We start from the raw sequence: 72,089 nt of genomic DNA, 5'->3' as shown, positions 1-72,089 counted from the left end.
AGGAGTTGCCTCTTCACATCATCATAGAAACGATGACGATAGTAAAAATGTTCCATTTCTGGAAGAATTTTTGTGGGGAATGGCAGTCATCATTACGACAAACAATTAAATAGTTGGTGGTCTATATCAAATGGGGAGATGAGAATTTTGCATACTGGTTTAGAACTTTCATTACTGCAGGGCTGAAAATGTAATTGTCTTCAGCGTAATTTTTTTTAAATTTTTTTTTACATTACAACAAATTTGAGAAATTTTAGGATGGGGTGGGTAGAGAGACTTGTCTGGTTTATCAACAAATTCATTAATGAATATTAGCAATGTTCTGTGAATGTTTCCTTTCCAAAAAGACCAAACCATCCTAGTTGTGTTGTAAACAAAATTTGCATGAAAGTAAAGCTTGAGTAAATAGGATGCTGCTTTTCAACCAATGCTCCGTTGGGGGTGGGGGAGGGGAGGTGATTGATAGTCATCAGAGGGAAAATGGCTATTTTGTACTTTTAAAAACAAAAGAAAATCAGGAAATAAGAAAGAAGGATGTGAAGAATAATGTCCCATTCAGATGGCTAGAGCATTTTGTCAAGTTCAGGAAAATGAAACCAAAACGTTTATGAAATGCATTTTAGCTGGACAGACATGTAATTTGTGTGAACAGCAAATTAATTATGGCAGCTATGGTACATTAGTGCTTGAAGATCATGTCCAATCAGCCTAACATGAAACTGAGTATGCCTTGTGAACATTTCAGTTCTTGAAATCATAGAAGCACACATTCAAATGGATCCATGACATACAATTGGCTGGCACAGTCTCGGGCTTTCATCTACATGATAAAACATCAAAGAGACTAGAATTGAATCTGGTAGGTGTAGTGGATGCAAAACAGGGCACAACCAAACCAGTTCATGGTCAGCACTGTCTTGACAGTGCTTTTCCTGGATTCACCCTGTGATTTACTTGGCAGGAAAGAAGCTACTGTTTCATTTTACTAAGAGTACTGGGCTAGTGTGGGTACGTGGGAAAACCTGTCAGTAGCTTTTCGTGGGTCGGTGGTTCTTCCAGGGGTTTTCAAGGGTTCTTCCACCAGTTATACTGGCCGCCATGTATAGCCTATCTTGTGCTGAAAAATGGTGTTAAACCCTATAACAACTACTAAGAGTACTGTTATCACGTCTTGTTTGAAATGTCGATTGTTATTTCTAATATTATGGACTGATCCGGTGGGCTAGTGGTTATAGCATCCGCCTCTGATGCGGGAGGTCATGGGTTCGATCCCCGGCCGAGTCATACCAAAGACTTCAAAATGGTACTAACATCTGCCTCACTTGGCACTCAGCATTAAGAGGTTAGTGTTGGGACTGGTCAGCCTGGTGTCAGGATAATGTGACTGGGTGGGGCATGATGCTATGTGTCACACTGCAGACATCATAGCGATGTGACTGAAAATTTGTTAAAGCTACGTTAAAATTCCAAATCACACACACACACTAATATTAGGAGTGTGATTTACCCTCACACACTAATATTAGGAGTGTGCTTTACCCTCGTACATGGACAGAGCATTATTCCCTCAAAGGTGACCATAATAGAGGGTTGCCTCCTACTATTCTCCTAATGTTTATGTAAGTAGAGAATGTAATTAAAGGAGAAAGCATATTCTTTTGTAAATGTTTCTCCATAAATACTTGGGCAATCACATTACTATTATTAATTCTCCCACACCTCCCTCTCACTCTAGCAAAACTGGTAAACTACAGTAGCCACCTAGCAGTGGTTAGCTTTGGTAGCAATACTGGTCAGAAGGTTTTCTTCCCTGCAACGGAAAAGATGAATTTTTATCTTTCTGTGATTGTTGGATTCAAGAGGCAATGGAGCATCTTTCTATCATGTATGTGATTCAGGAAGTATTCACATACACAATTGATTTACTAGAAAATGTACTTTTCTAAAAGAAAGAAAAAAAAGCCATCCCCCTTTATTAATAAATAGTTTGATAGAAAACGATACTAATACATGATGATAATAATAATAGTAATTGCATTCAGAATTTTAAAAAAATGACACTTTTGTCTGCATTTTCAATAATTATTTAAATATTTTATCGTTTCATAGCATTTTATTTTTCCTTCCAGTCTTCAGTCTTTAAACAGGGTTCCCACGCTGTCGGGGAAAATTATTTTTAAAAAATTGATGAAAGTGGGGGAAAACCTGGCAATTTTCTGCCATCACTTGATGCCCGAAAAAAATCACACAATTGAGTTGTAACTAAACTGATAGTGAGTTAAATTTATTGAGTTCTAACCAGATTATTTGGAGGGTGCAGTATGGATTATTTGGTTGCTTGCAATAAAACATATATGCTGAGTCAGTACACACGCCCAGTGGATTAGATTCGTCTAGTAAACTTTTGTTTTCAAAGTCAGCACGATATCCTTATCTTTCCTTGCATGGAAGGTATGAAAACCAATCTAGCATCACAAGAGGCAAACATGGTGGTGGCAAAGCATAGCCGCTTACCGGATGGCCTAGCAAACTTTAAACGTTGCTAGATCGAATGAGACGCGCATGAAATCAATAAGAAAATTACTTATTTTCTCAGAAATTTTGTGTAGTAAAATCGTTATATCTTTAATCTGCTGAAAGACTAGATAAAACTACGTCGTTGATGAAATGTAACCTGGTGCTCGCGATTTGCATTGCTAGTCGCATGAGTGCTCAAATCTAACAACCCACCTTTTCAAAGCATGGGAACCATGTTTAAATTGAATTTCACCCAAAAAATTCAGGCTATTAAGTTTATATTCAAGAAAAATGCTGGCAGAAATAGGATCAAAGGTACATTTGTGATGGAAAAGGTAGTCTCAACTGGATTGTTCAAATTTTGGGTTCATCCATATAACATGTTGATCAAAACCTATCAATTACAGTCAAACCTGCCTTTGTTAAGCATTCACCTACATTGAAGAGACACCTTTTATGATATTTTGTATGAAATTGTTGTAGAAATGAACACACATGAAGTATACTATTCCAGCTACAGGAGAGGCCCTAGATCCAGTGGCCTTTCTAATTCTTGCACAGGCTGCTTATGTCCCTTGAGTGTTTTTCAAACTGTTCATTAAAAAAACGAGTGTGCAGGTGGGCTGGGGGCATGATTTGCAAAAACCACTTGTCCCAGGTTGTTTATGAGAAAAATACTTCTCAAACAATGTACAATAGCCACATGTCTAGCTAACCTTTTCACAACTAAAAAGTTTTCTGGGACCCAAATTGTCCCCTTCTTTCAGTAAAAATAATTACGAAAGCCAGTCGGAATCAAATTCAAATTGTTTTTTGGGGGGGGTACAGTGTACATGTATGTCTATATCAGGTCCTTGGGCAAGCGTACATGGTTCTGATTTCATTTTTGATGACAACTGGTAAGCTAAAATGACACATACTTTGGAAAAGCCTTAATTTAACAATAAATTGTAACCTGGTGTGAAGAGGAAACGGTAAGAAATTGCCTAGCTAGAGCTAACTAAACTTTTTTTAAACCTGGTCAGAGATTTTGACTGCTGCTTGGAGGTGACCAGTATGTGGAGGTATGTTTAGTATTGGAATAGCTTTTTAGGGACAATGCCATTGGCCAGTCAGTAGAGGAAGCAGGATGATAAACATGCCAATTTAGTAAAGTTTCACTGTATTCTGAAATGTTGTAGGGATCATACACTTTTATACTTGTATCTCATTTGTGGTCCTTTTTCTGTATTCATGTACATTACAGGTCATACCCATGCTAAGAATGTAGACCACTCATATGATCTCAAGATTAAAAGCAGTTTATTTGCATGGATTAATGGATTTATATGGAACATGTAGCAAGAGGAGAAACAAAAAGTTTTAGGTTTACACTCTTTACATAACCGGTGGGTATTTTTTTGTTTGATTTAATTCATGTATATATTATTCATTACACAAACATTGTAAGCAACCAACAGTTGGAAGAGAAAAATGTCTGACAGCTTACAACAGATCAGTGTATAGTTGAAATGGTTATTTTTATTTTTTCAAAATATCTGATGATCATAAACACTTGGTTGTCTCCTACTTAATAAAAGCCTTTCTTTTGTGCATGTTGTTGGTTCAGTTTGTCTTGAATGTTTTGGAGAGCTTGTCTGTATGGGTCATTTTATTGCAGTAGACTGTAAACCCAAAACAGAAATAAAGAATCGTAACAAATGTGTCATCTTTGTTGGGTTTTTTATTAGTGTTTTTACCTTCCATAACGGGGGCCACAAGTGGTCTAAAGCGCTCTCCGTCACGGATCACTGCCATCTCACCTCTGTCTGCCTGGGTTTGAGTCTCGGGCTCGGCCAATGTGGATACGTGAGAAAGCTTGCCGGTAGCTTCTCGTGGGTCGGTGGTTCTTTATGGGATTTTCCCGGGTTCTTCCTCCACCATTAATTTCAGTTGACGTATAGCCTATCTTATGCTGAAAAATGGTGTTAAACCCTATAACAACAACAACCTCCCATAACATGGTCTTGTGTTGGCCATCCATCAGTAACATGCCTGTTCCACATACATCGCATCATTTTTAAAGTGCTAGATGTAAAAGAGCTTTCAAACTCTTGTTCATTTGTTTTATATCTGCATTTTTACTCGCTGTGCCTTTAGTATATTTATATCAACAAGGTTCTAGAAGTTTAATGAGGTCTTTGCTGAAAACCACTGCAACTGGCTCGGCTTTTACCTCTATCAAGTTGTGGGTTCAGTTGATTTTTGAGCACATGACAGTCTATAAATGGCGGCCAGTTTAATTGATGAGGAACCATCAGCCCTACTAGCAGACTTTCTAACCCAAACTGGTCAAGCCCATGACAAGATTTTATGTTGACAGCAGTATGAGAATTATTGGCTACATCATGGGAGCTAAGTGCCTTCCCTAAGAACATTCCAAGGCAACCAACCTAGGCTTAACTGGATGGGTATCAAACATGCAAACTGTGGATTAGGAGTCGAATGCTCTACCAACTGTGCTACAGCAGTTATAGATATTTGTATAATTGAAGTGTATTTTTAAAAAATCCTATCATGATGATGCCTGTTCAGGAAGAAAAAAATCATGACTGTGAGAGCTTCTTGAAGCCAGAGATTTCATTTCTTTTTGTGCAAGTTTCTCAACAGGAACATATTTAAATGTATCAAAATAAAAAAAAAATTGAATATTCAGCTCTTAAACTCAACTTTAGCCGTAGCAAAAAAATCAGTTTTATTTCTTCTGTTGTAGACTTGAATTGGCATAGTGCAGATATCACAGTTCAATTCCACAATGCAATCACATATAGTGTTGGTTTACGTGAATGATATTGCTGTTGCAATTTTTTACTTTTCAAAACCACTGGACCAGTTTCATTTGAACTTCACAGAAGGCAGCCTGGGATGAAGGTCTGTCAAATTTCTACAAATGATACTGTTCAGTCATTACATCTGGCCACCGTTACTAACATAGAAACACCTTTCAAAAATTACAAAACTGCTAAAAGACTTGAACCAAATGTGCCATATAAAGTCCTTTCACATTTTTATTGAGACTCGCCCTTTAAAAGACTTTTCAGAAACACTGCTGACTATAACCTAAGCAGACTATTGTCAAAAGGGCTTTGCAAATTTGCACAAAATGATCCACCATCTAATACAGTGGCACTCTACTGGCCTAAAAGAATTTCTAAGAAACCACGATGAAACCATTTAGTTTTAACTGCCAAGTGTTTAAATCTTCTACGATATTAAAAAAATTAGAAAAAGATTTTCAAGATGACCATGTTGGATCGGCACCAGTGAAATTTGGGACCAACTAGAGCTTGTGTGAATGTGCCAAGTTTGATGGCAGTCCTCAAAGGTTGGGGAGAAATAAAGCAAAGTTGTGTTTGTCTGATATATGACCAATATATAAAAAAAGTATAGAAAGCCTTTGAAAGACTTCGTAATTAAGAATGATTGTTCAGCATTTGAAAGCATTCTTGCATGAAACTCCTCAAAACTTGATATAAAAGATTATTACTGGCCATCAAATCGTAGCCACCATCACTAAAAACAAAAACCTTGAAAGTACTTTCCCAAGAAAACCTGAACAAAATTTCAAAACAATCATCCAGGCATGAAGGTCTTTCAAGTTCGTACAAAAATATTTCAATCTCTTTTAAAAAATCACTGACAATACAAAAGAAAACCCAGGAAATTTTTTAACACAACTCCTGGTGACGAGTTTAAGTGGCAGGAGGTAGTAGCCTACTGCCGAGCTCTATAGCGTCGAGGTCATGTATGATACACTAAAGTGGGTGGTATTATAGAAAGATAGACAGATGTAGCTCTATAATTATACCAAATAATCTGGAATTTCTACAAAATACAGGGGGGAAAACCTCAGTTTTTGGACCGGATTTTTTTCGACCCAAAATTCGCCCCTGGTCGGAATTCGATTTTGTGTCCGGATTTTATACTTTTTGGTCTCGGCTCTAAGGCAAACCGGTATGAACTGCAAACAGACAGATGAATCTTTGCAAAAAGTAGGATAAGATGGGCATTTGGAATAAAGAGTGGTCTCAATATGAAAATAATGGGTCCGTTAAGCCAAAAAGAAAGTTAAACCCTTCTGCTCATGTGTGAGCCAACTAGGCAATGAAAAACAATGTTTCAAACACAACTAGACAGTATGTTATTGGAAGTTGGTGTTTTCGGATCTATTCAGAAATAGCTTTCAAAATGTATTTTCTACTTGAATTTCAGATGAAAACGACAAAAACCTCCAGGGGTTAATGCAGGGATCGTCCTGGGCTTCGCCAATGTCGCTAATTGCGATTGTTTTTCCTTATTGGCGACAAAAATATCCCATCTGGCGATTTTTTTTGGCGACAGACTTTTTGGTTATTTAATTTGTACATACAATCATGGATTTGGACTGGATAAATTAAAAGGGAGAATGAAAGGAAGCCACAAACTTGACTAAGCAATGCATTGGAATCAATCTGTTATACAAACGATCCTTTGTTCGTATTGACAACCCCATCTTTACAATGCATTGTTACATCATAATCTGCTTATGCTGACATCTGGGCTGAGTACTGTATGCTGTGATACAGTCAATCATGCTACCGAACTATACCTACAACTGACCGACTTCTGAAGACACGAATAGAACAGATACAATTAATTGAATGGCTAATCCTTCTGGGGTTTTTTTGTTGTCTTTTTTTACATATACCAATACAATAGTTTTGCTGAACCTTCATAGAAAACTGATAACATCTGAAGTACCGACTACTGTGTATAAATACAAAGCAAATGGAAAAAATCTCAATCACAATTATATCTGTCGCCAGTACAGCATTTTACTCATTGATCTTTTCCTTTTGCCATCAATCCGTGTTACCGCTGCAGAGACTTAAACTCCGCAACAAGAAATAGCACCAAAAAAAACAGTTTTGCATAATTAATGATAATTATTTATTTCGCAAAATACAGGAGTGAAAGAATCCCTAAAGTGGGTGTGAATTTATGCTTATATATACGGTCCAATATTGCCAGGTGTTGACTCCTGTAAGTTTCATTCGTGGGAATGGAGATCCTATTTTGCTTGTCGAGAAAATTCATACAGCATTCAGCGATCATTCTTGGGATTTAGGAAGCAATTCACTACAAGCTTTGTGAAGCTAGCCATGGGGGGGGGGCTGCTGACAGACTACTGGTGTCACCTGTCAGCACTGTAGACTGTGAACGTGGATTCAGTAAGATGAACCTCATAAAAACTGACATCAGAAATAAACTCTGCATTTCATCTCTCGAGAATTTAATGAGAATCTGCATGTACAGATGTGAAAAATTAGACTTTGAAACTACACTCAACAAGTGGGCAGCCCTAAAATCGCGACGGATCTTCATTTAACACTTTGTAACATTTTGTTAATGCTTGTTGTAATTAGAGTATTAACTAACCCATCTTTTGTAATTTTCATTGCCTGTTACATTAATAGACTAAATTAACACTTGAAAAAATGTACACTACTTGTTCTGGCGACACTTTTTGAAAATTGGCGACAAAATATTAAGGTTGGCGATTTTTTTGGCGACAGCTTTTTAAAAGTCAGGACCATCCCTGTTAATGTGTTAATGGGTGCATTTTGATGACATCACCAAATTTGAATATTCCTTGTGTATTTAATCACTTGTGCATCGACATTACACATGACAAATTTAGCAATTCCTTGACGATTTGTAAAAAAAATTCAAAAATCCGTTAACAAGTGCTCAAAATAGAAGCAATGGACAAAAGTTCTCAAAGTTTAACAAGGCATCCTTGCATGAAGACCTTTTTAATTGTAAATGTGATACCAATCTGCCATCAAATATGGACACCAATCTTGTCAAATGTGACTGCCATTACTGACAAAATGACAAGTACTATAAGCAGCATAGGTACACCAACCCATTTTTTGAGGTCTTCTATGTAGATAACTTACATTTTTGAGCAGGCACCACTTTTCTTCTTTCACTTATAGGACTTTGACCACTGCACATTTTCCCCCACCCAAATATAGGGTTCTTCTATACCACAAGCGCAAGACATCCACAAAGTTTGGTGCTGTCTTTGATGGCCGAGTTGTGTAAGGAAAAATAAAAATTGTTTTAGCTCTATTTATTGTAGACCAAGAGAGCTTATGGTATGGTCTTTCATCCAACCATGTTTGTTATCACAACTCCTGATTTACTTGGGGGATTGTGATATAACTTAACTTTATTACATGTTTAGGCTCTCATAAACAGTAACATGAAAAAAGTGAAGATGGCAAGCTTTATAAAATTTAACAAATAATTTATTTCCCTAGAAAAACAAGGTAAAATGATAAAAAGAACTTGGTTCTAAGAATCAAATCCAAAAATAATCCAAGAATTAAAAATTACTAGTCCTAGTAATAAAATATCCTAATGAATTTGAGTTAGAGTCCCTACAAAAATCCAAAATGGAAGGCAATGACGTATACTGTATTCAGTATAGTACTGAAGTGTCAACAGTACTTTGTTGAATCAACGAAAATAATATTCCAGTTTTGAATTCCGAATAAAATTTCAATCTCTGTCCAAGAATTCTGTATGGGCAATTAAATATTCCCAGGGAAAAGAATTAATATTCCATAAACTAGAATTTCAACTCAAACTGTTCACAACAGAAAAAAAAACACCTTGTCGTCTAAGTGTTTTAAAAGCCCAACTGAAATATTTTCTCAAAACATCACTAAAACCAGAATTTCGAAATAACAACGTAGAAGCTATTTACATGTCTGAAGAAAAGTCCCCATACAACCTTGATTTCGCTCAATACATCCCACACTAAGAATGAATAATAAAAAAAAATCTTTTTTACTTCTTATTACATGTACGAAATATGGTCAGGAACTAGGTCAGCTTTTAGATACAAAGTTCTAATATTAGGTTTTCTAAAAACTGAACTGAATTTCTTGAAAATATCTAATCCAGTAAATAAAATTACAGTAAAATACCATGTAATGGAATTAAAAATATTAAAATTTTTTTTTTAAACTAACAAAAAAAAAAACAAATCAAATATAAATTAAATCAAATAAACATAACAACATTCATATTCATCCCATGATTTAGTTGGTCGTAAATGAAAATTGTGCCAACCTGAAATCAAATATGTCCATTTCAGCAGCAAATTTGAAAATCTTGTTATCGCTGAAGGATATTGGAGTGGAATCTTGTTATTGCTGAAGGATATCACAGTGGGTTTCAACACTGCAGTTAAAAGGAATAAATGGTCTTGTCTTGGATTCCTGGAAACAAATTTTGCCCATTCATTAAACGCTAATTGTAACTTGTCCACAAAGTTTGGTCAAGGATTTTTTTCTGGAACTAAATTAATTAAGCAAAACCTAATATTGCATGAGCAACAGTAACCCTGGCTTTCTGACCCCAGAATTTATAGCCTTCTTGCACACTCTGCAAGTCGTCCACAAACTCTGGTTAAGATACAAGGTCAAAAACTGAAAAATTACTTCACAAAATATTTTTCTCAAGTCAATGACCCTGACCTTAGGACACCCAAATCAAAAAGTTTTCTTTCTTACCACAAAACGTCCACCAAGATTGGCCTGTGTGAATGATGTACAATTAATGTTATTATTTTACTTGGCTCATCATGGACCAGAAAGGTAATGGCCAGCCACCCTTTGTACATGCCTATGTTAGCACAATTTTTTTTATCGTTATTCATAAACTACCTGGAGGACTGACATGAAACTTTACACAGACATTTACCCCAAGGCCTAGTTGGTACTAAATAAAAATGATGCCACTTGGACATCCATCTTAAAAATGTAATCTTTACTTCTCCTAAACAGATTTCCTTAAAGACTAATTGCAACATGTAGTTGGTCTCAAATGAAATTGGTGTCAGTTTGACATCTGATATGCCTACCATGGTAGCTGTTGTATTGATATATCATTTTAACCCCCCAAAACTAATATCTAGTTCATCCAAAATGAAAATGTTGCCAATCTTCATCCAACATGGCTGTCATGAAGGTCACCTTGAAAATCTTGTCACTATTCCACCTGAATGGATAGTCATGATATGCACCAAAAGATGTCTTAAGATCTCTAGTTTGTTCTAAATGAAACTAATACCAATTCATATCCAATATGGTCTCTGTGGCAGCCATCTTTAAAATCTTCATATCAGTAAATATCAGATGGTTTTAACAGCTGGTTGTTAAGAAATGCTCTTATCTTAGAGTCCTGGACATTCTTTTTGGGCCCGTAGTGCATCAGTACCTTCAAGGGAAGTCTTCACATTTGGTGACCTTGACCTTTAACTTTTTGTCTGAAATTGATGGTCTTCTTTCTTTCCAAGTGCAAACCATCCATAAAATTTGTTAATTTGAGATGGTGGAAAATTTTAGTTATTGTGTGGAAACTTGTTCTTTTTTTGATCAGTGATTTTGACCTTTTGGCTCTAATATTATTGGGATTCACCTTCCCCAAGACGGTGGATAACTCTAGTTATTGTACAGAAATGAGATTGGTAAAAGAAAGCTGGAGATACAAGATATTCCACCTTATGGCAGGCACTAAACAAAGTAATGAACAGGTCTGAATGTATGTAGCAAAATGCAATTCACAAACTGAAATTTAAAAACCAGTTAAAACAATTTTCCTTATTAAAACTGTTTTTAAAAAAATAATTTAATGCATGGGCATCACAATTTACCAGAATTTACCACAAACTGTTCTTAAAAATACCACCATCTTTTACAGAAAACCTTAAAATACCACATACACATATGTACTGGTTCATTCAAAATACACTGGGACACAAGTAATCCAAATATTATTTCAATAAAATTGATAAAAAGTCGTAAGATGTTCTGGTTGGTCTACTATTATTTGTGCACATGAAAATCCTGAATTGCCCAATTTCAAACCAAGTTGACTCCTGAAGAATATGCAAAATGATCATGGGTAGATTCACAGATCCAACATCTGACCATTCCATGTTGTAAATGTTTGTAATTCAACAACAGGACAATACTGTACCCTGACAACACCTGGAAAAACCGCCATGTTTTAATTTGAGACCTGGATGTCACACCTTCAGATTAAACTGGACAATATTAACCCTTACAACTTTTTTTTTAATATACTGAATTTCACACCTGCCAGTTAACTTGGATGTTATAATACATTTAACAAACATAGAGGCATAAAAAATAAATCAATTGAGCTATTTATGTACTTCATTATTAAAAAGTGAATTAATGTGGAAAAAAATAGACATGCCATGAGTGTGGATGAGTAATTGGCATGCCATGAGTTTGGATGTGTAACAGACATGCCATGAGTTTGGATGAGTAATAGACATGCCATGAGTTTGGATTAGTAATAGACATGCCATGAGTTTGGATGAGTAATAGACATGCCATGAGTTTAGATGAGTAATAGACATGCCATGAGTTTGGATGAGTAACAGACATGCCATGAGTTTGGATGAGTAATAGACATGCCACGAGTTTGGATTAGTAATAGACATGCCATGAGTTTGGATGAGTAATAGACATGCCATGAGTTTGGATGAGTAATAGACATGCCACGAGTTTAGATGAGTAATAGACATGCCACACGTTTGGATTAGTAATAGACATGCCATGCATTTGGATGAGTAATAGACATGCCATGAGTTTGGATTAGTAATAGACATGCCATGAGTTTGGATGAGTGACAGACATGCCATGAGTTTGGATGTGTAATAGACATGCCACGAGTTTGTATTAGTAATAGACATGCCATGAATTTGGATGAGTAATAGATATGCCATGAGTTCGTTATATCTTAAAACATTCACCAAAATACGGCTTAAAGAGGAAAACTGTTTTGAAGAAAAAAAATCTACACATATATGTACAGTGTGACCCCGCTATAACACGGTAGTTGGGGGCCATAGAATCCGACCGTGTTATACGTAACCAAGTCAGTTAGCTGAAGAAAATGTACCCCCCACCCAGAAAAAAACACCAAAGAAAATTGGGGGTGGTGGTGGGTAATAAATGCGGGCGGTAAAATACATGCTTCGTCGGCACAGTTGCCTTCTTCAATTGATGCATATTAAATGAGAAATACACCTGGAGTGAAAACAGAAGACATAATATAATAGTTTACTTTATTTAGAGAATCATGAATTGGTACACATACGTGAATCCTGTTTATATATAAATGTCTAATGTATAGCATGAATAGAGTATCAACACCGTGACTCACCTGCGAACCTCATCATATACATTGAATCCACAATACAAGTGATTCCATCGAAAATATGCAAACACACAGCTTTAAAATATTCAATGATTTTGTTACAGGTCATATTGGTCTGAGTTCAGTTGAAAAACACAGCACAATCACGTAACGAATGATGAAACACATTTACTTTAAAGTACATACCAAGTCGGTAAAAGTTAGTTTGCGTTTTAAGCCGCCGTTGGTAGCGTTCATAAGCATAAACTTTCTCCTACAAAAAGGAAACTTTCACAGCAAAGTTAACGTGTTCCAGTCACGTTAGAAAATGCAAAAATCCATCAGATTCCATCACTTTTATTTAAGTTTGGTACTGACTTCCTTTGAAGAAAAGTTCTTTGCTGTTATTGAAAGATTGTAGTCAGCTTTCTTTGATGAAGGGTGCATGCGCTATTGAAGTCGCCGCTAAAGGACAGCTTTGGAGAACCAAACGAATGCCCATTTCTCATTGTGGCGGCAACGTCAAATAATTGTATTGCATGATTGAGACTGGTATTTTTTTCATTTGCTGAGCACATTTTCATAACAGTCGGTGCTTCAAAGGTAATCTGTTTCCTTTGAAATTTCAGCAATCTATTTTATCTGGGTACATTTTTAAAAAGGAATTGGCCGTCCTTTAGACTATTCTAGTCACTGTCCCTCCATGCCTACTCTGTGGAATAAACCAGTAAGTAAGATGCAATTTTTTTCTACCATTTGTGGTAGCAGCGTCATGCTGCCTTCCACACATGCATCTGAAAATTAACAAAGGGTCAACAGGCGATAGAGATGCAGGTGTTCGGATGATAGGGATTATTACAGAAAATGTGAGCATTCTGAAGAACTTAATTCTAAGTGAAACAAAGAGGAATTTTACTTAACATCCACATACAAATACCAGTCTTTGTAAATATATTAATTACTAGTGATCGGCTGAAAATCCGATGAAAGATAGATTACGAGACGATACCTTGCCTGGTGGATCTCCGTTACCAGAAATGTCAACAACCAAAAAGCAGATATTTCACAACATACAGAACTCACGCTAGATTTCAGGATAAGCGGATTATGATATAACAATGCACTGTTTAGATGGTTTGTCAGTATGGACAAAGAATTTGTTTATGTAACAATAGATAAATTTCAGTGCATTTTATAGCCAGTTTGTGGCTTCCTTTCATGGAGCCTCTGAATTTCTGCACTCTAAACCAATGGTTGTATATAAAAGTTTAAACAGCCAACAATGTCGCCAACAAATAAAAAAGCCACATGGTATGTTTTGCAGCCAATAAGGAAAAACAATCCAAGTTTGCAACAATGGCAAAGACTATGCGATCCCAGAATAAACTTTTCATGCATTTTTTCTTCTTTTTACTTTTAAGAAGAAAAAAAAAATAATTTTTCATGTAGGAGAAAAATACTCTTTCGTGTACGAGAAAATTACATATAAAATTTCAGGATTCATACATGATCTCTTCCCCAAAATGATAAGCAACGTTTTACGTTTTTTTCTTCATAATACTTAAGAATTTCTTTTGTGCACAAGAAAAATATATGTATATGAAATTTCGGGAGCCACACCACCACCACGTTATATCCGAATTCATGTTATAACGAAGCGCACTATAGCAGGGTCACACTGTATATATTAAATATATACATGTACAACACTGACGTGCATGTAATTCTAAAATGATGATCATTATGATCTATTGTATCACACATTTGAAACTGCCATATACAGACGGTTAATAAAAAGGCAAGTTTTTTATCATATCATTATGTCATCATGTCAACATGACTGTCAGATCAGCCATTTAACTGAATGGCAATAACAATAATTCTGTACAATTTGCAAAACTTGTATATTTGTTTATATCGTGCCTACTTTCATTGTGAATAAAGTTTGTTATCCAAGTTAAATAATAACAATTACATCATAGTTATATTTATATACAGCTACGAGTCATGTCAGTGCATTTAAACGAAATGGTGAGATAAACAGGTAAGTAGGCAGATGAAGCATTAATTTCACTCATCAACAGTCACTAATTGCAATTAATGATGATCCATGGGACTAAGAGGATCTTGACCTTTAATCTTTTGACCCATTATCAGTAAGTTTCATTCTTACCTAAAGTAATCCACTAAGTTTGGTCTAGAACTGTGATGTAAATTAATATTATGCAAAAAACATTTTTCTTCCTTTGGTGACAGTGACCTTGATATCCAAGCTTTTGATGTCAAATCAATAGGCTTCCTTTCTACCCTAAAAAAATGGTTCCAAGCCATCACAAAGTTTGGTCCAGGTCTGTGACATAAAAATAATGCTGTTTCTTCTTTCAGTTACAGTGACCTACACGATAAAACTTTTGCACCCAAAAATCAATAGACTTCTTCCTTATCTTAGTGCAAACCATTCAGAAAGTTTGATCCAAGTTTGTTTTATAAAATGAATCTTACTGTGCAGAAAAGACTATTTTATTCTTGTAGTGACAATGGTCCTGACTTATGCACTTTTTAACCCAAAATCAATAGGCTTCTTCCTTACTTCTGATGAATGTCATCTGCAAAGTTCAGTCCAGTTCTCTGATGTAAAACAAACTACAGAAACTATATTTCTTTCTTTCAGTTACTGTGACTATGACATTTGACATTTTGAACAAGAACTGACAGGCTTCTTCCTTAGTCCTTGTGCAAGCCATCCACAACATCTGGTCCAGGTTTGAAATATAAAACACCCATGGTCCAGGTTTGTAATGTAAGGCAAACATGGTCCAGGAATGTAATGTAAAACTAACATGGTCCAGGTTTGTAATATAAAACTAACATGGTCCATGTTTGGAATGTAAAATTAACATGGTCCATGTTTGCAAACCAAACTAACATGGTCCAGGTTTGTAAAATAAAACTAAGATGGTCCAGGTTTGTAATGTGAAACAAACATTGTCCAGGTCTGTAATATAAAACTAGCATGGTCCAGGTTTGTAATGTAAAATTAACATGGTCCCAGTTTGTTGTTGTTGTTCTAGGGTTTAAGGCCATTTTCCAGCACAAGATAGGCTATACAAGGCAGCCAGTATAACTGGTCGAGGAAGAACCCTGGAAAATCCAGGGAAGAACCACCGACCCAAGAGAAGCTACTGGCAGACTTTCCTACATACCCACACTAGCCAAGCCTTGGACTCGAACACACGCAGACAGCGGTGAGATGGCAGTGATCTGGAACGGTGAGCACTTTAGACCACTCGGCCACTCGGGGCCCCTGGTCCCAGTTTGTAATGTAAGACTAACACTATTGGGCAGATATCATTTTCTTCTTTCAGTCAGTGACCTTGAACTTTGTACCTCTGACCCCAAAATTAATAGGTTTTTTTCTTAACCTAAGTGACAGCCAGCTATAAAGTATAGGCCAGGTCTGCCATTTGTCTTCTTCAATCACAATGACCTTGAACTCTGAACTTTTGAACATGAAATAAATAGGTTTCAATGCATGCCATTTACAAAGTTTGTTCATGGTAGACTGTGTAGAACTCGAACTGTTGAAACAAAATTGGGAACAGACAGATGGATGTCACATAATAATAAGTTATTTGTTAAGTATATGATTAAATGCACTTTAAAAAAATTAAATACAGATTCTGAATCCAGAGTCAGTTTAATTGTTCATAAATCCATCATTTCTTCTTGTTTTAGCTTATTGTGTAGATGTTCTGTTATGGTGGCTGTGGGGTTCTCTTGAAAAGCTGGGTGTTTCAGCACTTGTTGGAAAAGTGATATATCTTGCAAGCTGAAACAAAAAGTAGGAACAGTTTAAGTTATAATTTCAAAGTTTTTATTTAGTTTTCATCTAAAGAGGTATTGAACTTTATATCACTTCATGTTGACTGTAACTGCACATTCCAAACTTGCAGAACAAGTGTGATACATCCATATACAATTAAGTATAAAATGAAGCCATCTTGGTTTTTCTTCTTTGAATATCCCAAAACATGGAGCTAAAGTGAAGTAAATCTCATATCTGTAAGACTGATTACCAGCCAAACAAGGGCCCGAAGTATGCATTAGATCACTCACCTGGCTGATACCTGAATAAAAGCCAAATGTTCAAGCAGTTGGAGAAAAAATCTGAGACAGAAGAATGCTTGCTGTTGAGATTTCTTCCCATGTAGTTGATTGCATAAATTACGACAACAGTTGTTTCAAGGATTTCAGTCACATTTTGATCCTTAATTTGAAGAAACATGAGCATCATTTGTTCAATACTAAAAGCTTTATGCTGATTTCAGTCACATTTTGTTGGATTCTACTGGACAGTTTCTGAGAAGTCATTTAAAACATTTTCTACTTTTAGCCATTATGGATATTTCCAGTGGCAAATCATTATTTGTACAAAACTGAGTGACTTTTATACAATGATGCTTCTGTCAAGTCTAGTCAAATTCCACCAACATGGAGAATTTGTCATTTAATGCTTTTCTACTTGTTTTTTTAATAGCTGCTATATTTGACCAAGAATCAGCATCATTTTGAAAGTTTTTCTTGTCAGCATGCTTTCTGTCAAATTCTGTTCAATGCTTTTTGTTGAGTTATTCCAAGGTTGATCTATTGTTTACAATGGTGGCCATATTTTATGGCAAATCATCATTATCAATTTTGTATAAACTTTTGAAGCTCTTTATGCATTGATGCTTTCTGTCAAATTTGCTCAAATTCTTTTGACAAATCTTTCACACACTGCTTAAAGCCATTTTGTAGTTTTAGTAATGATGGTGATATTTGACAGCCAATCAGCATTATTTGTAAAACTTGAAAGTCCTTCAGGTCTACATATTTCCTGTCAAATAGGGTCATATTTCTATTAAGCCATTTTTAAGAAGACATCAGTTAAAGGTTTCTCTGCTAAGTAATGGTAGCCAGGTCGCAGAGCTGCAACGTGTGTACAAATTTAAAAGACCTTTATAACAGTATGCTCTCTGCCAAGTGCAGCTGAAATTGACTTAGTGGTTTTTGTGAAGTTGAAAATAGCAATTGTTGACAGATGCATGACAGACAACACAATGAATGTTGCAGACCTGCAAACCCTAAAAAGGCCTTCTTAATAAGGCAGCTGATAGTTTATAAAGTTTTACCGATTTTCAATAATGCATAACAAAATATCACGTACTCTTATAGTCAACTTGGAAAAGTTCAAATGTGTTGAGCGCAAAATACAGAGAAGGCAAACATTATGTTCAACTAAGACATTTGTAAAGTACACCCTAAACCTTAGTTACCTCCAGCACATTTTCAGAAACAATTGTACAGTGATGTGGTTTGCCATGTGCTGGTATTATGGACATGGTCAGTCCAGTTGACCAGCCGGCCTAAATGGTCTGCTGGGCATAGAATGCTATCGCTGTAGGAACTGTCCAACATTGTGCTGTTTGCTAGTCCAAGATGAAATATTCATGACCAATGATACTGTATATTGTCTGGATGAATGGACCGGTTAGTCAGCTTCTAGGAATGGCATATGTCTTATGGTTGTTCTCTATGATTTTAAAGCCTTTGCACTTCTTGACATCATGGTATTGCATACAACAAATATACAACTTTTTCAGATAGGTGAACACACTTTACAGAAATGACCTAAGAAGTGTGTAATAAACAAAAACTTGACAGCACAATATAATTATACCATTGAAAAGGAAATTTATAGTAAATAACATTTCTCAAAAAACTTACCCATCAAAATAACATTGCCAATTACTTCTGCTACCTCCTGAATCCAGCCCTCCCAATGACTTGAAAAGTCTCTGTACTATGTATAGCAAAGAGAAGTAACTCTTACAGATTACCTCCCCTTACCCCATTAGGTGATGCTACCTAAACTATCACCAGTTTTAACTTGTGCACTGACAGGATGTTCACACTGCAGGGAGGGTTGAGAGGGATTTATTGTAATGTGATTGGTAGTTTGGATCCATGGACAGAGCATGAAGCTCACTTACTCTTGATGCCAATGTCAAGGCTATCTGGAAGCATGTCTTATATAATAGCTGTTTCAACAGGACAGTGGACAAAGGTCAAAACTTAGCAGATTTGAACCATGTCAAGACCCATGATAGATTCCACTTCTGAAACAGGGTTAGTGAGCAAGGTCGGGCAAAATCAAAGTTGATTAGCAGGTCTGAGAGATCTCTGTTGTGGCTAATGTCAAGATGCCCATTATGTCTGAGTGTATCAGAAATCATAAAGCAATATCCCTGAATAGTGCCCCTCATTTTCGGGATTAATTGAATAATCAGAACTGGTGGGGGGGGATGACAAAGACCCCGATTCTCTCCCAGTCAACTGAAAGGGCATTGACAGTCCATGCAGGATAGGATAGACTAAAGTGGGCAGCTTGTTCCACCTTGTCACACACATATACCACTGGTCAACCCAAAATGTTTCACACTCAATGGAAGACAGATGGATCGATGGACCACTGTGAATAGTAGCTTGATAGAGAATCAGCCAGAACACTGAGACTTTCCAAAATGTGTTAAACTTGAATGTTATGTGATGTTGAGAGCACATATGAAGATCTTACCATATCAACACGCATAGTTGTGGTGACATTATTCCACCCATATCCTAAAGATAATGGACCACCAATGAATTGTCCAACTGTAGGACCATTTTGAAATGAAGTGAGGAACTCCATACCCAAATGAATGAAATAAAGATGAACTAAGTTCATATGAGTGAGGAACTCCATACCCAAATGAATGAAAGGAACAATCACTGACTTATCCATGTTTACTATCCACCCCAGACTTTGAATGAGAGAAGGTTGTGCACATTGTGAATCAAAACCGAACTTACCAAGTGTTTCTGTAGGATGTTAAAAAGGTATAATGACATCCAGGATCAAGGTGTCTTAAATAAAAGCTTGATGACAACTCCAATGTTCAAGTAAAGGCCCAAGGGCTGAGGATGAGGCTGAAAAGCAGGGCACGAAACTAATACACTGCTCCCTTGTAGGCAAAACATAGGCATTTTCTTGATGTTACATGAATGGGAATGTGGAAGTATGCATCTGACAGGTCCACACTTATTGTGTATTAATTGGGTCATATATACAAATGGACAGACCTTGCTGTTTCCATTTTGAACTTTGGGGCTTTTAAGAATACATTCAGATTGCTTAAATCTATAACGGGATGCAATTTCTTGACAAGATCAGACAAGAATAGAAGCCTGGAGATGCCATTTTTAAATTATCTCTACTGCTCTTTTGTCCAGCAATGTTTTTATCTCCTTCTGCAATAAGTCAGCCGTCATGGGGGTTGTCTTAGTCTCCATTACAGAAGTGGACTGATGAGAACGGAGGGGGCTGGCTGAACTAGAGCCCCTCCAAACCAATTGTATAAAGCATTTGTCATGAGAGAATAAACTCATGCTTGAGTTGTGGAACAGAATTTGCCTGGCACCCACCTGAGCGTTACCTGTGGGTTATATGGAGGTCATTAGATGGGATAAATCATTGTTTGGAGTTGGGAGGCCTAGAAGAGAAGTAAACCCGTTTTCTCTCTGTCTCTCTGTCTGCAAGACTTTGAATTAGACAGTCTGTGATTGTCCACTCTACCTCTATACAGCTGAAAACTTCTATCCACCTTGTAATGTAGAAGGGACAAGATATTTATGTCAGAGAAATCTTTGTCAAGTCTAGGCATGTTCCTTTGATTGGTGTTACTGTGCAATCTTTGATAATATGGAGAATAAGTGGCCACAAGTTGACTTGCTGAAACAAGGCCTTGTTATTACCAGCATCTCTGACTTTTTCTGATTAGTGACCTGTTCTTCCACAATCTTCAAATACTGGGATAAAATTCTAAAGGATGTCATCTTCATCCTTATCAAATGAAGCCTTGCCTTTGTAAGTTGTATTTGTTATCAGCAGTGTGGGACATTCTGTAGAGAGTGGGATACAAAAAAAGTCTTCTGTGGCCACTTTGAAATTAAATGCAGTTCTTTCCATGGTAAGATCAGAATTATCTGTAGATTCTAAGTCAGAACAGTTGTCAACTTGAGGGTCCTCTTCCTCCAGCGGATATGTCATGCCAGTGGATGCTGTCTCATATGCATGCACTGCCAAAAATCTTCCTAACTGGAAGGCTACAGTGGGGTCATTCTGGACACTAATATAATCGTCTAGCTGGATTGGCTGGGATTCCATGGACAAGTAGGGCAGGACAGATGGCTGGGTTTACATGGACAGCTGGGGCAGGACAGATGGCTGGGATGGCTTGAACAGCTGGGGCAGGACAGATGGCTGGGTTGGAATGGCCAGCCACCTTGGCTGTTTAGACTGCTGTGCATTATGAGTATTGTCAGGTCAGTCATAATGGCAGATTGGCTGTCTGGTCCAAGCAGTGAAGCATTAGCCATTGTCACAGATAGTACAGATGAATGATGTTTGAAACTTGAACCTGTACTGTGTCCAAATAGCTGAATGGTTCTCTCAACAGCCAGGATCACAAATATATTACTGTGGTCAGCTTGTTGACTGGACGGGTTGGTCAACAGCCAGAGTGGTAAATATTTCACCATAAGAATGATGCTGGCTGGCTCAGTCTGCAAAATCAGAAAACACTCCCATATGCCCACCTTTGATGCCTATATCATGTCCAGGTGGGGAGCTGGACTTACACCCAGTGGGTTGCCAAGATTTGTATGACACAACTTTGTTATAATTCGCTTGTGGTCATTCTTATTGACAAAACTTTATGAATCATTTTAATCACCCTGAATTCAAGATCTGTTAGTGTCCATCTGCAATAACTCCATACAATGCATTTTAACAGGTAAAGTGGGAGGAATTCCCACATCCCCACCTAAACTAGATAGTGAGCCAGTGGGAGGGTGTAAACTTAAAATGTCTTAATCACTAAATTTGTATCAAGCCCCATTTTCCTTGCCCTTGAACTGTTTGTCAAGGACATTGGACCATTTGTGCTCTGTCCACAAAGAGCGTATCTTACAGGTTTTGGATGACGAGCATTTACTGCTGATGAAGCAGGATTCATGATTGCCATCTGCAACCATAAAATGCCTGCAATTTTTTTTTTTATACATTTAATAGCCTTGTTGTTGGAGACTATATGAAAGTATAAAGAACAAAACACCAGCTGTAAATACAATGTCAGATAATGGCTATCAAATATCAAAATATAATATCATTAGATGTCTTAAATTAACAATAGTCTGCAAATGGAAAGAGAAAAGGTTACAGATTGAATTTAACAAGGATTCAATGTAATTAAATATATACTGATAATATTATAAATATATTACAAATATATCAGAACAAAGTGACAATATGTGCGAGTAGGTGAACAAGAACAGCTGTACTGTGGTTGTTGTTGTTGTTGTTGATGTTGTTATAGGGTTTAACGCCATTTTTCAGCACAAGATAGGCTATACATGGCAGCCAGTATAACTGGTGGAGGAAGAACCCTGGAAAACCCACGGAAGAACCACCGACCCACGAGAAGCTACCGGCAGACTTTCCCACGTACCGGCGTTAGCCGAGCCTTGGACTCGAACCCACGCAGACAGAAGTGAGATGGCAGTGATCTATAACGGAAAGTGCTTTAGACCACTCGGCCACTCGGGGCCCCCTGTACTGTGGTACTACACAGCTGCTTTATGGGCTTACCAATGTAAACACATCAAATGAAGCAGTAACAAATTTGCAGAAAATATCTCAAATTTTACACAAATACACAAAAATATAGTATACACTACATAGCATGAATGTTTGGCTTACTGTACCACCAAAAAAGACTGCTGGATGGCTAACAGAAAAAATAAAAATCCAGGGATTCTCAGAGGTCTGTTGACAATCTTCAGTAAGACTTCCCTTTATCTATACAAAGTATAAATATACAAACTCTTTCAAGTCTACAGGAAGGTTAGATTCTGGAGATAGCAAAAGTAATTCCTAATATTATTGTGATTGGGTAATATATTTGATGAAGAAACTTGAATGTTACCAATTGAAATCACATGGAAATTTTTTTTAAAAATATTGAAAATGCATAGATATATATAAATTAATGAGGAAAAATGCAAAAATTGTTTACACCAGGTATACCAACCTTAAGATTTACTATACTGCTGCAAATTGTTCTAAGTTGCAAGCAAATGTTTAAGCTGGTACATTTGGGATAACCAATTAGCAGGAAAGTGGAGACTTATCTGTAAGATTTACTTCTCTTATCTACATGACGTATCAAGAGAGAGATGAGGGGGTTTTAATCTCTGAAGGAGGTTGGGACTTGGATCAAACAGGAAGTATTTTCCATGTGTCAATGTGATCAGGTAATGTATTTGATGGAGAAATGAAAACAATAACAATAACAATGATCCTTAAAATAAAAACTATCAATTAAAAATATTAAGCATATCTATTGTAACAACCATATTAAAACTTTTCTTTATACTCATAAAACATAAATCACTTGTCCTTACAAATCAAGTCAGACTGGCAATCAGCATAGACCCTTTTCAGCTGTCATATAATGTGCTGGCAGATAAGGATCTATGTTGCTTGTTCTACTGACTACTCCATACAAACTGCATAGACCCAGATCTGCCAGTGCATTATGTAATGGCAGATTTATGTCTGTGCAGTTTGCAGCTGGAATTCCCTCGTAGGTTTTATAAAGTATTTGAATCATTTCAGCATTTATGTATCCAATATTTGGAATGCTTACGCCTGATGTTTCCGTTTCTTCTCCTTCTCAATTCCTTTAGGCTTCTTGCTTGCCTCACTGTGACAGAATAAAAAACAACATTTATGATATCATTCAAGTTTTTATCTATCAAAGATTTTAATCTTTAAATGTTGGATTTTTAAAAACCAATACATCTTACGATGTAGGAAGCCCTTATAGCAAACAAAGCTCTGTAACGATTTGTCAATTTTAGTACCATTCAGTATTTCAACTAACATAAGCCTCCATTTTTAAAGAGTTATGTCCCCTTTTCTGTTTTATGTTGTTCTTGGGTTTAATGCCATTTTTCAGCACAGGATAAGCTATACATGGCAGCCAGTATAAATGGTGGAGGAAGAACCTGGGAAAACCCCAGAAAGAACCACCAACCCATGCGAAGCTACTGGCAAGCTTTCCTATGTACCCACATTGGCTGAGCCTGAGACTCAAACCCATGCAGACTGAGGTGAGATGGCAGTGACCCATAATGATGAATGCTTTAGACCACTTGGCCACTTGGCTGTTTTTTGTTGTTGCTGGTTTTAATGAAGCTATAACATAGTGTTGGTTATATCATATAATGGGAGCTATGTGCCTTTCTCAAGGACACATTGAGTGAGCTGACCAGGACAGGTTTGGATGGGTACCAGACGCAGGACACTCACATTACAAGTCTTAAGCTCTACCAAGTGAGCTACTAAGGCTTCCTCAATTAATATAAATCTTCTAAATGGATTCTTTTGAAATAAATGTAGTTCAGTGACAATTTAACATCTCTGTGTGTTATTTAATGTGCAAATTACCTTAGGATATACATTTTCCAGCTGAGTATTATGCCTTTTGAGCTCCAATTCTTAAAAAATTACAAGTTTTACATTGAGCTCTGGCAATTGTGTTTTTTTAAAATAAATATTGGTGGGGTATTATGAGGGAAGGTGCTCTACAGATATCATGAACTTCTGAGAGACTGACATGTGTAAGGTCAACTTGTTTGCATTTTGCAGCATGCATAGTGGAGAGAATGTAGCATACCTCTTTGTTCCTTTCACGTAATGTGGTCAAAATTTATTTGGATATTGAACTTGTGTAATTTTGTACTGAAGTAGTCTAATGTACACTATCTTTAGCAGTTATTAAAATTGGGAAAATGGCATTTTGCCATACTAGACAATACCAGTTTCTAAAAGGGAAATGAAGGAATTACCAGATATATAAAATGTAACAAAAATGTACAATTTACCTCTCAAGTCCAGGAAGTGAAAATGACCACGCAGAGCTAGCATATGTTTTTTTATAGGAACACATCTAAAGTAAGGCTAAGCTGTATACTCTATAACCCAATTACACACACATAAATCATACACCAAAATAAAGGGACTTATAAGTTCTTTTAACAATACCTAAGAAATACAAGGTATTTTTTAAGCTGCCTGTACAAACCAGGGAAATACTTTATCTTTAAAAATCTAACCTTATGCAAAACACCAGACTGTAGAGCGCGTAAAACAAGGACTACAGACTGAATCTTAATTGTCAAGACATTTCTCATGCCTTTTTAAATGTGTCATACAGCCTAATAATTAAGATTAATTTAAGGTGTGTTCAATTACATAGATATAATTCAGTGAGCTGAACTCTCAAGGATCAAGTACTGCAATTTCAAATGTATATGGAACATGTGAAACTCAAACCTGATAGCATAACAGCTTACATGGACCAAATCACACCATACACTTGTGTTTCTGATAAACTGCCTAAAACTAATTTGTTTTGCATAATATGAATGCATAAAAAATATTTTATAAAATATGCAAATATGCTGTTACATGTCTACAACTCTGATACATTCAGGATTTCATGCCATCTACACAGCTTTCCTGCTAATGCTAATGATGATGTGTGTGTGTGAATTCCACAAGTAATAGAGACATGCTGACAGTCTGGATGGTTTTCCTAGATAACTCAATGACTAGGCAAATTCAATTTGAACATTTCCACATTCTAAGGTTCATTCCACAGAGCACAAATTTTATCCTATCTGTAACTCACTGAACTTTCCGGTCAGCATCACAAATGTAGCTAAAAACACCTGATCCATTTTAACTACCTCATGCGAAACAAATTAGGTATATTTAATGACTTGGAACAGAAAATTTACTGCTACAGTTAGGATCAAATTTGTGACGCTGTGCAGAACAAACTATAATAATATAAAAAAACTACATGTGTTTTATTCCTAGCAAAGAGAAAGAACAAATCTGATATGATATAGGGACATGTCAAGGCTGTCAGGATGAGACATTAATAAAATGTGTCAAACGAGTTCTTTCCTGACTACATGTATCTCTGAATACTTGTAGCTTTACAATACGAATGAAAATTGTCAAATATTATTATTTACAGTGTAATGACAATGTTGTTATTTACAGTGTAATGACAATGTTGTTATTTACAGTGTACTGAAAATTTTATTATTTTCAGTGTACTGAGAATGTTGTTATTTACAGTGTACTGAGAATGTTGTTATTTACAGTGTATTGAGAATGTTTTTACAGTGTATTGAGAATGTTGTTATTTACAGTGTATTGAGAATGTTATATACAGTGTAATGAGAATGTTGTTATTTACATTGTACTGAGAATGTTGTTATTTACAGTGTAATGAGAATGTTGTTATTTACAGTGTATTGAGAATGTTATTTACAGTGTAATGAGAATGTTGTTATTTACATTGTACTGAGAATGTTGTTATTTACAGTGTATTGAGAATGTTATTTACAGTGTAATGAGAATGTTGTTATTTACATTGTACTGTGAATGTTGTTATTTTCAGTGTACTGAGAATGTTGTTATTTACATTGTACTGAGAAAGTTGTTATTTACATTGTACTGAGAATGTTGTTATTTTCAGTGTACTGAGAATGTTGTTATTTACAGAGAATGTTGTTATTTACAGTGTACTGAGAATGTTATTTACATTGTACTGAGAATGTTGTTATTTACAGTGTACTGAGAATGTTGTTATTTACAGTGTATTGAGAATGCTGTTATTTACAGTGTACTGAGAACGTTGTTATTTACAGAGAATGTTGTTATTTACAGTGTACTGAGAATGTTGTTATTTTCAGTGTACTGAGAATGTTGTTATTTACATTGTACTGTGAATGTTGTTATTTTCAGTGTACTGAGAATGTTGTTATTTACATTGTACTGAGAAAGTTGTTATTTACATTGTACTGAGAATGTTATTTTCAGTGTACTGAGAATGTTGTTATTTACAGAGAATGTTATTTACAGTGTACTGAGAATGTTGTTATTTACAGTGTAATCAGAATGTTGTTATTTACAGTGTATTGAGAATGTTGTTATTTACAGTGTACTGAGAACGTTGTTATTTACAGAGAATGTTGTTATTTACAGCGTAATGAGAATGTTGTTATTTACAGTGCATTGAGAATGTTATTTACAGTGTAATGAGAATGTTATTTACAGTGTATTGAGAATGTTGTTATTTACATTGTACTGAGAATGTTGTTATTTACATTGTACTGAGAATGTTGTTATTTACATTGTACTGAGAATGTTGTTATTTACAGTGTATTGAGAATGTTGTTATTTACACTGTACTGAGAATGTTGTTATTTACAATGTACTGAGAATGTTGTTATTTACAGTGTACTGAGAATGTTGTTATTTACATTGTACTGAGAATGTTGTTATTTACAGCGTAATGAGAATGTTGTTATTTACAGTGTAGTGTGAATGTTGTTATTTACATTGTACTGAGAATGTTGTTATTTACAGTGTAGTGTGAATGTTGTTATTTACATTGTACTGAGAATGTTGTTATTTACAGCGTAATGAGAATGTTATTTACAGTGTACTGAAATGTTGTTATTTACAGTGTACTGAGAATGTTGTTATTTACAGTGTAATGAGAATGTTGTTATTTACAGTGTAATGGCAATGTTGTTATTTACAGTGTAATGAGAATGTTGTTATTTACAGTGTAATGAGAATGTTGTTATTTACATTGTACTGAGAATGTTGTTATTTACAGTGTACTGAGAATGTTATTTATAGTGTAATGAGAATGTTATTTACAGTGTAATGAGAATGTTGTTATTTACAGTGTAATGAGAATGTTGTTATTTAGTGTACTGAGAATGTTGTTATTTACAGTGTAATGAGAATGTTGTTATTTACAGTGTACTGAGAATGTTATTTACATTGTACTGAGAATGTTGTTATTTACAGTGTAATGAGAATGTTGTTATTTAGATTGTACTGAGAATGTTGTTATTTACAGTGTAATGAGAATGTTGTTATTTACAGTGTAATGAGAATGTTGTTATTTACAGTGTACTGAGAATGTTGTTATTTACAGTGTAATGAGAATGTTGTTATTTACAGTGTACTGAGAATGTTGTTATTTACATTGTACTGAGAATGTTGTTATTTACAGTGTAATCAGAATGTTATTTACAGTGTAATGAGAATGTTGTTATTTACAGTGTACTGAAAATGTTGTTATCTACATTGTAATGAGAATGTTGTTATTTACAGTGTACTGAGAATGTTGTTATTTACAATGTACTGAGAATGTTGTTATTTACAGTGTACTGAAAATGTTGTTATTTACAGTGTACAAGAATGTTTTTTATAGTGTAATGAGAATGTTGTTATTTACAGTGTACTGAGAATGTTGTTATTTACATTGTACTGAGAAAGTTGTTATTTACATTGTACTGAGAATGTTGTTATTTTCAGTGTACTGAGAATGTTGTTATTTACAGAGAATGTTGTTATTTACAGTGTAATGAGAATGTTGTTATTTACAGTGTACTGAGAATGTTGTTATTTACAGTGTACTGAGAATGTTGTTATTTACATTGTAATGAGAATGTTGTTATTTACAGTGTACTGAGAATGTTGTTATTTAGATTGTACTGAGAATGTTGTTATTTACAGAGAATGTTGTTATTTTCAGTGTACTGAGAATGTTGTTATTTACAGAGAATGTTGTTATTTACATTGTACTGAAAATGTTGTTATTTACAGTGTACTGAGAATGTTGTTATTTACAGCGTAATGAGAATTTTGTTATTTACAGTGTACTGAGAATGTTGTTATTTACAGTGTAATCAGAATGTTGTTATTTACAGTGTATTGAGATTGTTGTTATTTACAGTGTAATGAGAATGTTGTTATTTAGTGTGCTGAGAATGTTGTTATTTACAGTGTACTGAGAATGTTGTTATTTACAGTGCATTGAGAATGTTATTTACATTGTACTGAGAATGTTGTTATTTAGATTGTACTGAGAATGTTGTTATTTACAGTGTAATGAGAATGTTGTTATTTACAATGTAATGAGAATGTTGTTATTTACAGTGTAATGAGAATGTTGTTATTTACAGTGTATTGAGAATGTTGTTATTTACAGCATAATGAGAATGTTGTTATTTACAGTGTACTGAGAATGTTGTTATTTACAGTGTACTGAGAATGTTGTTATTTAGATTGTACTGAGAATGTTGTTATTTACAGTGTATTGAGAATGTTGTTATTTACAGTGTATTGAGAATGTTGTTATTTACAGTGTATTGAGAATGTTGTTATTTACAGTGTAATCAGAATGTTGTTATTTACATTGTACTGAGAATGTTTTTATTTACAGCGTAATGAGAATGTTGTTATTTACAGTGTACTGAAATGTTGTTATTTACATTGTACTGAGAATGTTGTTATTTACAGTGTAAACAGATAGATGCTTAGAAAGAAAATGAAACAAAATATATGACTTCCTTTTAATGTTGAGAATTTTGTGATGTTGATACAAATTTCTTGGTATTAATTACCAGTTTTAATTGTGATTTAGCAGCAGGGAAGTCGTACAGACCAGGTGGCTCAGATAAATTTAAGCCTCCCACACAAACTTTATCCGTAGAAGCCTCAGAAAGCAAAAATAACGCCTCCTACGCAAATTAATCCGCAAAATTTCAACCCAAAGTGCATTTTTAGGCATAAAAAAAAACAGCATTTTTTTGGGGGGGTATTGTAAAATTTGTGTGTGATTGCAAATTCCGGTTGCAATTTTATGAGTAAATTTGATCAAGACCGATTCGATATCTACTGCGCGGATCATGAAGATTAATCGTGACAAAACCGTGTGGTGTTGCCTGAGCGTTACTGAAAAAATTTTTAAACTTATTTATGTCCATATCGCCGTTGCACCAAGTTTGATGGATATTCCTCAGCGTGTGAGTATCAACGCCATTGAAAACTGATAAAATATTACAATTATCTCTAATAACCTTCGGAATTTGCGTATATCGCTGCGTTACGTAAATCACATCGGTGTTTTTGTGTCGGCCACGCGAGAATATCCTAGCTGGGTTAGTTTGCTTATCCAGCATCACATCATCAAAAACAACAAGATTATTAGCATCACCGTCTAAACTTTCCACTGATGGAGTTTCATTGATATCCGTTATAAATTCTATTGTGCCATCCTCAGTTTTATCGCTAAATTCCTTTAGTACTTTATAACATCGCTGATCATCAACGGACGGCGCAACCAAATACAATTTATCCCATTTTAGCCATCGCATAATCAAATTTAGCAACAATTGCGTTTTTCCAGAACCAGATGGTCCAATGATTATCATTCTAATCGAATTTGGTAATGCCTCGGTGTGCTTTACTTGCTCGCGTTTCTTTGTGGCTGAAAAATCAATTACATTCATGTTATTAGAATATTATGGATTCATATTGTGTTAAGTGTCGCACTCGAACTGCTACGATAAATCCAATCGAAGTCGTTACACGCAACAACAGGAATGCAATTAAGGGAGAATGTGAAGTTTGCAAGACAATCAAGTTTAGATTTGTAAAAAAAAAAGTAGAACCGGAGGAGACATCGCAACCTCCTTAACAAATCTGCCTGGAGCTCCCTGGGCGAAATATCCCGGAGAGAAACATTTACCAGGATATAATTACTGCGGACCTGGTACAAGGCTAGATATAAGACTTAACGATAATAATCAACCAAATCCTGGCGAGGATCCAGTAAACGCTATCGATAACGCATGCTACTATCACGATCTTGCATATCGCAGCGGAGATTTACAACAAAGACATCTCGCTGATATTAAATTAATTCACGCAATAGATGCTATTCCTGATAAAAATTTCAAAGAGAAATTGGCAACTTGGTTAATAAAAGGCGCGATGAAAGGTAAATTAGTACTAGGTGCTGGTAATTTATAATGGAGCAAATATATTATTCTCCGCGAGGATTTTGGCGAGGAAAATCAGCAATAACCAAACTTGCTAAGGCAGCAAAAGTAAAGCAATCTGTCGCTGAATCGTGGCTATCGAGGCAAGCAGTCTGGCAAATTTATCTTCCTCCGCCTAAGAAAATATCATATGCGAGTTTCTCTGTCAGTGTCCCTAATGAAGTCCATCAGGCTGATCTTATGTTTCTTCCTTACGATACCGTTGACGGAGTTACATACAAATATGTTCTGACGGTTGTTGATATTGCAAGTAGGTACAAGGAAGCGGAACCGTTATCGAATAAAACAGCAACAGATATTGCTAAGGCGTTTAGCGAAATTTATTCACGATCTCCATTAACATGGCCAAAGCTTCTCCAGGTTGATCCAGGTCGAGAATTTCTTGGTGCGGTTACTTCACTGATGAAAAAGAATAATGTTAAAATCCGTCGCGGTATTGTAGGTGTTCATCACAATCAAGCTATCGTTGAGAGATTCAACAAAACACTAGCAGAACGATTATTCGGATATCAGTACGCGAAAGAATTTATCCAGGATAAACGATCTCACGATTGGGTAACAAGATTACCTCACGTGATTAACGCACTAAATAACGAAGTAACACGAACAATATCAATGAAACCCGCAATTGCAATTACAAAGACAAAAATACCACTAAAGCGAGATTCTACTATTCCACCTGTGCTAGGTAGTGTCACGGTTAGATATTTATACAAGGAGGGAGAAGCCGAGGGTGGCAGAAAAAGAGCAACTGATCCAAACTGGAGTGTTACGACACATAAAATATCAGCTGTAACAAGATCATCAGGAAGGCCAGCGATTTATTTTCTAGATTCATTAGCACCACAACGCGGATTTACCAAAGAGGAATTACAAGTAATTCCAAAGGATACTCAATTACCACCATCGTCGTTAATGTGAAATTTAATTCTACCTAACTGAGATAATTTTCTTACTCGAGACACGGCCAGATAAACTAAATTTGACCAGGAAATTCTATCATCGACGATCCAGACCTGGCCATCTACTGTTAATCCCTGTGATGAATGTATCGTTGCTGCGTATCCGAGTTTCCATGGCGATCTTTCTGCGTTTATTGCATCATTGACAAGATTAATATCAACGAAAATAATATCATTCAAAACTAATATTTTTTCTTCTCCACATGGCAAAATAACATTGATATTTTGTTTCCTAGTATCAGTTGGCCTATAACACAACGGCACCTGCAATGTTGGAAATTTATCACAATGAAGTTTGAATAGTATTTCTTGAATAGCATCGCGAATAATTTTCCTACTAGCAACAATCAGATGATCCGGACGCCACAAAGTTAGAAAATTATCCATCGAAGTTTCATCTATTATTTTTCTCATCACATCACATTGAATTTTATTAGGTTGCAATCGAATCAGTTTTTTAAATTCAGTCAGTAAATTATCGTTAGATCTATAATCAGCATCAATCTCTTCATAATAATCTACAAAGTTTCTAAGCCACCTGTGAGGAGATTCACCATCAATAGGATCAGGTTGCCCATGATCGCCGCACATTATTACTGCAGTATTTTTTTCTTCCAACCAACTTAGGAATGATTTTAGTATAACTAAATTTACTGTGCAAATTTCATCAAATATTATAATCTTATTAACGTACTTGTTTCCCATTCGAGCCGGATCCCACAATCCACCGCTGTATTTGAAATAACTATGATACGTACAAGAATTAACGCCACGTTGTTTTATTTCTCTCGCTAGTCTGTGAGTTGGAGTCAACACGATCATATCAGATTTTGAAAATAAGTTTATTGCTCGTGTTGTTTTACCACTACCACCAGGACCATTTAGGTAAACGAATTTGTTTCGTGAAATTGGATCGAACACTGATACTGCTGTTGATACTTCATCGCATTTATCTTTATGAAATTTATCGCAATCTTCCACATCCGCGTCCTCACAATAATCTAGAATATCCTCGTTTTTTATTCTCCAAGTTCCCCAGGAACCATCGGTGATTAAATTTTCCAATCTACATTGAAATTTCTTATTGATATAAAATGAATCCGTTGCAACCCTTACCGCGATATCAGAAAATTTATTTATCATCGACAGCAAATTAATACTCACATAAGCGAGCATTGATGATCTTAAATGAGTATACTGCGCGGATTCTCCATCAAGATAAGTGATCACTGTACCCAACTTCGTTCCATCAATAATAATATTTTCTCTGTTGCAAAATATTCCTCTTGACACCGTATCAGCAATAATAAAATCCATCTCGGCATCATTGATAAATAACCTAGCGTGGCGATGTTTATGATCAACTGATCCTCCTTGAGTAAATTTACCAATTATTTTTCTTCCAATATCTTTCGCGTTTTCACAATCTGTCGGCAACCACACCTCGGTCTGCTTTCTATACGATATAATCGCTTCACTTACCGTCAATGATATTAACATCGACGAATCCAACATATATCTCAACAATACCGTAGGGACCCATCTGCGTTGAGATAAATGCCGACCAAACCAAATATAACAAATTTTATGCAAATTTTCAGCAAGTTCGAATGAAGTAACATGAGCGAATCCGGTCATGACAAAATCGGGTAACGGTCCGTTAATTGCAACTCTAGTCATCTCGTTGGTTGGATGACCGAATTTAGCAAAGTAATCTGCACAATCGCCATACCCAAGGAAACTTCCAGGGTAGCATGCGCTCATATCAACGGAAATCATATCTTCGAAATAGTATTTGGTATTCCATAATCCTCCATGGCCGTATTCGATACAACTAAGTTGAATATCATTGAGAAATTCATTTCTTGTAGGTTTCCACGAATTTCTTTCTCTAGCAGCATGAGCAGCAACAGACGAAATGGTAAAGCAATTTGTCAGTAATCGATCTGGATTTGACGAATACTTCTCCGCGATATTTTTCATCGATTCATGTAATATTTCATCTCGGTAAATATCTCCGCGTGGTAAGATAAATTGATCGTATCTTTCTTCGCTAGAAAATAACCAAATCGATATTGGATCGGACTTGGCTAATAGTTTGATAAACCTAAACATTGCATCGGAACTATCTTTGGATTCCACGGGATAAAACTTAACAACACGATCTCGTGGGAATATCATTACCGACTGACTCCACGCATGTGAATTATGATCAACAATTTCGATTGGTGTTCCTCGAGAATTATACGGCGATGAATATAATATTTCTCCCGATAGTGTTTTAACCGTAATAGGAAATTTAAGTTTCTTACTTAACGCAGCAACATCATCGATTGATGCGCCATCAGTAACTGTCTTTGCCCATGAATTAATTTTATCCAATCTCAATTGAGTCAGACCAGATCCGCGACGAGCATTCCTCATGTGTTCGATAACTCGTTCAGCCACGCAGTTTATTATCGGAGATTCCCTCATCGCAGGTAGATTTTTCACATCAGGATTATTATTCAGCCGATAAATTCCATAAACAACAGCACTAGAAGGATACGCCCTAGCATAATAAGGACCATCAATCCCCAGCAGCAATCCTGGTTTTGAATTTTTATCAAGAACAACATTTTTCTTACCGCCGCGTACCGGATCTCGTTTATCACGAATAATCCAAATGTCATCGGGCATTTGTGCAATAAATTTTATTCCGAAAATAAATCTCTCTTCTTTGTGTGAGTTTTTTATATGTTCGATTATCTTTTTCGCTCGCTCTAGATTCATCGTAGCATTAACGAAGTTAGTTTTCCATGTCGACCAAACATGAATCGCTCCATCATCGAAAAATTCCTTCTTCGCACTATCAACTTCAGGAATGATATATTCTGCCTCATCAAGATCAAATATATCCATTATTATATTTTAGACAAATATCTAAATATAATGAAGCAATGCGCGTGGATAACAGTTGGATCAACAAAATCATGTAACAAATCCTGCAGAGGTGAATATTGTGGCGCTCATATATACGAAATTCGACGAGGCAACAAAGGACCACAACGATGTTTAGTTTGCCAAGTTGGTATTCGAGGAAAAACAAGATTATGTTTCTCTTGTGGAGGGAAAAAATATCGTGAGTTACGGAGATATTATGAAAAAAGATCCTCGTCAGTGATAAAATGTGAGGAAGATTATATTAATCGATTCAAAGCAAATTACGATTTAAACAAACAGAATATCATATATGGAACTGAAATTGACGATTCCTGCAATGAAAATCACGAACGAATATAGATCACATCCTACCATCGAGGGATACGAGGCATCTAAAGATGGTAACGTTAGAAACATTAAAACAAAAAATCAAGTTGGATGTATTGGTAATACGGGATATTTCAAATTTACATTTGGTAAAAAAGGAGAAAGAACAAAATGTTATCTCAATCATAGATTTGTGTACGAATGTTATTACGGACCAATAGAAATTGGATTTGTCATCGACCACATTGACGGAAATAAACTTAATAATAAACTTATCAATCTTCGGGTTGTAACTATGAGTCAAAATTCGAGGTTTGGTAACACCGGCAAATATCCTAAGTATTCGAGGGCTGTTAAATCAGTGAATCAAACAACAGGTGAGGAACTCGCCTTCGAGTCGATGAATGCAGCAGCAAAACATTTCGTTATTGACCCAAATTCGGTACGAAGTGTTGCAGAAGGAAAATATAACGCAACATTTTCTTATGATGCTGATTCGTGGATTAAATTTTCCTATACTCGAATAATATTTGATTCGGAAATCGATGAAGAATAATTGAATATCTCCGCAAAACAAAAAAAAAAGATTAATTTTTTGAAAATTCTCCTGGGTTTTATTTATTTTTTTCGCCCATTTTTCCCCCAGAAATATTTCTGGGATACAGATTTGGAAAATCTCACTTGCGATTTAAAAATCAGAGATTCTCACGATTTCACCAAAAGATTGATACTTACAGTTTCTCCTCGTATATCAAGTAAATTTCCTTTCTGATCCGTTAGTTTGAAATTTATTCTTGTCAACAATCGATTATGACATCGCAGGTAAAACGGATTCATTGGTTCTTTTATTATCAAGTAACCGGGAGATGCGCTAGGTGAAAATGAATATAAAATAAAACCCTGATGGGCTTGATTTGACTCTGACGCATCAGCATTATAACTACCCTCGACAACATCCGCGTGAAGATAAATCGCGATAACTTCCGTTATATTAACGATACCCGGCGATATGTGCCGTCCACCTTTGTCAGGATCGTTATTGTGTTTAAGAATCAATTCTGAATGTACTTTTTTGGTCCATGCGGAATGTAATTTCGGAAATAAATCATCGATGGTATCAGTGACGGATTTTCTCATCGCATCAAAATCAGAATTGGGAAATTTGAAATCTGGCAGTGTTTCCTCGGTTAATTCAAATACTCTCATGAATTTTTGTTTCTCACCCGAGTTCTTGATCAACTCGAATTTGCTAATAGGAAGAACATAGTCGGCAATTGATATATCGTCGACTATCGCCCGAATAAACATATCATGATAATATTCAATATCATTCGCGAGTTGATTTAAAATTTTCACGTGCTTTATAATTTCACTACATGAACCAGATTTATTTAGGATGCATTCATGAAATGATCCTCGCAATAAATTTAATTGTAATTCGTGTTCTTGAATAAACTCGTCTAGTGTTCTTCTTACCAAGATACCGTCTATGGGGGCTATTATCCTGTTAATGTGGGTAGCGTCGAAGATTTTCACATCTGGGGGGATTTTAGGAAGAGGCAGCCATGAGAGAATTCTTTCGTTAATAAAAGTGAAAGCGAATATTACTAGGTTAATTTTGTGGTTATTCATGAGATTGATGGCGCTGTGGATCAGAGGTTTGTGTTTGATATCTCCATACCATCCTTCGTTGGTTGTAAAATCTTCCTTTTTTGGTTCCGGTAGTTCTGGAAGGGTTTCATCATACCAACCTGGAATAATAACATCCGATTTCTTTGGTTTTATCAGAGGTGCGACCTCGGGCCAACCTAATATATTCCTGATCGATGATTGATAAATATCTACCACGTACGGTGATTTCACTTCTATCATTGACGATAGTGTTGGATCATGTGAAGATATCTTTATGCCCGGTTTAGCATCGCCGGTTAAATTTGATATTCTAGTGGTAAACTCATTATTCAGCTGATCAATTTCGTAACTACCGGTTGGTATACCAACGACGATCCAATCGGGTGTTCCATCGGGTTTATTTTTATTTGCAAAAACAAGTGAATTATTTGGCATCAAATTACCAAATGATTTCGATCTAACATTAGGCCAGCTGTTGTAGACACGCAACTGTGTTAATGCAATCTCGTTAACGCTAATTGGTGTTGAGAAATTAATACTAAACTCGGGTTTCGTTGAACTTAGCGATATTAACGTTGTTGTTGGCGGTGTCGTGTTTGTCACGATCTGGGCTAACTCGGACATTATTAATATTTATTTGTTCAATCTCCGAGTAAATACTGATCATTGAAGAAAATTCTAGATCGGATATAATACCATCGTTGAGACTCTCAGAAAGTAGCGATGATAACTTCGAGTACGCGTCATTGATCTTAGCAAGTTTATTTTTGTACGAAGATAACTTTTCACTTGTGCACGAGGATATCTTTTTTGCGATGATATTTAGAACACCCGCGATTGCTGTTGTTGACGAGATTATTATTGTTGCAACGATTGGCGCTATCATTGTTACCGCGGATAGAATTATTCCTGCACCAGCGACCACAGCAGATACCGCGTACACTGCAACATCAATGATAACTAATTTGCGCTGGTATTTATTTATTTTTATCTGATAATCGTCAAGTTGTTTTCGCAACGAATCCTGCCATGATCGCGCAAGATTATATCGATAATCCGATGCGTTCATTATTAGTTATTTATTATTCCAAATCAAATGGGAAATATTAAATCTTCAAATTTCGGGGGTAGTTCGCATAAATATTCTAAAATTGCAAAAAAATGAATTGGTTTTGTTATAGTTCTATTTGGTGGTTCTAGATTGATTAAAATCGATTCATAATTTGTTAAGTATACAATAGTAAAACCAGGATAATATTCATCGTAAAATTTAATATGTATTTTTATACTAAATCTCATCCTGGAGATAATATATATTCGATATATACCCATAATTGGCGCATGAAGTAAAAACGGATCAACCCCAGGTGTCCATATACCTTTATGTGTATTTACCACAAACGGTACTCTACAGATAACATTATTTGTTACCGCCAAATCCGGTATAGAAATTCGCGATAAATATTCAAGATTTATTGACGATATTTTTGTGTTGATATTGTTAATTTTTGTGGTTGTTTCGATAATTTCCCTACCTAATTGCTTTACGTCAGTGGCGTGACCAGTTTTATCGACGGATTGGTCAATCTTTGCTATTGTAGCAAGAAGTTTCGTGTTTAAATCTCGAATTTTTTCATCGTACGTTGATGTATCGACTTTTTGACGCGCTAATTCACGTACCACGTTAATTTCATCGTTGATGGATTTTATTTGTCCTTGCATCACGTTAATCCCCTTGGTAAATTCAGGAACAACAACATTACCGAGTTTAATAATTTCCTCGTTGATTTTTTTGTTGAGATCGTCGATTGATGGTTTCTGACCCATCGAGATATTTACTTCGTTAATTTTGGCAAGAATATTAATAATTTCCTCGTTGATTTTTTTGTTGAGATCGTCGATTGATGGTTTCTGACCCATCGAGATATTTACTTCGTTAATTTTGGCAAGAATATTAATAATTTCCTCGTTGATTTTTTTGTTGAGATCGTCGATTGATGGTTTCTGACCCATCGAGATATTTACTTCGTTAATTTTGGCAAGAATATTAGTAATTTCCTCGTTGATTTTTTTTATTTTTTTGTTGAGATCGTCGATTGATGGTTTCTGACCCATCGAGATATTTACTTCGTTAATTTTGGCAAGAATATTAGTAATTTCCTCGTTGATTTTTTTTATTTTTTTGTTGAGATCGTCGATTGATGTTTTATCGATTTTCTGACTCATCGAGATATTTACTTCGTTAATTTCGGCAAGAATATTAGTAATTTCCTCGTTGATTTTTTTTATTTTCTCGCTAAGATCGTCATGTGATGCTTGATCTGATACGGAGGAAGTATCAATGGATGTTTTTATATTCTCGTCAAATTTTTTGCTAAATTTAGCTAAAATATCGTCAAGTTTTTTAAGATCGTTATTTAGTTTGTTAAGTCTTTTTGTCATTCTATCTTGAAGTTCGTCGTGTAATGCTTTATCGGCCTTCAGGGGTAACTTTGCTATAATATCGGCGATATCAGCAACAGATTTTAATACCATCTCCGATTGGCGAGTAAATTGACTAATGTGATCGCGGTATTCGTCTCGCTTGATTATATCAGTTATTTTGACGTTGCTAGTTTGTAATCGCCCTTCTGTATTTTGAAATACAGCAACTTCGCCAGGATCCACCTCTGACAGAGATAAAAGATTGTTAATATCGCTCTTGGTTGCGAATTTTGATGTATCAATGTCGACTGCGTCTTTTTTTTCTTTCCTAAAGAGAGATCTACCGTAAATGTCAACCATGATATTTATCTACGGTATATTCAAATAAAATTTTGCGATAAGAGTTGGATGATTTTGAAATTGCATCAAGGACATTAATTGACTCCGGGCCGCATATTGGTGGATCTGCTAATGTTTGTGTTGGAAGCGTTGAATACCAAACCGGAAGTTTTAGTTTTGACACATATTTGATAAATTCATTTGGCGGTGCTAATCCGTATGAGTCGAAGTAAATGATTTCGCGAGGATTAATCGCATACGCAACCCAGTGAGTGCCAGGACCAGAATTTTTATCGAGATTTATTATTCCTGTCTCGGTGAGATTTGGTTTATCTGGTAGTTGATCTCGCATAAATACGCCTCTGAAAAATTTTATTTTCTTTTTTTTTGCTTCACTGATTAAATCTAAATTTGAGGCTGGTAGGCTCGACTTAGACCGGATCCGTACGGGGGTCGTCTTAGGTAAAGTCCTGATCCTTGTTGCGGCTGCATCAATTTTGCTAGAAGAGAGAAGGGGGAGATAAAACCTCCCTTTTTTTTACGATATCCTCTTCCAACAACTTTTCCTGCTATTGCGGAACCTATCCCTCCAAGTGCGCCCAATCCTAATGCTTTTGCACCTGCTATTATCCCAGGTATAAGCGCAGCCAATGGAAAAATACCACCTACTTTGATCATATCTCTGATTGCTCCTATTGAGAGATTCAAGCGAATACCAGTATTTGCTGATCTGGCTCTGGTGAAATGTCCGTGTTGATTTTTAGTTAACGATAGTTTGTTAGGTCCACCGTGAAGTTGATTACTTTTTAAGGTTAAACTTAAACCTCGTCGCGCTGTTGTTGCTGCATGAAGTTTTTTCACCTGACCGGGAGTCAGAGTTACGCTGACGTGATCGTATGGCATATTAATAATCACTTAATCTAAATTTAGAATTTATTACATATTCTCTACGGGTGCGTCGATAACTCTCATTCTACCACTGATACCCTCCAGGATCATTGTTCTATCACTAAGAATAACCGCGATTGCTCTTGCTGGTCCTCCTGTGTTAATTCTGGCTTTGAAATGAATATCGACAACCGACTGCTTTACTAAATCGAGATGTTCCAGGGAAAAATAATAGATAGGATAGAGTGTATTAAAATCTAGTTGTGATATTTGCAATCCGGTATCAATATTTTGATCGCGTCCCATAAAACTTAGTAATCGATGATACGCGCGTGCCGTGGAATAATTTTCAAAATCAATGGATATTTCCTCTGATGGCTCCTGTTGGCCATTTATTCTCAACGATACGTTTGTTGCCTCGAATTTATCAAATATCATATTACTGTGATTTTGATCGTCTCTGATCATGCTTTGCAGAGCAACAAAGATATGTCTGGGTGCGGAAGAGCCCTGCTGTGACGCAATTCGCCAGGTAAAAATTCCGTCCATATTAACATTTTCGTTGGAGTCAGTCATTGTTGTCAACCAAGACATGATGGATTTTCCTCCTTGATTCATAAATGATAATAATTTTTCTTCTATGATCATCGACGGTGTTATTGCTGGCATCCACAAGGTAATTTTTTCAAGGACAACTTTACCAGGATCACCAGGATCTCTCCAAATGGCTCTGTTATCATTGGCATCTCGAACGAAAGATATCGTATGCTTCGCTCCGTAAATAACTTTTCTGAAATGTCTGCAAAATCCAAAAATATGAGATAATGGAATTGCACAGGAGAATTTTCGTTCATCTCCCTTCAACATATTTTTTCTTATGGCAAATCCAAGATTGTAATTGCCATTGGGGGCAATCATCGCTGAACGAACAGCAGCGGGTTGGCCAGCGGGGTCTACCGGTCTACCAATATCAAATGGTAAATATTCAGGGTAGTTGGAATTATCCTTGGCAAACATCATACTAGGACCGGCTGATCTGGTAAAATCATCCGAGTATCTTGCTAGACCTATGATAGTCGTTGCTATATCAACGTTGTTCGTAATTGATTCAATCTCTCTTCCATCAATCATGTAAGTGGCATTCTTGAATAATGCCATGATACCATTATTGACAAAACCAACACCAAAATCCGCATCGTAGTTGGTACCATCAGCTGCCTTTACAATTTTTCCAACAAATTCGATATACGCCTCAGATGGAAGAAAATATCTTGTTGTATCGTGGACTTGAATTTCCTTCCGATTTCTTGAATCTGGCTCAACTACATCGTACGAGAAATACTGAAAATCTCGCACTGATGTGTCCCTACCTACTGGCTCGTCCATATCAAATACTTCATTTGACACTTGTGCGAACATTTATTACTAATAATATCGTCTAAAACGAAGACCACTACCTGAAACAAAACTTGTATTTGCTAAATTTGTATTAGCAACATTCTGCGCTAGATTTGTATTAGCAACTTCCTGCGCTAGATTTGTTATAGCAGCTTCCTGTGCTAGATCATTTATTTTTTTATTTGCCGCATCATTTATGGCCTTACTGACTTCGGGTGGCATTTCGCTGGTAATGGGTAATTTGACAGGCTGCTTTTTACGTACTAAACTTAATATTTTATTTTTGATAGCGTTGAAGCCTTTACTGGCCAAATTACCGATACCAGAAACAGCAGTCTCACCTATCTTTCCTATCGCTTTCAATCCTAGTTGTTTGATCGCGGGACCAATTTTAGGTGCTATTCGCGTGACAAGACTTCCAATGATATCGCCGAATCCATTACCGTGAATATATTTGTATACTGGCAATCGAGAGTTTACTATGCGGACCTGATTAGGTCTGCGTTGATGTTTATGAATAATCATATTATTTCAATTGTGTTGATTTAATCGATGAGTTCATCGACAAACTCCTTGTAAATGTGAGAATCGATGATACCACCACGGAATAATCGCTGACAAATATCTGATGCTTCGTTGACTATCTCACGAGAATTATTTCCTGCTCGCTTTCCTCCGATTAATACTTCAAGACGAGATACATCGTTGACAACACTATCGGGACAAACTGAATATCCGCTTCCTGTTTTTTTTGTTTCTGGAGATTCCAATGGCGTTACGTAGAATAAATCGTCTGACGGCGATGAAGATTTCTTCTCCTCTGATGGTGATCCCGGCGATGTCCCTGACGATGTCAGTGGTGAATATATTTCTGGTGGAGATGGGGGAGTCCCAGCCGGGTGTCTTTCTAGTTTTTTACCCTCAGGATCGTATAATAAATATTTCTCAGTGGGACCCCTGTAGTTTGACGCTGTTGGTTCCGGAGGTGGGGGGCGCCAAGAGGGGAATGCAGAAGGTTCCCTTGGATATAATGTAGGAGAGAAAAGAGGAGAGTGGTGAGGATCAAAGGAAAATGATTCAGGACTATCACTTTTAGGCGGTGAACCTTTATCTTTGGGTGACGAACTTTTACTTTTGGGTGACGAACTTTTACTTTTAGGTGGCGAAATTGTCTTTTTTGCACTTGCAAATCTGTATTTAATAACATCTGATGAAAATTTTCCAAAATTTTCATCATCATATATTATTGGTTTTTCTAAACTACCAAAATACATTATTGCTAGCCAATCAATTTCGTCAAGTTTATCAACATCAATATCTTTTCGTAAAAGTAATCTTTTATTTTCCGGAGAATTATCCGCAGCCATCTGAACTACTGAATCATAGTTGCGGGTTAAATGCAGCATTTTTTCATCCAAATAATTTCTAGCAGATATTTTAGGATTAATTGTAAACAAACTACTAGCCGGTGATAATATATGTTCGGGAACAATTATCGGTTCATCACTCTGATCTTTTTTCTTTCTTGATTTTCTTTCTTTTTTCTGTGGTGGAATATCTTCCTTTGGTCTAGCTCCTAATTCCTCTGGTTGAAATATTGGCTCCTGTGGTTGAATATCTTCCTGTGGTGTTTCTTTTCTCCCTCGTTTTTTAGTTTTTTCCTTCTTCTCCTGTTGTTTTCTTTCTTTTTCCAGTTGTTTTCTTTCTTCTTTTTCCTGTTGTTTTCTTTCTTTCTCCAGTTGTTTTCTTTCTTCCGCCATTTGCTTATTATATCTTTGTGTATCTCTTGCCGTTTCTAAAAACCTTCTGTAACGCGGATCCGCTGTCTTACTTATTGATGTTGTTTGTGTGTAAATTTTATATACCATATCATACCAACTATCGCGAGTTGCATATCTTTTTTTCCCCACTGCAGTCAAAAATTCAGTTCGACCACTAAAATATTCCTCCGCAAATTGGCCAATCTCATCTATATTATACAATGTCGAGAGGGGCTGCGATATTATTTCCCATCCCTCATCGGTGAAATTTTCTCTTAAATTATCAATATTAAACTTCCCTTTTATCATTGAGATTTTTCTTCCTCCCGGTTTTCCATCTCCAGGTTTTCCTCCATCAGTAATTGCAAGTTGTTGCGCCGCTGCTGCTATTGCTAATCGCTCGGGTAATGTTCGTGATTGATCCTCAATACCTTTCAACATAGGAAAGATTCCACGTTTTCTAGCATCTGGATCTTTTTCGTCGCCATATACAACCTGCTCAATTGTTCCGGTTACTGGCTTCAACCATTTTGCCGAAGTTTCTGAAATTCCATGTTGCATATCTTCGTAACCACGAACATTTTTCTTAAATAATCGTTTTGTCGGAATAAACTTCTTTAATGCCGCTAATTGCTCTCGCGCTAATCTAGCAGATTGAGGTTCTCCAACTGTGCTAACTTTTCGACTCATCTTATTTTCAACTATATTGTTTTATTGTGAAATAAAATTAACATCCGCAGCCGGAATTTGCAATCACACACAAATTTTACAATACCCCCCCAAAAAAATGCTGTTTTTTTTTATGCCTAAAAATGCACTTTGGGTTGAAATTTTGCGGATTAATTTGCGTAGGAGGCGTTATTTTTGCTTTCTGAGGCTTCTACGGATAAAGTTTGTGTGGGAGGCTTAAATTTATCTGAGCCACCTGGTCTGTACGACTTCCCTGCTGCTGTGATTTTCTTCATGTTCAATGAATAGGGGCTAATTTTGTGGGTACTTTCAAGTTTTAAAAATATGGGATCTGACCCTGCAAAATAAGTGGGTTTATGAGTTATCCAGGTGCAAGTTATCAAGGGAGTGGTGTACTGGCTACATTATGCCAAATGAATGTATATTTCTATAGATGTAAACATAAAGAATTGCAAAACACACAAGAAAGTTAAACTCTTCTGACAAAACACATACATGAAAGTATTGCAAAGAAAAGAAAAGATAATGATGTTAAAATTTTGTAAAATAACGGATAACAGTTACAAAAGTACCATAAATAGCTCATTAAATATGTCACTCAATCGTATAATAGTTCTTTTTGTAAATAACATAAATGTTTGTGCATGAACCAATTTTATTCTTTCAGCTGGTGACCTTCATCTTTGACTTTCTGACCCCAAGACTGACATGTTTCTTCCTTACCTATGTGCAAACCATCTACAATGTTTGGTAACTACAGATGGCGAAAAATTCCAATGCAGAACCATTATTCTTTCTGTCACAGCGACTTTGACCTTTTAACTCTAAAATCAATAGGATTCTTTCAAAAAAAACATAATTTTAAGGTGAGGTTTAAAATTATGGGTTTTCTGAATCCTCACCTGAAAATTATGGTTTTTTTCATGATTTGAAGTTTTGTAATTTTCAATCCACATTTTTTTCCAAGTGTATAGAACATGCTGAAACAGGTACCAACGTCGTTAGCTCAGTCTCTGTTTTTTATTGGGATTTTGTTGGATTGGCACTGAAAATGATAAGATTCCTATTCCATTTCCCAGAATGTGCCATTGCAAGACTCATCAAAGCATGGTTTGCTGACACATTTAGGAATCAACCAAAGTTTTGGCATAGTATCTCCAGCAATATCCAGGAGTATCTTTGTAAATATGGGTACTGGATCCAATAAATTGTCAATACAATTAACTCTCAAATTTTGTTCTCAGAGGGACTTAAATGTCTCCGAATCTGCCTAGTTCAATTTTCATTTCTGTTATAGCCCTTGAGGTTTAGAAGTATTCGAAAGTGGTCACTACCATACAGGCTATCAATAACTTCCCAAAAGAAATAGACGTTATGGATTACAGATGGTCAGTTCTATGACCATGAAGGATACTATGGCAGGATCTATGTAGGTATGCAACTTCTCATCAAAGAGGCAATAACTTTTTTTTGGAGATAAAATCTTCTTTTTTAATCTGGAACAATAATGGTAACCATTTAACAAGATGGTCAAATCCACTCTGATTGATTGGAATGGTTGGAGGGAGATAAAAAGAGCAATGGCTAGAGTCTGTAACAAATTACTGACATTCATTTGACTGTGTAGGGTTATATGTGGTTAGAGAAATGCTTTGGACCTGTGACCTAACATGTAGTTCTCCCTATAATCTAGAGTTATGTCCCTTTAAACACTGTCCTCACTGTCTCAATGCTGTTTATGGATGTAAAAATCTTTAAAAAACATTCATTTATTTTAGCAACATTTTTTAATGATAATAAATGACATGACAAATAACTTCTTGTGCGAGAATGATGTTATAAAGGTGCCAATATTGTTTTTGATGAAGAACAGCATAAAACATGCACAAAAGGAAGCATACATGCATGCATCGGTCTATAGCTGTATAATGCAGTACCAGGTTTTTCTCCAAACATGCTGTGACAATAAATCTCATTGTTACAAGGCATGCGAGCTAATGTCAAATTACCTCTCCTTGTTGGCTGACATTGCGGATCCTTTCAAAAGAAGTTCAAGTGTTGGAAGGGCTTCAGCCAAAGAGCCAATGTCTCCAACTACTGGGGTCTTCTGTTTCTTTTTCTTCTCTTTTTCTTTCTTCTTGGCATCTTGAATTGCATTTATCTCTACAAGTATTTATGTACAAGTTTTAAGGTAATGCTGATACTGAGTTTGTAATAAAAAACAAACTCCCAAAAAAACAAATGTGCATTTCAACTTTCATGTGTTTTAAAACTTTAACAAGGAAAATCAGAATCACAAATTATGATTCAATTTGATTTAATTTCGTACGTAAAAAAAGATTATGATTCAATCTGTTTAATTTATTATGTGACTCAACAGGGTGTTGCATGGGGCAATGGGGAGGTAGGTGTTGGAACAAGAAATATTCAACTTTTTGCTGGACAATTAAAACTTTGGTTACTTTGTTGCTGTTGTTGTTGTTGTTGTAGGGTTTAACACCATTTTTCAGCACACAATAGGCTATACATGGCAGCCAATATTAATGGTGGAGGAAGAACCCGGGAAAACCTTGGAAAGAACCACCAACCCACGAGAAGCTACTGGCAAGCTTTCTCATATACCCACATAGGCTGAATCTGAGACTTGAACCCATGCAGACTGAGGAGAGATGGCAGTGTTCCATAACTGAGATTGCTTTAGACCAATCGGCTACTCGGGGCCCCTGGTTACTTTGTTATATAAACGATGTTTGTTGAATTTCAAGAAAATTTCAGGCAAGTAGAATTTTTTTTTCTCTTCCAATTCTGGCCAAGTGAAAGAATATTAATGAGGTCTTTATGGCAGTGACAGAGACAGCATGGCTGAGTAGTTGGCACTGAAAAATCTGAATCTTATCAAATCCTATAATGGTCATCACTGTGTCAGGATCTAAAACCTGACCCAATTAATTCAGCTCAAAAAGGGTAAATAAATCTGGTGAGGGATTAACCCACAACAGAGTCACCTTAGTTCTTTCAGGACCACTCTGGTGGCCAAGTGGTTAGAGCACATGCCCCAGATGTGGGAAGTCACAGGTTTGAACCCTGGCCGAGTCATATCAGAGACTTATAAAAATGGTATTAACAGCTGCCTCACTAGGCGTTAAGCATTATGAGGTTAGTGTTAGGACTGGTCGACCTAGTGTCTGGATAATGTGACTGGATGGGACATGATGCTACATTTCTGCGGCATGATGTCCCAGTGATAGACATCACTATAAACTGCCACACAACAGACGTCATAGTGATATGATTGAAAAATTGTTAAAGTTACATTAAAAAGCCAAATCACACACACACACACACACACACACACACTTCTTTCAGACAAGGTCTAACAGTTCAGTCTTAATATATTTGATTGGTTAATTTTAAGTAAGAATTATTTTTTTTTGCCAATCAGATCAATGGATTCTAGACTTAAGTTTAGCATCATATTTAAGTTCTGCTTCTTAAATTCACACCATGAGAATCTGAAACTTTTGAACAAGGAACAGCTCCTTACTTTGATTCCAAAGTTCATGTCTAAGTTTCCTCTTATCTTTCTTCCGTAGCTGCAGGCCTTTCAAAGATTTGCTTGTAATTGTACTTTTTGCATCAAAATCTGGCAGTTTCTGCAGCTGCAGTGCCTCCTTTCCTATCTTCACATTTTTAAATAAGTTGTCAGGCAGTTTGAAAGGCTGGGCTGAAGACAACTGCAAATAAATACAAGTATTAATAAAAATTTCTACAAAACCTTCTGGCCATTTCGAAATAATTTGAAAACTGGAGAAATGGTGAGCAATTTACTGACATAAATACACTCTGGCTTTCATTGCATCCCATACGTATCATGATCATGGAGATGAGTCTAAAACAAAAGTGTGTAACTTTACTGAAAATAGAGCATGTACAATGACTGGTAAATCAAAAAGGGTGGTAACTCTACCACAAATTGCATGAGCACAAAGATATTTTAATGTGCACATCTTGAAATGAAAATAAAGAAGTACCAAATTTCAAAGCAATCCATTAAATACTGTAAGACATGTTCATAAGATTCAGTCTAATCTTGCTATTCATCTGCAGGATAAAAAGGACAATAACTCCAACCATAACTACAAGACCACAGTCATTCACAAGATTCTGACATGCGGTACTATTTCAGTTCCCATAGTAAACTTATGCAAAAACCATGATATTAAAAATTCAATAACTTAAAATTTTTGAGTGCTCATGATCAAACCTATATTTATCAGTATAGATGAAACCTGGATGTCAGCTTATGTGCAGAGGAAAGGATATGAACTGCAGCATTTTCTGGACCTGCATGTGTTTGAAACATGTGCTTTCAATTCTGCACCAAAGAGTCAGGTGCTAATTTTAGTAATGAGTGTTCCAAACTCAAGACTGTTAAAGGACTGAAATTCCATCAATAAAACAATGTCTCTATTTTTTATTTCACTTACAACTAAGATAAGCTTTCAAAAGATTATTTTTTCTAAAACATAACTGACATTATTAACCAATCCTGGTCAGCCAAACCTATATATATTCTATTTTATGTTCACCCATTTCCAGGCTGATTCCCATTTTTCCATACCGTTAGTACCATGTGTCCTATTCAGCCACAGGACACAAAGGGCAATAACTCCAACCATAACTACAAGACCACAGTCATTCACAAGATTCTGACATGTACTGTATTAAGCCACAGGACACAAAGGGCAACAAACCCTACAAAAGTGATTGTTGCATCTTCAGATGATGACCATATTATTTACCATAGGGATTAAATGAAAACTGTGAGACTAATTGCAATCACTGGAGTCTGCCATATACTCCATTCTGTTGGAGTCCGTCATACACTCCATTCTGTTGGAGTCCGTCATACACTCCATTCTGTTGGAGTCCGTCATACACTCCATTCTGTTGGAGTCTGTCATACACTCCATTCTGTTGGAGTCTGTCATACACTCCATTCTGTTGGAGTCCGTCATACACTCCATTCTACTGGAGTCCGTCATACACTCCATTCTGTTGGAGTCTGTCATACACTCCATTCTGTTGGAGTCCATCATACACTCCATTCTGTTGGAGTCTGCCATACACTCCATTCTGTTGGAGTCCGTCATACACTCCATTCTGTTGGAGTCCGTCATACACTCCATTCTGTTGGAGTCCGTCATACACTCCATTCTGTTGGAGTCTGCCATACACTCCATTCTGTTGGAGTCCGTCATACACTCCATTCTGTTGGAGTCCGTCATACACTCCATTCTGTTGGAGTCCGTCATACACTCCATTCTGTTGGAGTCCGTCATACACTCCATTCTGTTGGAGTCCGTCATACACTCCATTCTGCTGCAGGTCAAAAGGCCAATAACTTCTAAAACTTGAAGGAGCAAAGTGATTCATCAATATTTGTATCTGGATATGATTGCTATAATATTTCACAAGTTTTATGCTAATCTGTCAACATCCACAGAACAAGCTGCATTCAAAAGAGTGTGTGTGTGTGTGTGATTAGGATTTTTAACATTGCTTTAACAATTTTTCAGTCATATTACTACAATGTCTGCAGTGTGACAGTTTATAGTGTGTCTAGCACTGGGACATCATGCCACAGACATGTAGTATCATGTCCCACCCAGTCACATTATCCAGACACCAGGCCGACCAGTCCTAACACTAACCTCATAATGCTTAACGCCTAGCGAGGCAGCTGTTAATACCATTTTTATAAGTCTCTGATATGACTCGGCCAGGGATCATACCCACTACCTCTCGCTTCTGAGGCGGACGCTCTAACCACTAAGCCACTGGAGCAGTTCCAAAAGATTGTGTGAGACTGATGGACAAGAGGACTCCTATATATTACCCCATCCCCCTTTGAGATTAAAGTACACAAATGGTAAGTTATAACCAGTTTATATGCAACCAAATATACAATCAGTTTAGCACAGTATAAAAAATATACTTTTCTTAGCACTTGTTGTGAAGCACTGTACAAACATAAGGTTTTTCTTAAGGCTAGATATAAAGAACTATATAAACAGACTTTTCTTAATGCTAGATGTGAAACACACTATAAACAAGACATTTCCTAATGCAAGACGTGAAGCTTAGTATAAACAACAGACATTCCTTAATGCTAGATGCAAAGCACAGCATAAACAATAGACCTTTCTTAATACTAAATGTGAAACACAGTATAAACAATAGAACTTTCTTAATACAAAATGTGAAGCACAGTATAAACAACAGACTTTTCTTAATGCTAGATGTGAAACACAGTATAAACAAGACATTTCTTAATGCAAGACGTGAAGCACAGTATAAACAACAGACATTCCTTAATGCTTGATGCAAAGCACAGTATAAACAATAGACCTTTCTTAATACTAAATGTGAAGCACAGTATAAACAATAGAACTTTCTTAATACTAAATGTGAAGCACAGTATAAACAATAGAACTTTCTTAATACAAAATGTGAAGCACAGTATAAACAAACGACCTTTCTTAATACTAAATATGAAGCACAGTATAAACAATAGAACTTTCTTAATACTAAATGTGAAGCACAGTATGAACAATAGACCTTTCTTAATACAAAATGTGAAGCACAGTATAAACAACAGAACTTTCTTAATGCTAGATGTGAAGCATAAAGTTTCACAATAATAAAACCATACCAAGAATATTTTACCCACTTATTAAAGACAACTCTTTATAAATGAAAAGAATGCAACTTTTGTTATAAAGTTCTTCACCAACACTTTATCAATAAAAATACTGTAAACTGCAAACCCAATATCAAACATAAAGTAAATGTGATGATGTGATCTACTTTATGGTATAGAACTTGTCTCCATTTACACAAAACTCAAGTTTTATGACTTCAAAAAGATACAATGAAAACTGGAGACAAATATTTCACTACTGATAACTGATTACTTTGCACATACAAAATATTTCCATTCTGTTAATTGCATATTTTGTTGCTTCAGCCTGCCTATAAGTATGTGGTAAAATGGATGCAAATATTTATTTAAAAAATGCAGATGTTATTTTTCTAATCTAAGAAAAGTTAACTGAATGTCAATGATATGCTGACAAATTTACTTGAATGGAAGTATAAATAATGAAGGAAAGATAAACAAAATAAAAGAAAAACAGCCTGACCATTGTCTCTTCTTCAGTCAAAGCCCTATCAACTATCTCCACTTTATCTATGGCCTGGTCTGTTACTTTATCACCTCTGGGCTTGGGGGCAGAAACGTGCACCTTAGTTCTATTTTTCTTTGCCTTTCCCATATTTGAATGGTGGAAGCGTCTCTATACAGATGAGAATAAAAATCATAGCTTAGTCAAATCTAAAATATGCCAAAATTACTATTTCATTTAATATTGATCGAATGGAGGGCTGACATTAAAGATGATTGACACCTTACACAGGGGAGATAATTCTTAATAATAGTTAAAGATATCTACCACAGAGAGCCTAATAGAAGTCCTAGGTGCCAATACATGTGGGTAATGGTGGCTTATCAGAGCACTTATTGTGTAGGTCTGTCAGAATTAATCTGCAGTACCTTATCACTTGCAATAGATTATCCAATTAAAGCAGCAAACCAACTTCAGCATTCATCAGCACCCATCACATTTCAACCAACTCAAATATACATCACTGCAACTTCAAAACAAAGGCATTAGAGTAAGTATAGTCAGACTCAAGCAATTATACTTTAATTTGTGTAAAAGTGTCAATATGAGCTGCCAATTGTGCAAGATATTCCTGAAATTCTGGCCTCTAGCTCCTGTCAGACAACCTGGGAACACACCACACAATTTATTTTGGAATTCAGATTTTGGTTTGGATTTTTTAAAACATAATTTAACAATTTTCCAGTCATATCACTACAATGTCTGCAGTGTGGCAGTTTATAGTCATGTCTAGCACTGGGGAATCATGCCGCAGACATGTAGCATGATGTCCCACCCAGTCAAATTAACCTGGGACCTGGCCAACCAGCCCTAACACTAACCTCTTAATGCTGAACACCAAGCAAGGCAGCTGCTAGTACCATTTTTATAAGTTTTTGGTATGGCTCAGCCAGGGTTCAAAATCTGCAACCTCCCGCATCCAAGGCGGATGCTCTAACCAATTAGGCCATCTGAGTGGTACTGGATATTAGACATCAACCCAAACAATATAAATATCAGTGTAAACGTCTTACACTGTAGGACTAGGTTGATATCTTACTTTGTAGTTCGACAAAGATGATTGTAATCTGAGTTTCCTCTGACCCCATTTTTCATATCTTAACAATTATGCGCAGGGTCATTTGCCTATTGAACACTTGGAATTTCACTGATCCCATGTGGTGTCAACATAGAGTAGCCACTTACTACCAGGCTATGCAAACTTAAATGACCTTACAATGACCTACATTAAATCAATAAAAAAATTTATCTTCTCAGAAATTGCAAGTGCTATATTCGTTATCTGTCCTTAATCCACTGAGACAAGACAAAACTACAGAACTGATGAAATTTTAACTGATATTACACAAATTTTGCAACCAAAATGTCACATGACACCAGAGGTCTACTAGTCAGATATTTCAATGCTTTGTCCTAGCGACATCTATTGGATGTCATGTGTTATGCCAACAAGCCAATACCATTGTAACAGCAGTGCATGGACCGAAAATGGTGGAAGCAGTTGACTTCAAAAGGATACTTTGTACATTTAACAACCAAAGTATAACAACGTACCAGACGAAAACCAATTACAGGTGTATTTGAGGTAAAGGATGTATTAGTACAAACATGTACCAGCAGTGGAATTTTTTATTATTTAAAAGCCTATTCCAGTTGTCTGCTCCCATTGTCTCAATCATGTATGAATAGTATTCAAATCTAAAAAACTTAATTTGATTGGATGCAATGGCCTGCCAACCCATACAATGAAATTCACAGACCTGAAGTACATGTACTCAAATATCCACCAAGGTTTAGGTTGGGTTAACACATCAGAATCTTGGCTAGCAAACAGCAAACCTCTTTCCAGTTTAAAATTCAAAAATATTAAATGAAAGTCCCATACCTGTCAACTTGTATGGTTTACCTGTAATTTGTACCCTACACCCTAGTCCTACAATGTAAGACATAGCACATGTTGATTTTGTTTTACTGCTATGTCTTACTATCCAAATAATGGCCTTGTATAGCATGTTCCAATGTCGTTGACATCGGAATGAGTAGTCAAAGTTTCAGGAATATCTCACACACTTGGCAGCATATATTGACACTCTTCCACTAATTTATGTGTAATTAATATACTTACTGTGCTAACTTTATCCTGGTGAAATGAAAATATGACACTAGCAAATGGGTGCATTTTCATGTTGACATAATTTGAATTTGTTGCAATGAGACGGTAGTCGAGGTATGCCAAAGTATGTTTAAGTAGGTTCATGTGGCAGGTATGTTTCTTGAACGAAACGAAACATTGCTTTACAGTTCCAATAGGCATAATATATTTTTTATTCATTTCATTGAAGAATAATATTTCAACATAACCCGAATTCAGAATTCCAGGCTTCATCGCTTTCCAGCCAACTGAAATGTAGGCCAATGAAACTTTAAAACAGGTCCATTTCTTTTGTGAGAATTTGAGTTTATTAGAGAAAAGACATGAGAGTAGGTAAAGTCTGACTAAAACATTATGACTTTACTTTGTAGAAAAGCACCGTTATTTTAGTTGCCAGCTGTGTGAGATATTCCTGAAATTTTGACGTTCGTTACAATGTTAGTCGACATCAAAACACACTACACAGTGCTGTTAGTTAGGCTGTAAGACCCTGATGCCCAAATCATAAATATCAGCTTCATGGTCTTACATGTAGGACCACCCTACACCTCAAAATAAATGTCCAAATATCAAAAACTGTGGGGGCAGGGTCAAAGAAAACTCATTAGGATGATAGCAGTGAAGGAAGTGATGAAGGAATGATGTCATTTACACCTGGTGATGCAAGATGTGCTGGAATTTACCTTTACCTCATTAAAATATTATAAGACGTGATTTTCAATGGAGGTATTATGAAATAACTGATCTCAGTAGCATTCAATATGTCAGAACTTTACTCAGGGACGTCATTTCAACTTTTTTTCAGGGGAGGGAGCAAAACAAGATTGGGGGGAGGGCAAAACTTGATTCATGCAAATATGAACGCGCTTGCTCAGGCTGAATAACGGATTAGCAAGATAGTAACAGCATGGACGTCATTTCCATTTTTCGGGGAGGGGGGAAAAACTTGACGGGCTTGCTAATTTTCGTGTATAGGTTAAAGCAATTTTACAGCCCATGACGTCCCTGACTTTAATATCATGCCATGCCTGTGCTTGTGAACGAATTTAATTGTGGTGAACTTCGACTTTAAATTATAAAGCTATAATATTAATATTACTGGATACCTAAAACTAACGATCAATCTATATAATCATGTTAAACAGTAAAGCTACAAATAAGAACGCACCTGATAATGTATCTTTCAAGAGTTTTCAGCTACGTCAACATGACAGTATAGAATATGTGCACATGGGCGCCGCCATATTGTTTTATGGTAATTATAAATCCTCCGGAGAAACGGGAACCTTTACCGGAATTATAACGCTTTTACTGAACAAAATGGTTTCAAAACATTTTACTAAGTGCTTTTCAAAACATATACATGCATATTCCATAATTTTGTACGAATTTGATTTAAAATTCACGACTGATTCAAAGCCATACACCAAGTTATCAGATTGACAAACATGGCTCTCTCACACTATCTCTCAGCAACACAAACAGATCGGCTTTGATGTTGAAGAGGAATTATCTACATCCTTTGCAAGAGAGCGACTTGAATAATAATATTCCGATTCGTTGACTATTCAAATGACACAAAGGACACGAAAAGAATCATTTACATATAGGCAGGATAGATATTGATTGCTGTTATTTGTAGTGTTATGCCAAAAAATTATATCACGACAAATAAATGCGAATAAGCTAAATGGAAAGGACATCGACTATAATATTATCTAAATATATAATTATTCAATAAATACCGAATGAATAACTTTGCAGAAAACGTATCTGTCAATCAATATTTTCAAACTATAGAGCTCCGAAAATGAGTGTCATATTGCAATGTGCTTGAATCATGCGTTGAAGTTACTAATGTAATGCAGTTCTGAGTATCAAATTATTCCCGCACAATTGTGATATAGTTTATTCTGTACAAAATGAATTTAAAAAAAAAAATAAAATTATCATGCAAAAACATACAAACACTCGTCGTTCACATGAGACTTGACCAAAAACTTTTTGGTTAAGCACTTCAAATTCAGGAACTGTCCACCCAGGTATATTTTTCATTATTTATTTAGTATTTTTCAGCGGGCCAAACAATAATATATCTACAAAGTTGAACATCCTCTTCTTAACTGCTATCTGATACCCTGTAAAAGTCATTGTGCTGACATTACTTGTTGATAAAACAAATAGGAAGTACTGAACTAAAGCATACCATTTACTAGCTACATTACTGCTATAATAGGCATGGAAACATTGAGTGGGATGTCAGCATCCGGCAAGATATTTATTAAAGAGGGCCAGTAAACATAAATCACGCTGAGTCAACAAATGAGAAAGTATTTGACCAGAGAAATAAAAATATTCAAACAGAAAACAACTGGTCTCCTGAAAATGTTAGGATGAATTGAAGTCTTAAAACGGACGACGTTTACTGAAAAAAAAATTCAAATATGCTAGTAAACAACATTTTTTCTTCTTTGAGTTTAATCTGACATTTTGGAAAAGTTGGATTTGTCCCGAATATCTTTCACAACATCACGTTCGGGCGTCATCTTTCTATACATGACGCGTGCCAAAGATGGGATTAAAGATTCATAAATATAATTATATTTGTAAGATCTGAAATTCTTAGTGACAAATATAACTATTTTGTAAAAGCTTTCATAACTTGTTGAATAATTTGTTACAAAAGATGAAAACATGTATTTTAATATCATTAAAATCGCAACAAGATTACTCGGGAATTTTTGTACATTTCTTAGTGACGGAAACTACCGAAGTGCCCTAACAGTGGAATAGTACTGCGATACGTGCCACCAGTATAAAAAAAAAAAAAAATACCGCAGCAAACCGGTATACCGGTAATACGGCACACCTCTAGCATTTACCCTTTCTGCCCTCTTGTGGAATGATCACGATTGGTTGTTGAACATTAATACTAAATTCGTTTCCCAAAAGATATTTCGTAACTGTCATCAAATTTCACAAACACACACACACACACATGTGTGCCATCGATTGCAATTACAACATGTTTGATTGTACAAAAGTATATAGAAAAGAATGTCCCGTCGATAATGCGAAGAAAATTGTAAAATTGAACGTGTATATAATATGAGTGAAGACCCCATCCCCATCCCAACCTCTTGCTTTGTTGTGGGTTGGGGTTTTCTACTGGGAGTAACTCTTTTCTTTCAGTTATTAGGTTGAAGGCCGTGGGGGAAGGAAACATTTAAATTAATTTAACAAAAAATACCCCCAAAAATTATTTTAGATATTTATCTTCCGATATATTAAGCATGTATTTACATGTTTACGTCAACATACATCACTGATCGAAATTCAATCTAACAAAGATTTTAGAACTTTAAAATTGTTATGTACAACAGTGTAATTTTAGCCAGTAACTATTTACGATTTTACTATATATTTTGTTATTCATTTACCTCCAGACAGCTTAAACAAAAGTCAGTTAAAGGTAATATAATTGTGTCTGTATATTAATTACAGTAATATCCTTCCAAGTTCATTTAATTTTACATGAAGATGTATTCAAGCCGATTTAAAATCGATTTTTAATGATTTACTGGAATACCACACATATTTGAATTGTGTAACAACTTGGTAATTGTTTATTTTTAATGAATAACGAATCATTCTTAAGAAATTTATCGCCGAAATTGAAACACATTTCTCTGCCAAACACAGATCGTCAAGTTATGTAATTCAATAAGCCTGGCGATCTATTATTTCTCACTGACACCCCCTCCCCCCCCCCCCCCCGCTCATACATAATGGTTGTAAATGAGAGCCCTGCGTAGGGGCACTTAATACAATCACTCAGCAATTCTTTAATTGACATAGTTATGACTAATACAACGAAAAAGGCGGTGACGAAGGCTGGAAATAACTGATTTGATGTTATTTCCTTATTGCCAATGCATTTTTGGATTACTTCCGCCGTCTTGAATTTCTCCACTTGTACTGATCATTCGACGGTGGGAGCCTGGCCTGGTGGGTGTGCGGAGCATCATGAGAGGGCATGTACCAGGCCAATCTCGCGTGATGTCTCGTGTAAAGTGCCATACCCAATGATAAACCACGGCGACGGTCTCTGCTTGTTGTAGGTAGGTTTCCAAACGTACAGGTCTCATCGTGAGTCCAACGCACAAATCACTAAAACCATGGCGTCTTTGTTCAAATGAAACATAACCTCCTTATTTAATTTACATACCAGGGCAGTCGAAAACATTCTGTCTATATCAGCAGCAGGGAAGTTCTACAGACCCCCTGGCACAGACTAAATTAATCCTTCCAAACAAACTTTCTCCGTAGAAGCCTCAGAAAGCAGAAATAACGCCTCCTACGAAAAATAATCCGCAAAATTCCCCCCCAAAGTGCATTTTCGGGCATAAAAAAAATAGCAGCTTTTTTGGGGGGGGTATTGTAAAATTTGTTTGCCATAATTGAATTATGGTGCAAGATTGGGTTGCGGATGCTAATTTTATTTCACATTAAAACAATATCATTGAAAATAAGATGAGTCGGAAAACTAGCACAGTTGGAGAACCGCATTCTGCTAGATTAGCGCGAGAGCAATTAGCGGCAGTAAGGAAACTTATTCCGACAAAACGATTATTTAAGAAAAAAGTTCGTGAGTACGATGATGAGCAACATCATATTGGTGAAGTATCGTCAAAGTGGTTGAGTCCAGTCACCGGAGTTATCGAACAAGTAGCATACGGCAAACAAAAGAAAGATAAGGAACTTAGAGATCTTGGGCTTATTCCTATGACAAAAGATATCGAGCAACACACTCGATTTGTTCCTGGTCAGCTTGAGCGGATTCATCAAGAACAAACTCAAGTGCGTCAAGCACAAGCACAAGCACAAGTGCGAGCACAAACACAAAAGTTACAAGGACAATTGCAGCAAGCACGAACAAAAGCACAGGTGAAAGCGCAAACACAAGCGTTGCAAGATCAGTTACAGCAAGCACAAGCACAAGCACAGAAACAAGAAGAAGAACAAGAAGAAAGATTAAGGATCCCAGGCTCCAGTAAATTTACCGATGATACTATCGCAGAAATAAAATCAATGAAACCGAATGAGGTTGTGAAATTTACTGCAGAAAATTATATGAAAGATAAACGAAAAAAATTTATGAAACCTAATACCGCCGAAAATGTATCATTTGCGCAATGGACCAAGTGGATATACTATATCTACAATGATGTCACAACGGTTAAAAACAATCCAGAATATCCTAATTTTTTATCTGCTGTGAACAATTATGGAATATTGCATCAACCTGAATCATTATCGCTACCTTCATCTAGCAAAATTGAAACTAAACCAAAGAAATTTGAACCAGAGGATTTTCCAAAAATCGGACAAAAATCATCAATGCCATTACAAGTCTTTACCGACGATGCTCTTGAACAATTTAGGGACGAAGATAAATTAATTCAAATAGCTAGATTCGGTTTTATGGAACCAGAAAAATATTTGAATCCACAACATCAGCTTTCAAGACCGACAAGAAGCCAGTGGATTCCTACTGTGTATTTTGCTTCTGTGGGTAAACCTACAAACACAAAAGATCCTGGGTATGTAAATTTTTTAGCAAAAATAAATCTATTAGATTTAGAAGAAAAAATATTATCTGAGAAACCAATAACAGGAAAAGGATATTCAGTTTGCCCCGACAGTGTTGTTAACGACGTATCTCGCCTCGAAGTATTAATCGGAGGAAAGCGAGCCGGAAATAACTCTCACGAAATAATCAACGAAGCATCAGATATTTGTCAGCGATTATTCCGTGGTGGCGTGATTGATTCTCATGTTTATAAAGAACTTGTTGATGAGCTTATCGATTAAAACAACATAATTGAAATAATATGATTATTCACAAACATCAACGCAGACCCAATCAGGTCCGCGTAGTTAATTCTCGATTACCAGTATATAAATACGTTCACGGCAATGGACTCGGTGATATCATTGGAAGTCTTGTCACGCGAGTAGCACCTAAAATTGGTCCAGTGATCAAACAACTAGGATTAAAAGCAATAGGAAAGATTGGTGAGACTGCTGTTTCTGGTATTGGCAATTTAGCTAGTAAAGGATTCAACGCTGTCAAAAGTAAAATATTAAATTTAATACGTAAAAAAAAACCAGTCAGATTACCTATCACCAGAGAGATGCCACCAGAAATTAGCAAAACCATAAATGAAGCAGCAAATAAGAAAATAAATGATCTGGCGCAGGAAGTTGCTAAGACGAATATAGCACATGAAATTGCAAACACAAATCTAGCTCATGAGATTGCAAACACAAATCTAGCTCATGAGATTGCAAATACAAATCTTGGAAATACAAGTTTTATTTCAGGAGATGGTCTTCGTTTTAGACGATATCATTAGTAATAATGTTTTCACAAGTGTCAAATGAAGTGTTTGACATGGACGAACCCGTAGGTAGAGACACATCCGTGCGAGATTTTCAGTATTTCTCGTACGAGGTAGTTGAACCAAATACACCTAACCGCAAGGAAATTCAAGTTCACGATACAACAAGATATTTTCTTCCGTCTGAGGCGTATATCGAGGTTGTTGGGATACTTAATAAAACCGATAATACCAACTACGATGCAAATTTTAACGTTGGATTTGTCAATAACGGTATCATGGCATTATTCAAGAGTGCCACTTACATGATTGATGGAAGAGAGATTGAATCAATCACTGACAATGTTGATGTAGCAACAACGATTATAGGCCTAGCAAGATACTCGGATGATTTTACCAGATCAGCTGGTCCTAGTATGATGTTTGCTAAGGATAATTCTAATGCGCCGATATTTAAACCGTTTGTTGTTAGACGACCGAATAATAACGCTGGTAATGCTAATGTTGATGTCGAAAATATGATAATTAATCAGACTGAAAATTATAATCTTGGATTTGCCACGCGAAAAAAAATGTTAATTGGAGACGAGAATAATTTCTCCTGTGCAATTCCGTTGTCTCACATTTTTGGATTTTGCCGGCATTTCAGGAAAGTTATTTATGGAGCAAAGCATACAATCTCCTTTATTCGAGACGCCGCGGGTAATGATAGAGCCATTTGGCGAGATGCGGGTGATGCTGGTAAGGTAACATTAAATAAAATTACTTTGTGGATGCCAGCAGTAACACCATCAATTCGCGAAGAAGAAAAATTATTATCATTCATGAATCAAGGAGGAAAATCCATTATGTCCTGGTTAACAACAACAACCGACTCCTCCGATGTTAATATGAACGGAATATACACTTGGCGAATTGCGTCACAGCAAGGCGTTTCAGCACCCAGGCATATATTCATTGTTCTTCAAAATGCAAATAGATACGATCAAACTCACAGTCACATGATATTTGATCAATTTGGGGCAACAAACGTATCATTAAGAATAAACGGTCAACAAGAACCATCCGAAGAAATAGCTATCAATTTTGCTCAATATTCTACGGCACGCGCGTATCATCGATTATTAAGTTATATGGGTCGCGATCAAAATATTGATACCGGATTGCAAATATCACAATTGGATTTTAATACTCTCTATCCCATCTATTATTTTTCCCTGGAACATCTTGATTTGGTAAAGCAGTCGGTTGTCGATATTCATTTCAAAGCCAGAATTAACACTGGAGGACCGGCAAGAGCCATCGCGGTTATTCTTAGTGATAGAACAATGATCCTAGAAGGCATCAGTGGTAGAATGAGAGTCATCGACGCGCCCGTAGAAAATATGTGATAAATTCTAAATTTAGATAAAGTGATTATTAATATGCCATACGAACACGTCAGCGTAACACTGACCCCGGGTCAGATAAAAAAACTTCAAGCAGCAACAACAGCGCGAAGAGGTTTAAAATTAATCTTGAAAAATAATCAGATTCACGGTGGACCTAACAAACTATCACTGACACGAGGTCAACACGGACGATTTACCAAAGCCAGATCAATGAATTCTGGTGTTCATGTAACTCTCTCCATTGGCGCAGTGAAAGACATGATCAAGGTAGGTGGCTTCCTTCCTTTCCTATTGCCTTTATTAGCTCCGTTGATAACGGGCGCGTTATCAGCAACGGCTGGATTTGGAGTTAAAAAATTATTAGACAAAGTTACCGGAGGAAGATACGGCAAAAAAAAATACCATCGCGGATCCGGCCTGAGACTAGGACGACCTCCAATATACGGATCCGGTCTAAGATCATCACGCCATCATCGAATTTAGATTTAATCAATGAAGCAAAGAAAAAGAAAATAAGATTTTTCAGAGGAGTATTCATGCGAGATCAATTACCGGACAAACCAAATTCTACCGAGACAGGAATAATAAATCTCGATAAAAATTCTGGTCCTGGCACTCACTGGGTTGCGTACGCGATTAATCCTCGCGAAATCATTTACTTTGATTCGTATGGACTAGCACCACCAAACGAATTTTTCAAGTATATCTCTTCGTTGAAACTTCCAGTTTGGTATTCAACACTTCCAACGCAAACATCAACCGATCCACCAATATGCGGTCCAGAATCAATTAACGTTCTTGATGCAATTTCAAAATCATCCCGCCCTTATCACAAAATTTTATTTGAATATACCGTAGATAAATATCATGGTTGACATTTATGGTAGATCTCTCTTTAGAAAGAAAGAAGAAACAGATGAAGAAAAAAAAATCGATACATCAAATTTTGCAACCAAGAAAGACATTAACAATCTTCTATCGTTGGCAGAAATAAATCCTGGTGAAATTGCTGTTTTTCAAAATACCGAAGGTCGATTACAAACTAGCAATGTCAAAGTAACTGATATGATTAGCCGAGATGAATATAACGAACGCATCAAGCAATTTACTCAGTTATCAGATTCAGTAACAAAATCTATCACTGACGTTACTAATATTATCGCAAGTTTACCATCAAAGGCAAATATCGCAGATGTAGAAAAATCTGATAAAGAATTATCAGCGACATTATTGTTAAAGTTGGATAAGGCAGTCTACAATGAAGATCAGGAAAAACTTACAAAGCAACTAACTAAACTAACTAACGATCTTAAAAAACTCGATGAAACCTTAAAACAACTTAGCAAGAAAGTTGATGATAATATAAAGAAAACAACTGATATTTCATTCGTCGCAGATCAATTAACAAAGAAAAAAGTTGATCAGGAATTGCACGATGACCTCATTGATAAAGTAGGAAAGATCAACGAAGATATTACTAATATTATCGCTGACGTTTCTGAAATAAAAACCACAATGGATAAGAAAGGCGATAAAGTGTTATACGACGATCTTAGCAAGACGACAAAGAAAATTAGCGATGATATTGCAAAAATCAATAAGCACATCGAATCGTTACGTGGAAGTGATGATTACGATGATCTTGTTGAAAAAACAAAATCCATCAATGATGATATTGCCAAGATAAATAAAGATATCGAGGTGGTGCGTTCACTAACATTCCAAAAAGCTGATAAAACATCACACGACGATCTTAGTGATAAAACAAAGAAAATTAGTGCTGATATTGAAACGATGCGTGTGTTAATAAATCAGAAGGACGAGAAAACAAAATCTATCAATGATGATATTGATCAAATCAGCAAAGATATTGAAACAGTTCGTGGATTAGTGAACCAAAAAATTGATAAAACATCACACGATGATCTCGGTGAAAAACTAACAAGAACAACCAGGGACGTTACTAACATTCTTGCCGATGTTACAAAGATAAATACTGCAATAAGTGAAAAAGTTGATAAATCATCACACGACGAGAAAACAAAATCCATTAATGATAATATCAATCAAATCAACAAGGACATTGAAACGGTTCGTGGATTAACTCATCAAAAAATTGATAAAACATCACACGACGAGAAAATAAAATCCATCAGTGATGATATTACTAAAGTTAGTAAGGACATTGAAGCAGTTCGTGGATTAACACAACAGAAAGTCGATAAATCATCACACAATGATCTTGGTGAAAAACTAACAAGAACAACCAGGGACGTTACTAACATTCTTGCTGATATTAACGCAGTTCGTGGATTAGCGAATCAAAAAGTTGATAAATCATCACACGATGAGAAAACAAAATCCATCAGTGATGATATTGAAGTAGTTCGTGGATTAACGCAGCAGAAAGTCGATAAATTATTATATGATGAGAAAACAAAATCCATTAGCGATGATATTACTAAGATTAGTAAGAACATTGAAGCAGTTCGTGGATTAACACAACAGAAAGTCGATAAATCAGCACACGACAATCTTGGTGAAAAACTAACAAGAACAACCAGGGATGTTACTAACATTCTTGCTGATATTAACGCAGTTCGTGGATTAGCAAATCAAAAAGTTGATAAATCATTGCACGACGAGAAAACAAAGAAGATTGATGAGGACATTGAAGTAGTTCGTGGATTAGCAAATCAAAAAGTTGATAAATCATTACACGACGAAAAAACAAAGAAGATTGATGAGGATATTACTAAGATTAGTAAGGACATTGAAGTAGTTCGTGGATTAGCAAATCAAAAAGTTGATAAATCATTACACGACGAAAAAACAAAGAAGATTGATGAGGATATTAACGCAGTTCGTGTATTAGCAAATCAAAAAGTTGATAAAACATCACACGACGAAAAAACAAAGAAAATCAGTGATGATATTATTAAGGTTAGTAAGGACATTGAAGCAGTTCGTGGATTAACACAGCAGAAAGTCGATAAATCATCACACGACGATCTTGGTGAAAAACTAACAAGAACAACCAGGGATGTTACTAACATTCTCGCCGATGTTACAAAGATAAATACCGCAATGGTTCAGAAAGTTGATAAAACATCACACGACGAGAAAACAAAATCCATCAACGATGATATTAACGCGGTTCGTGAATTAGCTAATCAAAAAGTTGATAAATCATCACACGACGAGAAAACAAAGAAAATCGTTGAAGATATCGCCAAAATCAACAGCGACGTTGAAACGGTTCGTGTATTAGCAAATCAAAAAGTTGATAAATCATCACACGACGAGAAAACAAAGAAAATCGTTGAAGATATCGCCAAAATCAACAGCGACGTTGAAACGGTTCGTGTATTAGCAAATCAAAAAGTTGATAAATCATCACACGACGAGAAAACAAAGAAAATCGACGAAGATATTACTAAAATCAACAGCGACGTTGAAACGGTTCGTGGATTAGCAAATCAAAAAGTTGATAAATCATCACACGATAATCTCCTAAAAAGAACGAAGAAAATCGACGATGATGTTACTGGTATTCTCGCAGATGTTACCAAGATAAATACCATAATGGAAAAAAAAGTTGATAAAACATCACATCATTTTCTTGACGAGAAAACAAAAAAAATCAACGAAGATATTATCAAAATTAATGAAGAAATTTCCGTGATACGTCAAATCATTAATGGAAAGGTCGATAAAACATCACACGACGATCTTGACGAGAGAGTAAAATCTATCAACGAAGAAATTGCTAAAGTAAATGCAGCAATAAGTAAAAAAGTTGATACGACATTGTACAACAAAGAAATTCTAGGTATCAACACAAAATTATCAAAATTGAAAATTAATAAACTTTCGAAATTTAATATACCAGATCAAGTAGTAGCAGATAATTTATCCTGCAACGTGACATTTGTGTTGGGGGCACAAGATCTTATCTGGACACCTGAAAATGATTCTTTTTCTTTTACCGCGCCGATACAAGGTATTTATCGAATATATATTCTCGCTGGAAATACAAAACTTAGCGTGAAGTCTGTCAAATACAACATTTGTGAATATTATCCTGGATTTTTTATTATTTCTATGAACAAAAATGATACTGAGACTTTCAGATTAACACCGCCGGATAGAACCACCACGGGACAAGTGTTTTATTTTGTAATTTTCGAATTTTTAGCCACATGGCATGAAATCTCTACAGGAACAATAGTTGCCGAAATAGGGAAACCCCAACCAGCTGAAAAAATTCCATTAATCAAATATAGCTAGATAAAAAACCAACTAGCTGAAAATTTACTAAGAATTGGCTAGATAAATAACTAATAAATGACCGCATCGGATTATCGATATAATCTTGCGCGATCATGGCAAGATTCGCTAAAAAAACAAATAGACGAGTATCAAATAAAAATAAAGAAATACCAGCGCAGATTAGTTACTATTGATGTTGTTGTTTATACCGCATCAGCTATAATCGCAGGTGCGGGTATTGTTTTATCCGTAGTAACAACAATCGCACCGATCGTAGCAACGATAATAATTTCATCAACAACAACGATAGCCGGTGTTCTCAATATCATTGCAAGAAAAATATCTTCGTGCACAAGTGAGAAACTATTATCGTACAAAAATAAACTAACTAAGATCAATGACGCATATTCGAAGTTATCATCGCTGATTTCCGAAAGTCTCAACGATGGAGTTATATCCGATATAGAATTTTATTCGATGATCGGTATTTACTCGGAGATTGAACAAATGAATAATAATAATGTCCGAGTTAGTCCAGATAGTGACAAACACAACACCGCCGACAACAACGTTAATATCACTAAGCTCAACTAATCCAGAATTTAGTATTAGTTTTCCAACTCCAATTAGCGTCAAGGAAATGGCATTGATACAACTTCGTGTTTATAATAGCTGGCCTAATATCAGATCAAAATCATTCGGTAAATTATTATCAAACAATTCACTTGTTGTTGCTGATAAGAAACACGCCGATGGAACTCCTAGTTGGTTTGTCGTTAGTATACCAACCGGCAGCTATGAGATTGAACAAATTGATAAAGAATTCAACACTAGAATATCGAATATTACTGGCGATGCTCATCCAGGAATAAAGATATCAGCACATGAACCAACGTTATCATCAATCATTGAAGTATCGTCGCCGTATATGGTAGATATTTACCGTTCATCTATCAGGACAGTATTAGGCTGGCCTGATATTCCGCCTGGTAGAATAACAACACCAGAACCAAAGAAGTCCGACTTCATCAGCAATGAAAAAAACTTCCACGGACTTGACTTGGACTATATTGATCAGTATGAACAAACTAAGGCGAGTCTTGATTTTTCATCAGGATCAGTTTATATGCTAGATTTGTTCGAGGATAGCATTACAATATTATTTGTTAAAATTATCAACGAATACGAAATACAAAAGAAACTGTTAGAACATTATTTCCAAGATTGCGTATTTAACGTACAAGCTTCATGCAACGAAATTATAATTACAACAGAGCGGATAAATAAATTAGCTGCTGATATGGAACTTATTAACGAACTAGCAACGGGCTATATACAAAACAGCGCCGTTTTTGGTATGGGTTTTATTATTAACGCATTTATGCAACGACATAATCTAACCGAGAGGACGTTGCCAAATTATAAATTTCCCGGCTACAATGTTGATGAGATGAGAAAATTTGTCACTGATACGACTGATAAGTTATTTCCTAAATTGCATGACGCTTGGGTTAAGAAGAAAACACAAGCAGAATCAATCTTGATGCATGATAATGATGGAATTGGACAAGGGAGACATATATCACCTGGGATAGTTAATATAACCGAAGTTATTGCTGTTTATCTTCATGCTGATGTTGTGGAAGGTAGCTACAATGTTGATCCTGCAATATCAAAAGCGGAGCAGGGATTTATATTATACACATTCTCTCCTAATGTCTCTCCTGGTTACTTGATAATAAAGGAGCCGGTTAATCCGTTTTACCTACGCTGTCATAATCGATTATTATCAAGAATAAATTTCAAACTAACAAATCAAGATGGAAATTTACTTGATATTCGCAGAGAAACGTTAAGTATAAGTTTGTTGGTGAGATCGTAAATCTGTACCCCAGGGAAAAATAAACGAAAAAAATAAATAAAATCCTGGGAAATTTTCAAAAAAGATATTTTTTCTTGAATTTTATTTTGGACCGGGGATATTTACCCTTCAAATTAAGTAATTTATGTAATTTCGTGAATCCGCTGGGGTAAATACCCGTCAGATTGTGCAATTTATATAATTTCGTGAATCCGCTGGGGTAAATACCCGTCAAAATTAAGAAATTTGTGTAATTTCAGTAAATAAATTATTTTGTTAAATAATAAAAAAAAATTAATAAAAATCAGAAAAATTAAGAAATTTGTGTAATTTTATGTTTTTTGTTGAGTATTTACCCGTCAGATTGTGCAATTTATGCAATTTCGTGAATCCGCTGGGGTAAATACCCGTCAAATTGTGCAATTTGTGTAATTTCGCGAATCCGCTGGGGTAAATACCCGTCAAAATTAAAAAAATAAATAAAACCCAGGGAAATTAATCTTTTTTTTGTTTTGCAGTAATCACTTATAAATTTGTTAACCCAGAAATTTTCTGGGTTTTATTCTCATCAACAAGTTTTTTCAGTTGTCTGACACGAGAACTTGTGATTTTCCTTGATTCATATGCGTCGGATAAAATTAATCTAGCTTTTTCTACTAGCGTTGATAATTTAACAAAATCCTCGATGTGATCATCGCTGACTGTCGCAAGTGATTGATACATCGCGATTTGGATCTTCTTTATTAATTTATATTCCGACGGCAGGGTATATTTATATTCGAGTCTTCCTAGAATAATTGTTTCGAATTCTGATCTGATTTTATTCACATCAAGGTCCGATGGGAGATCTATTTTTCTTTTCAAACTATTAATCTCTCCCATAATATCGTTTATTATTTCTTCGTCCATTATACTAATTTTGTAGTATTTAATTATTCTTCATCATCATCAAATATTATTGGAACATAGAAGAATCTGATCCACTCACCGAGATTGTAGGAAAATGTTCTGTGGTTTATTCCCTCCGCTACTCGCCATATCGATACTGGAGTAATTTCATAAAATTTCGCAGCAGCATATATCGACTCAAATGCAATTTCTTCATTTGTTTCTTGATTTACCGACTTAACTGACTTGGCATCTTTCGGATGTTTTCCAGTGTTACCCGAGGAACAATTTTCACTCTGAGTCACAACTCGAAGATTAGTTAATTCATTATTAAGTTTATTTCCATCGATATGATCTATAACCAAATTGTCTCTGATGAGTCCATGGAAACATTCGAACACAAATCTGTGAACGAAGTAATTTGTTTTTCTTCGCCTATTATTTTTGCTGATTGTAAATTTGAGATATCCATTCATATTAATATTACCAACAAGATTCTTCGTTCTGATGTGTCTCACATTTCCATCCTTGGATGCTTCATAATCATCAATGGTAGGATGTGATCTATATTCACTCATAGGAATCGTTGATTTCATTTCCATATATAATATTTTATACTTCTAAATCATAATTTGCTTTGAAACGATTAATATAATCTTCTTCACAAGAAATTACTGAGGAAGATTTCTTTTCATAATATCTCCGTAGCTCACGATATTTCTTTCCACCACAAGAAAAACATAATCGAGTCTTTCCTCGAATGCCAACTTGGCAAACCAAACATCGTTGTGGTCCTTTGTTGCCTCGTCGAACTTCGTATATATGAGCGCCGCAATATTCACCTCTGCAAGATTTATCACATGATTTTGTTGATCCGACTATTATCCAAGCGCATTGCTTCATTATTATAATTAGATATTTGTCTAAAATATAATAATGGATTTATTTGATCTTGATGAGGCAGAATATATCATTCCTGAAGTAGATCGTGCAAAGAAAGAATTTTTCGACGATGGCGCGATTCATACTTGGTCGACGTGGAAAACTAACTTTATTGATGCTACGATGAATCTGGAGCGAGCGAAGAAGATAATCGAACACATAAAATCTGAACACAAAGATGAGCGATTTATCTTTGGAATAAAATTTATTGCACAAATGCCCGATGACACTTGGATTATTCGCGATAAACGAGACCCAGTACGCGGCGGTAAGAAAAACGTCGTTCTTGATAAGAATTCGAAACCGGGATTGTTATTGGGAATTGACGGTCCTTATTATGCTAGGGCGTATCCTTCTAGTGCTGTTGTTTATGGAATTTATCGGCTGAATAATAATCCTGATATGAAAAATCTACCAGCGATGAAAGAATCACCGATGATAAATTGCGTGGCTGAGAGAGTTATCGAGCATATGAAAAATGCTCGTCGTGGATCTGGTCTGACTCAATTGAGATTGGATAAAATTAATTTATGGGCAAATACAGTTACTAATGGCGCATCAATCGATGATGTTGCTGCGCTGAGTAAGAAACTTAAATTTCCTATTACGGTTAAAACGCTATCGGGTGAAATATTATATTCGTCGCCGTATAAATCTCGAGGAACACCAATCGAAATCGTTGATCACAATTCACATGCGTGGTCGCATTCGGTAATGATATTCCCGAAGGATCGTGTTGTTAAATTCTATCCCGCGGAATCTTCCACGGATGGCACTGATGCAATGTTCCGGTTTATCAAATTATTAGCCAAGTCCGATCCAATATCAACTTGGTTATTTTCTAGCGAAGAAAAATACGATCAATTTATCTTGCCACGCGGAGATATTTACCGTGATGAAATATTACACGATTCGATGAAAAATATCGCGGAGAAGTATTCGTCAAATCCAGATCAGTTATTAACGAACTGCTTTACCATTCCGTCTGTTGCCGCTCACGCTGCGAGAGAGAGAAATTCGTGGAAACCCACGAAGAATGAATTTCTTAATGATATTCAACTTAGCTGTATCGAATATGGTCACGGAGGATTGTGGAATACCAAATATTATTTCGAAGATATGATTTCAGTTGATATGAGCGCGTGTTATCCTGGAAGTTTCCTTGGATATGGCGATTGTGCAGATTACTTTGCTAAATTCGGCCATCCTACCAGCGAAATGACAAGAGTGGCAATCAACGGACCATTACCCGATTTTGTTATGACAGGATTCGCTCATGTTACTTCGTTCGAACTTGCTGAGAATTTGCATAGGATTTGCTATATTTGGTTTGGTCGGCATTTATCTCAGCGAAGATGGGTTCCCATAGTGCTGTTGAGATATATGTTGGATTCGTCGATGTTACTATCGCTGATAGTGAGTGAAGCAATTATATCCTATAGGAAACAAACTGAAGTGTGGTTACCCACAGATTGTGAGAACGCGAAAGATATTGGAAGAAAAATAATTGGTAAATTCACTCAAGGAGGATCAGTTGATCATAAGCACAGACACGCTAGATTATTCATCAATGATGCTGAGATGGATTTTATTATTGCTGATACAGTATCGCGTGGAATATTTTGCAATAGAGAAAATATTATTATTGATGGAACGAAACTAGGTACCGTGATTAGTTATCTCGATGGAGAGTCAGCGCAGTATACTCATCTAAGATCATCGATGCTCGCTTATGTGAGTATTAATTTATTGTCGATGATAAATAAATTTGCCGATATCGCGGTAAGAGTTGCAACGGATTCATTTTATATCGATAAGAAATATCAGTGTAGGTTGGAAAATTTAATCACTAATGATTCATGGGGAACTTGGAGAATAAAGAATGAGGATATTCTAGATTATTGTGAAGACGCTGATGTAGAAGATTGCGATAAGTTTCATAAAGACCAATGCGATGAAGTATCAGCAGCATCATCTGCGTTTGATCCGATTTCACGAAACAAATTCGTTTATCTGAATGGTCCTGGCGGTAGTGGTAAAACCACACGAGCGATAAACTTATTTTCAAACTCTGATATGATAGTGTTAACTCCAACTCACAGGTTAGCAAGAGAAATAAAGCAGCGTGGCGTTAGTTCTTGCACGTATCACAGTTATTTCAAGTACAGTGGTGGATTATGGGATCCGGCTCGAATGGGAAACAAATATATCAACAAGATTATAGTATTTGATGAAATTTGCACAGTAAATTTAGTTATACTAAAATCATTCCTAAGTTGGTTGGAAGAAAAAAATACTGCAGTGATAATGTGCGGAGATCATGGTCAACCTGATCCTATTGATGGTGAATCTCCTCATAGATGGCTCAGAAACTTTGTGGATTATTATGAAGAGATTGATGCCGATTATAGATCTAATGATAATTTACTAACTGAGTTTAAAAAAATGATTCGATTGCAACCTAATAAGTTTCAATGTGATGTGATGAGAAAAATAATTGACGAGACTTCGATGGATAATTTTCTATCCTTGTGGCGTCCAGATCATTTGATTGTGGCTAGCAGAAAAATTGTTCGTGATAATATTCAGGAAATATTATTCAAACTTCATTATGAGAAATTTCCAACGTTGCCGGTACCATTATGCTATAGGCCCGCTGATACTAGAAAACAAAATATTAATGTTACTTTGCCGTGCGGAGAAGAAAAAATAATGGTTTT

The 72,089-nt window shown here is 35.9% G+C and overlaps 1 protein-coding gene across 1 annotated transcript; it reads right to left on the bottom strand.

Moving 5' to 3' along the window:
• Positions 1-12,698: 12,698 nt before the first annotated feature.
• On the bottom strand, positions 12,699-54,930 carry LOC149782845 (uncharacterized). The gene is made up of 6 exons (XM_089934377.1): positions 54,780-54,930; positions 51,418-51,570; positions 47,757-47,946; positions 46,222-46,375; positions 23,571-23,627; positions 12,699-16,612 (listed from the first exon to the last, which is right to left on the bottom strand). The coding sequence occupies exons 2-6, from the start codon at positions 51,547-51,549 to the stop codon at positions 16,489-16,491; spliced, it is 657 nt and encodes a 218-aa protein (XP_089790503.1). The 5' UTR covers positions 51,550-51,570; positions 54,780-54,930; the 3' UTR covers positions 12,699-16,488.
• Between the last annotated feature and the right edge of the window lie 17,159 nt (positions 54,931-72,089).

Source organism: Sinohyriopsis cumingii, chromosome 15 (genome assembly GCF_028554795.1).
Source record: "Sinohyriopsis cumingii isolate HCF-2022 chromosome 15, ASM2855479v2, whole genome shotgun sequence".
Taxonomy (NCBI): domain Eukaryota; kingdom Metazoa; phylum Mollusca; class Bivalvia; order Unionida; family Unionidae; genus Sinohyriopsis; species Sinohyriopsis cumingii.
The sequence above is the reverse complement of the archived record's forward strand: the minus strand, read 5'-3'. Positions and strand labels throughout refer to the sequence as shown.

Excerpts from the sequence above, each read along its gene's own strand:
- LOC149782845 (XM_089934377.1), bottom strand. The coding sequence starts at position 51,549 with ATGGGAAAGGCAAAGAAAAATAGAACTAAGGTGCACGTTTCTGCCCCC. Across the intron at positions 46,376-47,756 it reads ACATGAACTTTGGAATCAAA|AGATAAATGCAATTCAAGAT; the intron begins GTAAGGAGCTGT and ends AAATACTTGTAG. Across the intron at positions 16,613-23,570 it reads AAGAAACGGAAACATCAGGC|CTTGCAAGATATATCACTTT; the intron begins GTAAGCATTCCA and ends TTTTTGTTTCAG.